This window comes from Sprattus sprattus (assembly GCF_963457725.1).
Source record: "Sprattus sprattus genome assembly, chromosome: 1".
NCBI lineage: Eukaryota > Metazoa > Chordata > Actinopteri > Clupeiformes > Clupeidae > Sprattus > Sprattus sprattus.
Window position 1 is genome coordinate 52,594,920 of NC_137920.1, and position 72,089 is coordinate 52,667,008.

General features: G+C 43.3%; 3 protein-coding genes across 3 annotated transcripts; 2 read left to right on the top strand and 1 right to left on the bottom strand.

Annotated features, from left to right (window-relative positions):
- Positions 1–15,788: 15,788 nt before the first annotated feature.
- On the bottom strand, positions 15,789–30,796 carry adamts15a (ADAM metallopeptidase with thrombospondin type 1 motif, 15a; the record flags this gene model as incomplete). The annotated part of the gene is made up of 8 exons (XM_080831940.1): positions 29,677–30,796; positions 23,643–23,775; positions 22,856–23,023; positions 19,778–20,064; positions 19,186–19,363; positions 18,458–18,633; positions 16,751–16,926; positions 15,789–16,608 (listed from the first exon to the last, which is right to left on the bottom strand). Exons 1-8 carry the CDS (start codon positions 30,610–30,612, stop codon positions 15,789–15,791), a joined length of 2,874 nt encoding a protein of 957 aa, XP_080688066.1. The 5' UTR covers positions 30,613–30,796.
- Positions 30,797–33,102: 2,306 nt separating this feature from the next.
- Positions 33,103–45,483, top strand: adamts8a (ADAM metallopeptidase with thrombospondin type 1 motif, 8a). Its single transcript, XM_080856382.1, has 9 exons — positions 33,103–34,129; positions 37,299–37,538; positions 38,323–38,452; positions 39,084–39,251; positions 40,644–40,927; positions 41,879–42,065; positions 42,338–42,510; positions 42,632–42,807; positions 42,951–45,483. Exons 1-9 carry the CDS (start codon positions 33,389–33,391, stop codon positions 43,681–43,683), a joined length of 2,832 nt encoding a protein of 943 aa, XP_080712508.1. The 5' UTR covers positions 33,103–33,388; the 3' UTR covers positions 43,684–45,483.
- A 4,463-nt stretch (positions 45,484–49,946) lies between these two features.
- zbtb44 (zinc finger and BTB domain containing 44) lies at positions 49,947–56,152 on the top strand. The gene is made up of 5 exons (XM_080839960.1): positions 49,947–51,042; positions 52,437–52,521; positions 53,091–53,242; positions 53,600–53,900; positions 55,408–56,152. Exons 1-5 carry the CDS (start codon positions 49,953–49,955, stop codon positions 55,769–55,771), a joined length of 1,992 nt encoding a protein of 663 aa, XP_080696086.1. The 5' UTR covers positions 49,947–49,952; the 3' UTR covers positions 55,772–56,152.
- Positions 56,153–72,089: the final 15,937 nt, after the last annotated feature.

Sequence of the window (72,089 nt, forward strand, 5' to 3'; positions counted from 1 at the left end):
TGTGTGTGCCTGTCAAGGTGGTGCCATGTGCCTTGAGCGTGAGGTTTTTGTCTGTGGCAGGCTCCTAGCTTGCTACTTTTCCCACGCTCTGTCCTGCACCAGCTTTCAGAATTCAAGGGCTGGAGGAATCAGCTAGGATTACAGAGGGGGGCTTTGGAGAGGGGAGCTCTCTGCTGTAATTGAGCACTTCATAATTCAGTTTTTTATGTATCCTTACCATTCTTGAACTCATGCCAGCAACATCTTGCGAAATTATTATTGTGATGGAGGACCACTGAACACCGAAGAGCATTTTGGCTTTATCGGAACTTGTATCATAAACACAGTAAGGCCGAATCTCGATTCTTCCCCTTGCCCCTTTTGCTTGGTCTTGTCTTTGTCTTAACCCTAGCACTTGCAAGTGTAAGGGCCAAGGGCTGAAAACTTTCCCCTATGAAATGAGACGCCACTCGGTTTCGGGTACGTCACTTGGCGTCGCTGGATAATACAGGATGGTACATGTAAAGCACAGGTCGATGGCTTCAAACAAGTGCTGTCATTCACAGATATCAAACGGAGTTCGCGGATGAGTTATCTGTAGACATGCGTGACTGTATGAGCTATGAAACTAGCGATTTAAAAAAAGTTTCAATTATGGTTGCAAATATACAGCCGCGGAAAAAATTAAGAGACCACTTCAAAATTATCAGTTTCTCTGGTTTTACTATTTATTGGTATGTGTTAAAGTAAAATGTACATTTTTGTTTTATTCTATAACCTACTGGCAACATTCCTACCAAATTTCAAATACAAATATTGTCATTTAGATCATTTATTTGCAGAAAAATTACAATTAGTCAAAATAGCAAAAAAGATGCAGTGTCTTCAGATCTCGAATAATGCAAAGAAAACAAGCTCATATTCATTTTTAAACTACACAATACTAATGCTTTAACTTAGGAAGAGTTCAGAAATCAATATTTGGTGGAATAACCTTGATTTAAAATCACAACTTTCATGTGTCTTAGCATGCTCACCACCAGTCTTTCACATTGCCGTTGGGTGACTTTGCGTTACTCCTGGCGCAAGAATTCAAGCAGCTCGGCTTCTTTTCATGGCTTGTGACCATCCATCTTCCTCTTGATCACATTTCAGAGGTTTTTTTTATGGGATTCAGGTCTCGAAATTGGGCTGGCCATGACAGGGTCCTGATCTGGTGATACTCCATCCACACCTTTACTGGCCTGGATGTGTGGCATGGAGCATTGCCCTGCTGGGAAAAACACTTCTCAGAGTTGGGGAACATTGTCAGAGCAAAAGGAAGCAAGTTTTTCTTCCGGGACAACGTTGTACTTTGCCTGGCTGAGGTTTGTAAAAGACCATAAGGATTGAACCAAAGCCGACTGGAGGGTCTCCTAGTTCATCTTCTCTGATGAGTCCAATTTCACAGTAGGTGCAAGACTCTGTGGCTTGTAGGCCTCTCCAGGTCTCCGTCTAACCATCAGACGACCATGTGTTGGGCAAAGCTGAAAATTGGACTCATCAGAGAAAACGAACTTAGAAGGACCTCCAGTCCGCTTTGGTTCAATCCTTATGGTCTTTTACAAACCTCAGCCAGGCAAAGTACAACGTTGTCCCGGAAGAAAATCTTGCTTCCTTTTGCTCTGACAATGTTCCCCAACTCTGAGAAGTGTTTTTTCCAGCAGGGCAATGCTCCATGCCACACAGCCAGGCCAGTAAAGGTGTGGATGGAGTATCACCAGATCAGGACCCTGTCATGGCCAGCCCAATTTCGAAACCTGAATCCCATAAAAAAAACTCTGAAATGTGATCAAGAGGAAGATGGATGGTCACAAGCTATAGTGACCATTTATCCTAAGTTTGTCCCTTTGTTTGTCACTTGTTTGGTGGCGTTGATCAGGGGGTATTGTTGACGCTTGAAAGAAAGGTAATCCAGCGAGGTCCGTTTAAAGCTGTTTGCTTTATTAACAAAATGATGGTACAACTTGTTTTGCAAATAAATAAATAAAGTTTAAACACAGAGCAACGAGGCCTATCCTCGCCATCACCGTTGCCAGATACCACAGCCCAAGGTCAAAAAGCTTTGTGCTCCCAATCAGCCGCATCTACCACCGGGTCACGCTCCTATTTATCCTCCTTTTCACCTGTAGAGGGCACAAATCCTCGCAAAAATAGAAACATTAAAATAACATAAAATGAATACCGAAATGGCTCCTACATAACCGGCCCCTAATTGTATTTGGTGAGCAAAACAATTACTAAATTAAATCAAAATAGGAGCCTTAAAATCATTATGTTTCTATGCATCAAATCAAGCACATTACAGACAAGATAGAGAGAGAGTACTTGACCATTTTCATCTTGACTCTTCAAGCTTTGTCTTCATCACCCTCAAACAGAGCTTTGTCATGGATCTTTTATGATGCTGCTTTGGGTCTTGATCACGGTGCACACAAGCCCTTTCTGGTCAGGGAAAACTTCAATTATTCTTCCTACAACGCAGGAGCCTCTTTGTGCAGTTGGGTCCACCACTAAAGCAACATCTCCACACTGGAAGTTCCTCCTTTTGGTATTCCACTTTTGGCACTCTGTAGACCCCTCTGGTCATGATGAGTAGACCCCTCTGGTCAGTAATGGTGAGCATACCCCTCTGGTCAGCAGTGATGTGTAGACCCCTCTGGTCAGTGATGATGTGTAGACCCCTCTGGTCGGTGATGTGTAGACCCCTTTGGTCGGTAGTGATGATAGACCCCTCTGGTCCGTGCGTAAACCCCTCTGGTCCGTGCGTAGACCCCTCTGGTCCGTGCGTAGACCCCTCTGGTCCGTGCGAGTAGACCCCTCTGGTCAGTGACGAGTAGACCCCTCTGGTCAGTGACGAGTAGACCCCTCTGGTCAGTGACGAGTAGACCCCTCTGGTCAGTAATGATGTGTAGACCCCTATGGTCTATGTCCGCCATTCGTCCTTTTCGTCTTATTGGCTCCTGACGCAAGCTGTTGAGCACATCTACAAGACTGTTGGTTAAGTCAGGCCCTTTGAGCACTTCTGCATTCAATGCTTTTCCACAAAATGATGCTCCACAATCAAACACAACCTTTAATTTTCGTTTCTTTGGGTGGTAAACTTCATGGTGGGACAGGTTCCACACCTTTCTATCCATTCTGGTCAGTTGCCCCTTTGGCACAATTTCTGATTGTCCTTTGCTGGTTGCGTCATTCAAAGCAGCATACACTCCATTCATGACTGACTGTTTCCTGAATTTGAATTTCCTTTTCCGGCTTTGGTGACGTTGTTCTGCAAGGCTACAGTTATTATGCGATGTAGCATGATCCTTCCTAAATGGTAACTTTAGACTGTAATGTCCATCCACAATTTTAGAAGATTCATCTGTGATTTTCAAAAATTGTTTGTCTTCAACGGACATTTCCTTCACCTCTTCGCACAAATTTGCTGAAATTCGGTTGACTGCATGAGATTGAATTTCATTGGTAGATCCTTTTCCTACTGGGCCATTCACTACCCATCCGAGCATTGTTTTCATTGCATATGGGCCGTCTCCTTCACTGTTTATGACTTGCCAGGGCTCTATTGCTTTTGGTGCGTTTGTGCCTATCAGCAATTCAATGCCTGCATCAATGGTGGAAAGTTTGACATCTTTAAGATAAGGCCACTTTGATAGAGACTTCTGGTTGGGTATGTTACTCTTTGATACAGGAATCTTTGTTTGTGTGAATGTCTCTGGCAGAGTTATGAACCCATTGTCATGAAGTCCACTTACTTCCAGTCCTGTGATGATGTTAGTAGACATCATTTTCTCCTGGCCCATTGTACGCAGCATGATGCTTGTTCTTTTTCCTTGTACCTTTAGTTGCCGCATTAATCTATCAGTACAAAAGGTGGCAGAGCTACCGGGGTCAAGAAATGCATAAGCTTGTACAACTGTGTTGCCCTTGTTTGATTTTACCTTTACGGGTACGATGGACATCAGACACCGCTCTTCACCGGCCCCAGTTTGACTGCATGTTTCGAGGGACACAAGGCCTGTGTTCACCCTGTTGGGTTCCTTGCCGGTTTCCTTATTTGTTTCCTGTTGTCCAGCTCCTTTGTCCTGCTCCACTTGTCCTATGTGCAGTACAGTTGGATGCGCCCTCTCGCAAATGGTGCATGACTGACGCTGGTCGCAGTCCTTGCTCATATGACCTGTTAAGAGACATGCAAAACAGAGACCTCTTTCTTTCAAGAATGTGATCTTGTCAGTGTGACATTTCTTTTTAAACCAAGAGCAGCTTGCCAGTAGATGTTCTCCTGAGCAAGACAGACAGTATGGCCTATGTTGCCCTGGTGATGGGCTATTCCACTGGTTGGGATGAGTGGGGATAACATCAATGGTTGCTGCATTGGTTGTGAAGCCCTTGTCACTGAATTTGGTTTTCACAGAACTTGAGTGTATGGGCCTTGGACCTTGTGCTTTTGGTGAGGGATCTTGTATATCACCAAAGACAGGATCTGTCAAGATTTTGACTTGTCTTTCGATAAACTCAACTAAGGTTTCGAATGTGGCTCTGCGGTTTGTAGTTTCTTGAAACTTGCATACTTCCACTCTCCATCCCCCTCTCAACTTGTAGGGCATTTGCTGACTAATAATTTCAAATTAGAAGCCAGATTTAGTTCATCCATGTAGGCAATTTCATTCATACCATTTAGGCAACCTCTGAGGTACAGCGCATATGATTTCAGTGTTTGAGAATCCTCAGATCGAATGGAGGGCCATGTCAATGCCTTTTTAATGTATGCATTGGAGACTATAAACTCATTTCCAAAGTGCTCTTGGAGCAATTCTTTGGCTCTTGCAAATCCTATATTTGCGTCTAAGAAGAGACATGTCTTAACTAGCTCTCTGGCCTGTCCAGATGTGTATTGCTCTAGATAATACAATTTGTCCTTTGCATTGTCAATTTTGCTCTCTATAATATGTTCAAATGAACTGATAAAATATCTGTAGTCAATTGGATCATTACTAAAAACCTTCATCTCCTTTCGTGGCAAGAATGTTGTCCTGTTGCCTAATCAAAGATGCTGTGATGTCATTTTGCCTCTGTAGAATTTCATAGATAGCAGTGTCTTGTTCTCCAGGAGAGATCCTAGGTGCATCACCTTGGGACTGTCGTCCGGAGTGGGGTGCTAAGTGGGGCTGTGATGGACCTTGGGGGTGCAGAGTGGTTTGATGAGAGGACCTATGGTGTGAAGGCTCATAAGTGTGGCTTAGGAGTTGTGGCTGAGTCGGTCGTTGACTTGGCTGGGCAGTGGATCTGTACAGAGATGTATCTGGCCAGACGGGGGGCCGCACAGATGGAAGGAAATACGGCTCTTTGCTGGCATGAAGTTGCATTGGTTGAGGAGGGAGGGCATGTGATTTAAGTCTAACACTCACATCTTGCTTTCCTTTGCTATGCCCCTGTAATTTGAGTGTTTTCTCCAAATGCTCATTCATTCCATCTCTCTGTGAAACACTGCTTTTTCGATCACTTAATACATCAAGTTTGGTATTAGCTTCATCCAATTCGCTTTGGACAGCTAACATTTCCTTTTGTTTTCTCAATTGTTCTTGTCTTTGCGCCAACTCCGCTTCCTCGCTCTCTATGGCGTGCTTTTCTTTAAGACCCGCCAATCTAACTACTAGCGCAGCCTTGTCCGCTGCTGCGCGACTCAAGGCTGTGGAGGTTGAAGAGACCTTTGATCCCGTATCGTCTACTTTCCTTGCATGAGTTGCAGAAACACTGTCCTCAGGTCTTATTTCCTCATCATCATCGTTGCACCGTTTGTGTTCAACTAGCCATGCATTCGCCTCCAACAGGAACGATTTCTTAATCTCTCCTTTAGGTTGATACCACACGTCATCCGATTCGCGTTCCTCTTCTGCCAATAAATGCTGATAATCGTTGTGACTAGCTTCAAATTCACCCAATAAATCATCATATTGTGCTACATTTTCCATCACTTGTTCTACATTTGACGGAACGGTCATCAATTTTTTAATAAAGTTCATCTTGCGTGTAAGCATTCCAAGTTTTATCTTTCTCGCTTTACGCAAATCTTTTGCGGCTTCATTTTCATCCAGCTCAGTTGGCACATTTGTGTCTTCTGGCTTACCGTGTTCACCAGCCATTGTGTAACAAAAAGGGAATAATCTTCCTAAAAATCAAAGTATCCTTTCCAACAATGTTTATGCTCCGTTGCAATTAATGAATCCAGCAAGGGGGCAAATGCGCGCATAAATTCACAAGCAGCGCTTAACTTTCCTCTAGTAACTTAAAGTCTTATCAAACTTGCTCCAAAGGCAATCCATAATTCAAACAAAAATATTATCTAACAAATAAATCCAATCTTCGGCTCCTAGAGCTCTTTGTCCATGAATACTTTAAACGTTTTAAAGTTCAGAGGCCTACCGCACTTTCGGTGTTTGTTTGCATTGGCTTTCCTTTGTTCCTTTGCGGCCTGTTCCTGGCGTGGCTTTAGAAATCCAATCCTCGTCGTAATCCACAGGGTTATCCAGATCCAAAAGCAAGCTTTTTGACTAATATAGTGACCATTTATCCTAAGTTTGTCCCTTTGTTTGTCCCTTGTTTGGTGGCGTTGATCAGGGGGTATTGTTGACGCTTGAAAGAAAGGTAATCCAGCGAGGTCCGTTTAAAGCTGTTTGCTTTATTAACAAAATGATGGTACAACTTGTTTTGCAAATAAATAAATAAAGTTTAAACACAGAGCAACGAGGCCTATCCTCGCCATCACCGTTGCCAGATACCACAGCCCAAGGTCAAAAAGCTTTGTGCTCCCAATCAGCCGCATCTACCACCGGGTCACGCTCCTATTTATCCTCCTTTTCACCTGTAGAGGGCACAAATCCTCGCAAAAATAGAAACATTAAAATAACATAAAATGAATACCGAAATGGCTCCTACACAAGCCATGAAAAGAAGCCGAGCTGTTTGAATTCTTGCGCCAGGAGTAGCATAAAGTCACCCAACGGCAATGTGAAAGACTGGTGGAGAGCATGCCAAGACACATGAAAGTTGTGATTTTAAATCAAGGTTATTCCACCAAATATTGATTTCTGAACTCTTCCTAAGTTAAAGCATTAGTATTGTGTAGTTTAAAAATGAATATGAGCTTGTTTTCTTTGCATTATTCGAGATCTATTTTGACCAATTGTCATTTTTCTGCAAATAAATGATCTAAATGACAATATTTTTATTTGGAATTTGGTAGGAATGTTGCCAGTAGGTTATAGAATAAAACAAAAATGTACATTTTACTTTAACACATACCAATAAATAGTAAAACCAGAGAAACTGATAATTTTGAAGTGGTCTCTTAATTTTTTCCGCGCCTGTACGACTGTATAGAGCACAAAACTAGACTGTCGTAATTGTTTTGTGGACGGTTCATGTAAAGCACGGATCGATGTCTCCAAAGCAAGTGCTGTCATTCACAGATATCAAACGTAATTCGTGGATAATAAAGTTATCTGTACACATGCATGGAGTCAGGCTAGTCCTAGCAAGCTACCATATAATCCAATGAAGTGGTGGCATACGCGCTAATTGTAACCTAAAACTACCGTTTGAAAGCTTCAGTTATGACCTACAATACTATGCATAGTTCGGGTAGCACATTTCAGATCAAACAGAGTCATTATAAACATATAAAAAGTTGTCTAGATAGCTTTATTCATGTAAAATATTCTTCGCTTCCAGCAGCAATTTTTTAAAAAAAATTCCCGAGCTGGTTTCGCTGTGTGCTCTGGGATAGCCCTTGGAGGAGCAAGGTAGCTCTCCGATCGGCTTAAAAACATGGTCTGGTATTGCTGCTGAATAATGCTTGAAACATAACTGCTTTGTGCAGAGGTTGTTTTGGCAATATCCTTCACCTACACTTATTACTCCTCTTCTTTTCACGTTCTTCATTTCAGTGTGACCATAAAAAGCCTGAAGGTGCAGGTATTCATTTGTTCGCCAGGCCCTCGGATGAAAGGTGTTGGCATGTGATGCACTACATGAAGGAAGAGGTGTTTTTGGAAGGTTTAATGACCCTTGTCAGCACTGGTTCCCAGCCATCACTGCAGCTATGCTCGGACTAGCAATCTGGCAAATGCCAGATGGACCAGCTCACCTTAAGCTGCAAGGCCACCAGCATTTGCAATTGGGGTAAAACAGCCCATCTGACTGTGGATGACATGGCTACCTATACTGTAAAGCTAGTGCAGTCAGGAAGTGCTAATGCTGTCACCTCCCAATCCCTTCAAGTGGATCCGTTCATCCATGTAATATCAGAAGTAAGTTAGGAATAATCAAATCAGAGAAACTATTTTGGAGATAGCAATCGGAAATACAAATGGCTAAAGGTCCCAGAAATGGAATGGTTCAGAGAGAAAAATAAAGAAAATTAGCCTGGTGCTGCAAAATGTTTTAAGTTCACAAATGTATTCAGAAAAAATGTTGATGATGCTTATAATAAATAAACATTAGCAGTCCACCAGTGCTAAAGGAAGAGGAGGAGGAAACAGGCTGATTCCAGTGGAGAGCAGGGGCAAGATGAGGAATGACAACCTCACTGGTGATACTGCATGTAGACCAGAGGGGATTCATCGTACGAAGCCTGCCGTGAATTATTTTGCACTTCCAAAACCAAGCAAGTTTGAATTGTTCTCTGAATACCATTGAAACCAGAGGCAAAAAGATACACTTGAAACGAAATTGGTCAATGGTTCTGAAGAAATCGTGGCTCTGCCCATTTATGGGTCCTAAGATTTTATTGCAGTCCTAGCAAAACTAGCCTGTTACCTAAGTTAACTACATTGGCATAAGTTTTTATGGTAACAAAAGATGCTCACAACTGCATTTTGGAACAGTTCTCGCCAGCGTTTTTCATGAGAAAAAGATGTTACATGTGAACACAGCCTTAATATCTATTGCTTAACTTGTGTGTTATAAATAGCCTGACACTGCGGTGGATATGTTGGGGAAAAATTCACCCGGCCCAGACGAAAATTGCCAGGGCCGAATTTTGTTCTCCATCTGACCTTGACTGCAGCCATCGGTGTGAAACAGGTTTCCATACCGCCTCCCAATCCTCAGCGTGTGCTGTGGGAGAGGCCAGGGAGGTATTTTCCCCTTCTTGGTGGGTCCGCAGAAAGTGTTCAAAGCAAGAGGTTAGTGACCCTCAACCACGGATGTTTCCTGCAGGTTGTCAAGTCTCTTTTTGGACCAGAGGAAATGAATGTTCCTCTTTCTGAAATACAGGAAGGAAAGCTGAGGGCTGGCCCTCTGAGTGAGGTAGATTTAGATAAATGTGATGTCTGTGGACCACATTATCTCCTCCTCTGGGGGCAGTGGTGCAAAAAGGGGGGGTGCAGCTTATGAAGCGTTCAGGTGCACCACACAAAGGCGGGTGCCAAAACAATGGTAGGTTAAAATATATAGACATAATAAAGGGAAACATCTTTTTCATTACTTTGTCTTTGACTTTTATTTCAAAAGTGTACTGTATCATAAACACAGCCTTACAAAGATAAGAATGTGTGGGCTAGCAGTGCTCGGAGTTTACAGTTGTTTAATGTCATTGTCAAAAGATGCTTATTTACTCGTCAAGAGAGTGTGAGTGAAGATGGAAAGAAATCTATCAGGGCTGCAAAATAAAAGGGAAGAGACGGCAGATGAAGGAATGAAATAAGTGTCTGTGAATGAATGATAACAGGTAGGTTTAAAGTAGGCTAATAACGTCACTTCACTGGAAATCCCAGGGTACATCCTATTTTCTTTGTTTCTCGTTTGCTTTTCCTGGTTATGAAACGTATTCTGCTAGCAAGCATTCCCAATGACAGAATTTCTGTTTCTCTGCTAATTCAGCCTTGACTTGGTAGAACTAGCTTGCCTTTTCATGAATCAGAAACATTGTATCTTTGTACAGTCCGCTTCTTTAACAACCGAAGAAGGAGGTGCTCATCCATAAGGCCGCAAGATAATTGGGTGGTTCTCTCCCCTACTACTCCTCTCCTTCTGCCTGTCTCTTCCAAACGGAGGACGTCAATGAATTACTGACGTGTAGGGAACTGTTGGGGAATGCAGAGGAGAATCCAATGGCCTAGTAGAGTCTGAAATATGAGGGGTGTCGGGCCCTCTTGGTGCGTTTAAATTCGTCAAAAAAAGTTGAAAGCTTAGTTAGAAAAAGATTGCATGCTGTTGTTTATCATTTGAACAAATCAGTGAAATTGAAAAAGTGAAAGTGAAAGTCCTCTCCATGGCAGAGGTGGTGTAGACACACACACTCTGAAATTAACCTCTGCATTTAACCCATCCAGGGAAGTGACACACACACACACACAGTGAAGTGAAGTAACACTAACCCGGAGCAGTGGGCTGCCATTGGCGGCGCCCGGGAAGCAGTGATAGGGGTTAGGTGCCTTGCTCAAGGGCACTTCAGCCGTGGATGTGGGCATGAGAGAGCAGTGGTCTACCACTTCCCCCGCCCACATTTTTCCTACTGGTCGGGGATCGAACCGGCCACCCTTCGGTTTCCGGCCTGAAACCCTACATACAGTGAATACAGTATATGATTCAGGCATGAGGATGGAGAAAGCAGGGAGGAGTAAAAACAGGTGAAGAGAGCAGGTAACTTAACAAGAAGGAATTATTGCATTAGGAAATATTAAAGTGAATTCAATTGTGAAGCTGTTAAATAATGATTGGTTAATGATTTCAGTCAGTGGTGGTCATTCTGCCGTTAGGCCATTGTTTGTCAAATCATGCTAGTATTGTAACCTTGAATTTGACCTTCATAGGCTAGAACCATCGAACAACAACATAAAATCTAGGAATACCGACACAAGGAATGACGATATACATAACATCCCATTAGTTTGGGCTTTTTTTTGTGGGGGGAGGGGCGACTATTATTCGTTATTCTTCAACTGGATTAAGTTCAGGGAGTGAAGCCTCAGGCTGGAGATTCTGCCATCTTTATTAGAACTGGAGGTAAACCAGGCCAGCTTTGTATGTCCGGCTGCCACAAATACCTCTCTCCTGCTGAACCAAACATATTTGTCAAGTCGTGAAATAAATGAAGCATGGTCTGCAGATGATGCACAATGGCTTTGTGGTTTAAAAAAAAAAAAATGTCTGTTTGATATTTTGGGGCGACCATGCATCGCAAATGACACTTGTTCTGGCTAGCCAAGCCAAAAGTCATGGCCTTTTTTAGACTTGCTATCGGCTGATGTAAATGGAAACATGTTTTTAGAGGAAAGACCAGCATTCCCAGCCAGCTCGATCACATCCCTCAGACATATCAATCATGCCAAAACATTAAGCCAGCACCGCTGAGTGTACCTAAGCAGGGCAGTATTTCAGGCTCACTGGGTATGCCATCGCGAGACCACTGGGCGATTTCCAAACAGCCTGCAGAGCCTGTTGTCATGTGGAGATGAACGAGCAAGCTCCAGCGCTTCAATAAAAGAAGGGCACGTTTAAGAGCTAGTCCTCAGCCCCGTACTCTGACCCGCAGCCATCCCAGGGCCTAGTGCAGCCCAGGGCCGCCCTGGTGTGTTTTATGTGACAGTGGCGTCTGGGGGGAAGAAGTTGAGCCGTTAAAGGAACTGAGGCGAGGAGTTGTCCTAGATGGAAATGTCACAGTGGGGTTTACATTTTTCTTTCTTTCACTCCAAACCCCGCCCACGGTATAACCCTTACTCGAGCAGCAGTGCAGTGGTCATGGCGCATCCTTCAGTATTAACCAGGAAGAGAGGTGTTTTTTTCGGTCATGGTCATCAGCAAATGTTTGGGTGTTTTGAGCAATACGGCACTGCTGGTTAGATCACGGACGGAAGTAACCCGGATAAACACTCCCACACGACGCCAACTCATATGCATGTGATGTCGCTGTCCAGACGAGATGCTCATTTATCCTACCATGACCAACTTAGGCCGAAGAAACTGCCACAGAGACACCACCGATGCCAACCTACTCAACAATGCCACTGAGACATACACGCCCAGGCTGCCCACACGAAACCACAATTAATTCCAGCACTTTTTAAGCCATTGAAGGTCGGCAAAATTAAACCCAATGTCCTTATTTTCCCCAAGCTGTGGCTGAGGCAGACAGAAAGGGGAGTCAAGGAGTTGGGGTAAAAGAGTCTGACTTTATGGGTCAGTCACATTGAACAGGAAATACAGGACGGCGCGCTAATGGTGAGATCGTATTTTCCCCTCTCCCTCCAGTGACTTCCTCGTCTTCCCATTCCATCCTGTCATCCTCTGGCAGCCATCCGCTGGCTCCAAACCCCATTGTCTGTGAGCGTGAAAAACCAATGAGGCTCTGAAGACATATGGAGCTATGATAAGAATGGAATAAAGTCAGTGAGAGGCTGAGGATGCAGCCTCTCTGCTCAAGTATGTTACGGACTTGGCCACCGAGCAGCTGCATCCAGCCTTGGCTGGATACCTCAGGCACGGTCACAAAGATGGACAAGCTGCCTCAGAGAAGTGCTTGCATCCCCCCCCCCCCCCCCCCCCCCCTGCCTACACTCCCTAAAGTGTTTTGACGCAAAGCCGGGCCGAGAAGTTGAATGCTGCAGGAAGTGCTGTTTAGTTTTGTCAAGGACGAATGCATCCAAGCCAGATGCCCAGACGGTGTGCCAAAACACGACTAAAACAAGAGGGGGGAATGGACGGGGGGAAGGGTGAGCTGAGAGCAAAACATCTCACGCAGATTGGGTCTCTCCCTCTCCTTTTACATGGTGCACTTCTGTTAAGTAGGTCAGCCCCAATCTAACGCTCTCTTTGCCACTGGCAAAACAATGCCTTCAGCCTGATGTAATAGCCCTGTCCGCTTCAATATTACAATGCTTAGTCGTGACACCACTCTCTCCAATGGCTATGTATACAGCTCACCTAATGAAGTCAAGCTTCCACATATGGGCAGGGAATGGGTTTCACCAGCTGTTGCGCAGGCTTGCTTCTGCAGTCTGTTTTCTTTTACACTTGCTTGCTCTCTCCTGTTTTTCTATTGGACTATTTGGCTCTCCTTGACAAACAGTTGATGACGAACTGTGTGTATGTCATGCAATAAAACAATACACACAATCGACATGTAATCACACCCAGGTTATCACAGATTTCAGTGACTTGACGTGTTGTTTATTTCTATATCTAATCATTTTCATGAAATCTCTGAAATGACAGGAGCATGGTCAAAATGGGGGAACTAAACCCTCTATATGTCTCCTGTTTCACATGTTGCACATATTGTTCACTCAGCACCTTTCTAGTAGTAGGAGTGACGAATACTCAACTGTCTGTTAACATGAAAGAAAGAAAAAACATGTAAGTGAACTTTGTAAATGTTTTTTTTTATTTGGAATAAATACCTTTACCATGACCATTCAAAATGCCAGCGTAAAGAAAACAAAAGGAGAATTATAACAATACACAAAAAGGTATTTACATGACTTATTTGTGCACAGCCAGATGGATGTATACATGGTATACAAGGCAGCCCATGCAGGACGTTGAAATCTTTTGCAGTACAAAGCGCAAAAGAAAACAAATTAAAAACATTCCAAGTAATACAGGAACCATCTTTTAGATGGACAATGTGGTCCCTCTTAAGAACCGCACAAAAACGAAAACTTATATGTACTGTATGATGGATTACAGGGATTTCAATAACTGCGAAACAAAAGAACATATTCACCACACAGGCTGTGGACACCAGACATACACACTGTACAGCCTCGTCGGCACTTCTCGCCTCAAAACGTTCTACTAGTAATAACTTAGTTACTATGGCAACTGTACCAGACAGGGCATGGTTATAGCAGCTGCACTGCTGGCTCAATGATAACATGAGGAGGAGCAGATGAGGATTCCGATAAAAAGCAAACCGCTAAGTACACTTTGAGAATGGGACAAGGAGGACCAGAGGCTTCAAACAGGATGATAAATGGATGTCACTGCTAGAACGTACAACTAGGTAGAGAGCCCCACTGGGTTTCAGTGATAGTGAAGGAGTATGAGGCACTGAGCGGGGAGGAGAGTCATCCTGGGGGGGCTAACTTGCTAGCGCAGCACAGTGTGTGACACTACACAGACCCCTGAGTGGGCAATGTTTATTTCCTGCTCTGCCTCCTCTTTGGGGATTTGGGCGGCTTGTCTTTTCTGTATTATTTTCCATGACCTCTACTCTTTCAAACTCTCTTTTTTTAGGTCTCATGAGACTACTAAACAAAAAGTCAGGTCTTGTAGTTTTATTTGCTGAGATGAAAAATAAGAACTTCTATTTGTCAATAACATGTTAAATAATGCTAGTGGGAAATGCTCGTGGCAGCCACTCAGTTGAGCTGTGTGTACATGCACACTGCCCTTGTGTCTGCACAGACTCCCCATGCCTTGAAAAAAGAGTGAACCCTCAGCATATTTCAGGACTTTCCCCTTCTGCCACACAACCCTCCCCCTTCCCACCTTCCTATCTCCACCCGGCCGAACCTCAAGCAGATGGGTCCCCCCTAATGTGCCGTGGTTCTGCTTAAGGTTTCTTCCTGCCTAACAGGGAGTTTTTTCTTGCCCCTGTTGCCATTGTGCATGCACTAAGGGGGTCTAGGCTCTGGGCTCTGTTAAGCGCCTAGCCTAGAAGCAATTGTATTGTTATGGCGCTATACAAATAAAATTGAATTGAATTGAATTGGATGCTCTTATAAGCCTAGCTGTAAGAAGTTCAGTTAACCCAAATGTGTGACTGACACCACAAAAACACGTACCTCCTGCTCCACTGTCCATCCTCTGTGATTATTAACCTGTGAAATGGAAAAACCTTCTTGGGCAGGGAGCATAACCCTGTTAATATCTTACCCTGTCCCAGTCACAGAAGGCTGCAGCTATCTCTCTCTATCCATCACAAGTCAGAGAGAATCGAACAAGTGCCTATTGCATCCAGACTTGCAATACAATGGCATTTGCTTAGCTGGACTCATATCTGTTTAAAGGAATGTTCCAAGTACACCAAATCCATCTTTTGTGTTGACAAAGATAACACTTTTGAAAGCTGCTGTTCCCCTTCCAAACTGATTACTTGCTGACATTGAAATGTCTCACAGGAATAGAAATGTTTCAAGGGATGTGGTCTCAGCAGCCAGTGATAGCACCATGGTTGCACCTGAAACTGACTTACTGGATGATAACTACAGCATCACAATGTATTTACTACAATTGCAACATTGTGGGGATGAATCTGAAACACTGGGTTATAATGGAATAAATTAAAGATGAGAAGTCAGTTTCTTGCTGGACTTGGGGCAATATTAGACTTGAGAACAGAACTGTTGGCTTCTACCGGTAGAAATAGGATATACCACGAGAGCATTGTTTTCTTCTGTTACAACCAGAGGTAGACTTTGGTGTGATGAAATTTGAAAAATCCATCAATGCCTCCTCGCTCTACTTCCCTCTGTGCTTTGTGACGTGCTCCTCCTGTCTGTTATTCACATGCCCCTCTCAACTGCTGTCTGTTTTTATCATCCTCCTGCCTAATCCCTGTTGCAGGCAGATGCGAAAATGTATGCACCAGAACGAACAAAGTTCTGGATCGTTTTTTGTTTTCTTTTTTTTTAAGTCTTTCTTTTCTTTTCCTTTTTTTTGTTGAATATATTATTTAACAAAAATGACATGTCCATATGTGGGAGTGGGTGGTGGTGGTTGGGGTTTGGGGGGGGGGGGGGGGGGGGGGGGCATGGAGGTCTCTAACAGGGCCTTAATGAACAGAAGTCCAGCTCCTGCGGCTTGCGTTGCCCCGCGCAGTGCTCCCGAGGCAGCAGAAGTCCTGTCTTGGTCGTGCAGCGCAGGGGCCGCCGCTTGAAGCCCTTGCCGCAGGTCTTGGAGCAGGGGGACCAGTCGCCCACCTCCCACTCGGGACAGGGGTCCCCGCAGGCACGCAGGGCGCTGGGCCGCTGGGACGACTCGCAGTCCGTCCGCGGCCCGCTGTCGCTGCCCAGGCACTGCACCATCCTCCGCTGGAAGCCGTTGCCACACGTCACCGAGCATTCGTCCCAGCTGGAGGCCTGCCATTTGCCCGGTGCCGCCTCCTGCTTGGTGTACAACGGCGGCAGCTTCTCCTTGAGCATGTCCCCGGCTTTGCCCCTGTCGTCACCGCCGCCTCCTCCGTCCTCGGCCAGCACGCTGTTCTGGGCTCGCGTGCGGCCCTCCTTTTTCAGCACCCTCTCCTCCTTGCTCTCGCGCGGCAGGTAGAAGGAGTAGCGGATGCGAGGCGGCGTCATCTGCCCCACCGACAGCACCTCCACCGTCAGCGCCTCCCCCAGGGGCTTCACGGCCTGCAGCGTCTCGGCGAGCCCCGCCGTGCCGCTGTAGCGTAGTAGACTGCCACGCACCAAGATGTCCCTCTCCACGGCCGACACCACATAGTTCCCGTTCAGCAGGTACACCCCTTTGCTGTTCTTCACTGCCAGGTAGTTGTCGTCGTTCACCATGCCCTTGTAGCCACGCTGCCGGATGTCAACGTTGCCGGCTCCCAGGGGTAGAATGACCACAAAGTTATAGCCGTGTCTGGGGAAGCAGAGCACACAGCAACAACATTACGTCAGGACATTTTATGGACTCAGCAGGGTATGAGTAATGCAAAATGACGGTTACAGTGGGAGGTTACGGCGGAGCAGGCCAAGGGTGTGTGCTCATTGAGTTCACTCACATGGGCTTTGTGAACAGGCCAGAGACTTTCTTGCAGTTTCGGTTGTCTCCCCCACAGATTCCACACTTGTCGAATTTCTTGCTGGAGCCCAATTTGCCGTCACACCCAGCCTTGATGCACTTTCCCTGGACACAAACCGAAGAGGAATCTGGAGAGCAGGGCGTACCATCCACCACCTGCGGAGGGAGAGAAGATAGGATATCTCACTTTATTACATTTTTCAGAGATGCCACAGAGGATTTGTTAAGCGCACATTCCAAATATTAACCCTTTCCAAATATTAGAGTCTGGCTAAATTTCGCATATCCAGCCAACATTTCAACCTTTTTTATGACATGATTTCCTTTTGTCTGTGCACAGATATGTGGCTAGCCTCCCAGTCTAGAGTTTACATTTTTCGCACAGCACAAACTGATCCCATCCCAGCCCTGAGAGGTTGGCCAGGTCAGCATGAGCGTGCCAAGGTCAGAGTGTAAGTAAAGTGTGAAGCACATGCATCACTGGGTCAGTGAACGCTGTTTCGGGCAACGCCTAATTGGACCCAATTTCTGCCAAGCTCCATATTCTACTGCCTGCTCTAGCTGTTACATGGCTTGCCTTATAAGTCTCTGTCCCTGTTTTTTATGTCTGTGTATGGCAGCCTGAGCAGAATTCATTCTCCTGCTCTAAAAGTGGTGGATCGCTCATTCTCTAGGGCACGACATGGCTCTCAACCAACTGATCTGAGGTCAGAGACCTCTGCTCTATATCACCATCTTCTGATTTAATTTCCCTCCTCCTCTACAGGTTAGGCTTAAGCCACATAACTCTGATGCTCCTGCAAAGTTTCACTCTTCACCCTTGTATCTATTTACCCCCCCACCCCCCCCATTCATCCCTCTCTCCCCTCTTGCTTCCAGCTCGTCCCATTGCTCAAGATGGGGCTTGCCTACTTATACAACCTGACACAGCCAACTCCAGCTGGCCCTGCACTTTCAGAGATATCCCTCTCTCTACCTCTTTCTCTTTCCATCTATGTTTGTCTCTAAATCAACTCTCAGGCCAGATTCTGTTTGAAGGAGATGTCTTCCTCATGCAAGAAGTGTCTTCTAAAGGTTTTGTCTTTTAAATGCACATACTTTATCCACCCACAACAGATGTGTCAAGTGTCAAATGTTTCCATAATTTCCCTTAAATGTTTTTGTTTCTGCCGAAGCGACTTTTGTTTGCTAGTTCTCCAGTTTACACCATTGCTGGATGTCCTGGATTCAGTAACCTGTGTGGCGAGTTTGTAAATATTTTTCCAGATGGGTTATGTCCGAGGGATTGTTTAACACAGAGGCCCACTAAAGGCAGTTCAGCAGTTTGTCTAGAAAAACAAAGTACACCCTAGGAGCCGTCCTAGACAGTCCACTCATTAATTATAATGCACTTTAAATCTAATTGCAAAGATTTATCAGTTGTTGTTCCAAGTTCCTCTGACGAAAAACAAGTCATAAACAATCTTTATTATGGTCAAGTAATAAATAATAAGGCTCAATTAATTCTAATTACACACTGGTTTTGGCTGAATGCTTGACCTCAGCTTGAACCAATGTTGACTATTATAGCCCTGATTACCACATGGCTGTGAACTAGCTTGACAACTGTAAGATTGATAACATGTAACAGGATAGCTAGAGAATTTAAACAGAATGGATACAAATAAAGTGGTGTTAATTTGCTCACCTTGGGGGCGAGAACATAGAAGTAGCCCGTGCCATTGGCTCTGCAGATGAGCTTGCACTTATCCTTGGGCGAGACGCCTGAGTACTTGGGCACCCACACCACGGAGGGAGTGAGCCGGTTGGTGTTGAGGCTGAAGCCATTGAAGGCCTCGCACTGCTCCTCACGGTAGCTCTTGCCTGCACAGAGGATTGCAGGTCAAGCATTTCAGAGGTCAAAAGGGCACGAGCGCCCGCAACACAACTCAAGGGGGAATTTGAGGTCCTGTTAAGGTCACTGCTGTGTTTCTGTCAGACTGAACCTATAAACTGCTCAAACTGCACCATTAGCACCTAACACAACCTCAGAGCATAACCAGACATATTTCTCTGCTGGGTGAGTGGCAGGCTAGTAGAAATAGGAGGAGTATAATATATGCCTTATCCTTAAACCTGAAATTGTTTTACTTACTTTACTTTACTTGTTTACTTACTTTTTTCAGTTGTAATACATACAGATAAACTGACGGCTTTCTTTAAAAAATAAATAAATACCAATATATAAAAATCATCTCTTTTTTAGACATGCAAACTAGCTTTCCAAAGTCTAATTTACAATAGGCTTTTCCACCTGCAGAAAATTGACTAATTTGGAAATGTTTTCAATCAGGTCATCCTAAGCAACTAAGGCAACTAACATCTTCACAACAACATTAACAACACAGCCCATGTTAGGGGTTCTCGGGGCCTCACCTGTGTCTGGGCACGGAGTCAGATTACAGGAGCGGTACTTCACCCGCACCCCCTGGCAGTATTTGCCCCCGTTTGCAGGCAGTGGGTTGTTGCACTCCCTTTTGGCCAGCTGAACCCCACCTCCGCATGTCCTGGAGCACGTTCCGAAAGCACCCCACTTCCCCCATCGGCCATCCACCTGAGGAGGAGACAGACGTGTTCAGACTGGTCAGCTCACAGCGCAGAGTTTTTCTCTCTTCTCCCTTACAGGAGGTTTGTGTTTTAGTGACATGCCAAAACATCTCTGTGGGCGCCACAGGTAACAAGTAGGCCTTGACACGCTGACTCTCTGGGATACACACTTGGCTAATGTCACACCACCACGAAAGTTCCAGGAAAAGAGTGAGTGTCAGAAGGCACCGCAGCCACAGACTTAGCTTTAAAGTGCCGAAGAGAATACATTTCCACTAGGTTCGAAGTCAGGTTCTATATGGTTCATGAATTTCCACTAAGGTCAGGTTCTAAAGTATCTGCCGGTGAGTGTATGTCTGTACATGCATGCATTTTGTCTCTGAAGTAGACCTGTGAGTGGGGGGGGGGGGACTCCACTCACCCTGATCTTGGCGACATCTCTCTTCTCTATGCAGACCCCGCGCAGGCAGAGCCTCTCGTCGCCACAGGTGGTGCCATCAGCCCAGGGGAAGTGGCGTGTCTGGCACACCAGCTGGCCGCGGGTCTTGCCCGTGCACCACAGCCTGCTGCAGGGCGTCTCAATGAAGGGGCAGGGCTTGGAGCCGGTACCGAAGGCCAGCTCACACTGGCGGTCCAGGCTGTAGGAGACACCAGGCAGAAGGTCGGGGAGGGCCAGAGGCTTCGGCGGCTGGTCCAGCAGGCACTCACCTATTAAGACATTCAGAGAGACAACATAGCATCTGGATTCATAGCTACACAGCTCTCAGTATTATTTTAATGAAGTACAGTATGAGTCTTAACTCACGACACATTCATAGCACCATCACCCATATTCAAATATTTCATTTCATATCTAAACAAACGATCATTTAAACGATCCGGAATTGATCATTTTCAAGAGAGTAGATAGTAAATATTCAGTAAAGTACAGCATTGATTAAATAATGTAATATCCGAAATGTAACATTTTGATTCTTGACTTGACTTGACTTTAAGAATACTCTCTGTCGCATCACAAAGTTTGCTTAATTACTATGTACTTAAAATTAACTTATATTCAGTATACTTTTATTAGTACATGTTGGTGCTAGATGTAAATGAGGTTATGGTTAGGTCAGGCTTACAGTTAGTGAAAGGCAATAGTATGAACTTTCAGGAGAGGTTTTGGTATTATATATATTATTGCATGGTATTATATATTGCTTGCTTAAGTAAATTGTAATATGGATACCATAATGTGGACCTTAATGTTTCTCCATCTTAGTTAGTTATATATTTTTCTAACGTTAAAGGATTGACCCCAAGAGCAAAAAAAGGCATGTCTAAATAATAAGCTTCTGGGATTGTATGGCCTTGGGTTATCCCTGTAAAATGTACAGAAATTTGAAGTTCCCCTTGAGTTTTTGTTCAAATAAACAGTTATGTCAGGCAAGTGTTTGACTTTTACCTCTTGCTTCAAACATCAGACGATCTCTGTGTGTGTGTGTGTGTGTGTGTGTGTGTGTGTGTGTGTGTGTGTGTGTGTGTGTGTGTGTGTGTGTGTGTGTGTGTGTTTGTTTGTGCAAAGGTTTCCATATGGTGGTAACATATGTGTACACTACGAAGTCCATGGCCTCTTAGTCAGTGTCTGCCCAGTGACCTTGAGACGTTTGCCTCTTTGAAGCCAAGGCTTGAGAACTGAAGCCTTTTAACGCTGAGCTGCTGAACACCACTCCCACCCATCACACTTTATTATATACAAACACACACCTTCCCTCTCGCCCTCTCTCCCCAACTCTCTTTCCCCACACAGACCTACTCGCTCTCTTTTTCATTCCCACAATTCACAAACACTCCGCACAATGTTGACACCATTTCATTAAAGCACTGATTCAAACAGCACTATTGTGACACTCGTCTTTCAGTTCATGGACAGCATGAACATAGACAACAACTCTTATGAAGCCCTTATAATGGCCAATATGGGGCTTATCCAATCTAACCTTAAACCAGCTAGACAGAGAGGGTGGAAAACCCTTTGTCAAACTCCAAGCATGGTACAGGGTGTCACTCACGAGAATGAGGAGCCAACATCAAAAGCAAGAACCTTTCAGGCAATGAGTGCTTTTGAATGTGCAAAGCTTATCAAGGTGAAATGTCCCTGAGGGATTTGTGATGAGAGATGTTTTAAGATACAATGTTGGTGCTGAATAACTAAGGGGAAATATACTCAATATTTAAAACTTCTGACATCAGTCTGTGCAGATACACAATGACAGACTTGTATCAAAGTGTCTGTCTATGTGTGTGTAGGGCTGTTGAGAGTGTGTGTGTGTGTGTGTGTCCGTACCTACAGACAATGACCGTGGGTTATTGAGTGTTTGTGTGTGGGTCTGTACCTATTGTGTTAATGGAGGCTGTTGAGTGTGTGTGTGTGTGTGTGTGTGTGTGTGTGTGTGTGTGTCTGTGTCTGTGTCTGTGTGTCAGTTTGCTGGTGTGTGTGTGTGTGTGTGTGTGTGTGTCAGTTTGCCAGTGTGTGTGTGTGTGTGTGTGTGTGTGTGTACATATTGACGATGACTGTGGGTTATTGAGTGTGTGTGTGTGGGTCTGTACCTATTGATAATAATGGGGGCTGTGGAGTGTGTGTGTGTGTGTGTGTGTGTGTGTGTTTGTGTTTGCCAGTGTATGTGTGTCTGTCTAGGTATTTCTCTCTGTCTTTACGACTCTCTAAAGTGGCATAAATGAGGTGCAACAGTCATGTCCTTGTGTTGCTATCAGAATAAACCAACACAACACAAAAAGTGACCCGGCCAAGATGCTATTTTAACCTGCGTGAGAAAGTTCGGAGGGACTACACCTAGATGCCAGAGAGACCCACAACCACAGCAGGTGGCCTGTCATAACCCCCATCTAATTTCAGACAGATGGTGGCCCTCGAAATAACAGCTTGTCCCTGCACTCCCAAATTGCCGAGATCTGGAGCCAGACATGGTGGTTTGCCCTGGTTGGCAGTGGCCGTGGAAGAGAAGCTCAGCACAGATCGCAGCAAGGCTGAGCAGCCCAACTGCAATCATCTTGAGGAGGCCAAACTTCCTGCTTTAGTTTGGCAGGAGCATCGCAATGCCAGTGGCGGGAGTGGGAGAATGCATGACTAGTTTTTAGGATGGAGCCACCCATGTCTGCAATGCGCCCTCACCTCAAACAACATTCATGCTGGATATAACACCTCTTAACTCGCGCCGGCTTCATTTCAGGAAAGCAAAACTCGGACAAACGACGGCTCAGAGTTTGAGATTTTTCCATAGCTACTTGTTTTGAGGAAGGATCTCTGAAGATACAGCTCCCAGAGGAGCGTGCTATTTTCAGCTGTTGGGTCTGGTTCTTGACCTGAGGCTGTGAGGAGCTAAAAATCTGAATTTGCCTGAGGGGTCACCGAGGGTCTCCATCCTCTACAAGTTGCACTACTCAACAATTCAAAAAAAACTCTTGAGTTGACAAATGCAAAGCTGCGCAGCCTCACCGTGTCCACTGTCCAGGAAGTCAGTGATGATGGCTGCGCTGCACGGTGACCAGGGGCTGGTGCGGTTGATCTGGATGAGTGTGGGCGACATCATGTGATTGTCCTTCAGCTTCCCGAATACCTCCTCGCAGGCTTTCACGTTGTCGTGGGGCATGTTGAAGACATGGCCTGTTGAGAGAGAGAGAGGGAAAAGAAAAAGGGAGGGCTAATGAGTCTCCACAATCAGTCAGTCAGTCAGTCAGCCAGACAGCCACATCCACCCCCCCCTTCCCCCCCCCCCCCCCCCCCCCCAGACGTCCCCTCCAAGGCAGAGCAGCAATCAGGGCCTACGGGCTTGTTTTGTGTGAATCAGGTCAGCCGTCTCCCCACAGTCATGAGTCAGCGTGGGGACCGGTGCCAATTTTCCGTTTTGTCTTGTCAGCAGGAATCACACAAGCATGAGAAGCAACTCCACGGTGCCCCCAGCAGCCCTTACTTCCCTCCTCCTCTCCACTGACTCTTCATCTGCCCCCACCGCCACCCCAAAAACCCCTCCCTGACTCTTCACTTTAACCAGACCCCGTGAGTCAGTCCTAAAGTCTCCCCCAAACATGCCAGTGTTTAGTCGCTCCATGGTCTAACCACAGCACCGGTGGGAGAGCTCCAGGGGGAGCCATGCGGAGGGTGTAATCAAAAACTCAAATAAACACAGCAAGTCCAGGTCGGGGCGGGCATTGAGCTCAGGCCACGCACGGAGGAGTCGTGGCACTGTGGAGCGAGTCTCGCCAGGGCAAGGAGGAGGGCTTACCCAGTTCATGCGCGGTGGTGAAGGCCGAGGGCAGGCCATCGTCCTCAATCACGGAGCAGCTCCTCTTGGGGTCACACATGGTGCCCACGTCTGCCATGCCCAGGGTGTCACAGGTGGACGCCCCACACAGGTCCTGGAACAGACATAGACACTGATTGAGCCTGATGGTGGACTGTGGAGGCTGGCCCGGAGTCAGACAGCAACAGCAACACATACCATCTGAATTCATTTAGCACTTGACCTCCTCGAAACTCATGAGACAAAGAGTAATCACAACAACAGAGTTTGAGGAATTACCTAAAATTGCAATTAACCTGTCACCGTTGACTGTTGTGGGAATATGTCATCCTAATTAGCATTGTGGCTAAGACAAAACCATATTGGAGTATGTGATTGTAGCACATTGCTAAATAAGCATTAAAGAGTTCCTACATTTTAATTGATTATCAATTGAATAAGCTGTAGTCCTTGCACACACATCACAAGCACAAATGAACACAGACATACACATAGGTTAGGTAATGAAAGAGACCTTGAAGAGTCACTTTGTAGTGTGTTCAAAGGATGGCCTAGCCTGGCCATTCTTTCATCAAAATCTGAAGGAATTTTGGGACGCAGCTATCATTTCCAAAGAAATTCTTGACATGTGACCAGAATCCCAACCAAAAACATCTTGAGAAGAAAGATTTGCCATCCAAAAAAGGGAATTTCGTTTCTGAGCATTTCTCTTCTGAGGAGAGGAATTCCAGATGGCCTGTTAAATTTATTTCTGATTTTGGTGTTACATGAGGTAATGCTTCTGCTTCAGAAAGTTGCACTGCTGCTAAGGGGCAAAGTTTCCAGTTGACCTATATTTTGTTACCACTCAGCTTCACACTAAACCTCTTGAAATATTTGTTTAGCTGTCTGATATAAATACACAGTTTCCTGACGATAGGGGGTGGACATGGTGGCACACCTTCTATGGCCAGTTTCCCAAAAACACTATCTTATTTTGACAGGCCCAATCATATTGACAAAAGCCATGTACTGCTTTAGAAATTACAACTTATCTGCCTGTGAAAACATGACTTATGAAATTGCTAAACCTCAAAAGCCTCTATGCTAGTGTCCACAGAAACTGTCAGTTATGAATCCAATTTTTCAAACGTGTATCAAAAGTGAAGATCCAAATCACTGTGACAAATTGTTTATGTGCCCCAGTTGTACACCAATGACAAATCCAATCCAGATGTCCATATGGGAGTGTGGGATAGTTATCAACAAAAAAAACATGCTCACACTCAGTGCTTTGTAACAAAGAGACATTGTTTCTCAGCAATCGACAATGTTTTAACATTGACCTACTTCTGAAGTCAGCAGTTTCTCAGTTAATTTGAGTGGACGGAGCTGAGAACCTCCAAGGGCACAACATGACCAAACCTTTTTCCTGACCTCCTTTTAGTGGGACAGGCCAAAAGCACCACAGCCAGCAGTTACTCTGTTCTCCAAAATCCACCGCACCAGTCGCAGTTGTAGAGTTCAAACACGTGAACAGTCACAACCACAGTCTTAGCTCCATATTGGACGTGTGGGTCAGGGCATAAAAACCAAGGACAGTGAAATTAACTTTTACTGCAGGATAATAATAAAACACGAATAAATGAATAAAACTTGTTCATGTCTCGATTTACAGTCCATGTGGTTATTCAGCTGATACGTCTACCTGAAGTACACAGTAGAACAGTGAGGGTATGCGTTCACAAAGACCAAAGGGCCTGAACTGACTAACTCCTCACCTAACTATCAATCCAACCATTCATTTATATCAACAGCTTCAGAGGAAAAGAGTCCAAATATGGTTCACTTCTGTCTATAAAACTAGACATTTGGAAAGAATGTCTCGGGTGCCTTTTAATGTCATACAAAGAAATGACTGTACAAAGATAGAAGTTTCTAGGCAGTAGTCTATTTGGCATCTACAAAGGAAGACTTGAGGCATTTCTATTGTTCTTCTATTCTCTCTCTTCTATTATCAAAAATATCCCGGGTTCACATGCGACAAAAAGAAACAACGGGATGGAGTCTCCCTGTGTCATTTGTATAGTTTTACCCTTTTATTTCATCACCTATTTACGCAACTTCAACATCCTACATCAGGGGTTTTCAACTGGTTTTGTCCTAGGGACCACCATTCTGACTAGAAAGTATTCGCGGCCCTATGATGTACCTGCGTGCGCGTGATTGTAACCACCCCCCGTCGCCACGCCCCTCCCCCCGCACAGTGATCTGCCTGTAGCACTTGTCATTTTAATTTCTTCGCTGAACATGGGTATACATTAGTTTATTTCAAGCCATGGGGCTATTCAGACTATTTCGATTGACATATTTTTCTTATTTTAGAAAGAAAATATCAATATAAAAAAATATTTAATGGTGAACTGATCAACATAGGCTCATGTCGCGGACCCCCTGCAATGCCGCCGCGGACCCCTGGTTGAAAACCCCTGTCCTACATCATTAAACATTACACTTCGTATTGTTGCCTACAAGATAAACAAGAATATTTACAGTAGGAATAACATCGTCTCTACTTTTAAACTTGGGGTCAGAACTATGTGTCAGTGTACAGTTACATGGATCCAAGAAAAAATGAAAACACCACACTGCAACCTCTACAAATCAACTAATACCTCTGAAATAGGTTTGACTGATGGAGCTCTAAGGTTCGTGAAGGCTGGTAAGTGACCTGTCCGTCACACGTTTAGGTTACTTTGGATCACTTTCAAAATGTGCCAGACTAATGACACCACCTCCGTGACATGAAAAATCTTGGCTTCCGTGTTCCTCTGAACGTCTGCCTGAAGTTAACGAGGCCTGACAAAGCCCATGGCCCAGCCAAATGAATCTCAAACCTTCAAAGTCACTCATCCTTGTGGGAAAACTTGTAATGAATTGTCTGATAACATAAAGAGTTTCCTGCATCCCCATCAACTAAAGGTGTGGCTAGGACAAGTCACAAACCAATGGGGGGAGAAAAAAATCCCCTTTAGCGGGTCTGACCCAGTTGGCACCCAGTGATGCAAACATATGATTTTCATTACGCCTTTACAAAATCCAAACTCTTCCATGTGTGCATTGACAAACTGCTGGTGCATTGACAAACTGCTGCTTCAAATGATTCTCTCTCTCTCTCTCTCTCTCTTTCTCTCTGGGCCTGTCTTTTTTCTTTCTTTCTTTTTTTTTGTTCTTCCTTTCTCTCTTTTTCTTTTCTTTCAGAGAAAGCTTGAACTCTCCTCACCCCTTAACGCACTCTCCAAACATCCAAAATCCGCCCACCTGACTATAGGGTATTTGACTGAAATGTGAGTCCAAAGCCTGTGACACATAGAATCAATCAACTACAGGACTGCAAGCATACAAAGTCTTAACTGACTCCACTGACAGCCTTTTAATGGTGCGCATGTAACAACCACAAGCTCTTCATGACCAAACTATTAGTCTTAGTCTCCATGCCTCCCTCACAGTTAATTGTTTAGCCACGGGCTGGCTGGTGCTGGTTTTTATTAAGCATTTACAGTTACAACTCTGGATGACGTGGATTCAGATGGATCACCCGGCGTCTTTTCCACACCACAGCATTCAATACAGGTACAAAGGAGAGAATGACTTATGCACGCGCCTGCCAAATGCGCAACTCTGCCAATGCACCCAAAGCCTTCTTTATTATGTGCTAATCTGGTGGTGCCCAAGAACTCAATAAAGGTGTGTGTGGGTTGAACAAGGGTGTAGACCTGAACCACAGATATTTCTTTTCGGTTACAGTGCATCAAAGAAGTGAGAAGACTGACCCACTGCCAAGGAGTAGGACTGGCCCGTCCAACCAATCCAGAAAACGCCCCCGCAGTCACACTTGACCGAGACCAATTCAAAGCATGAATTACTTTCTACATGTTCCCATATCTTCCGGATGACTTACAGAGCATTTGCATTTTGTGTGTGAACAGGGGCGTATTTCTCTCGTAACATGGAAACACCCTGGGACTATTGGGGACATTGAGCGCAAAGATGAGGTAATCTTAACCCACACAGATGCATAGGGGAAGGTAAGTAACATGGGGGGGGGGTGTTCCAGAGCCACAGAGGCGCAGAGATCCTCCCCGGGCCACAGCTGCGAGGGCGTTCTGCGGTCGGGCGAGGGCAGGTGGGCCAGGGACGTGAGGGATTTGGAGGTTTCTCGCTGGGATCCAGAGATTTCTCTCCAGCTCACTAACTCCTCCAGGAACATCAATAATGGGAAACAGGCCTCCTCTGAGGGGACAGCCAGTGGGATAGAGAGAGCGGGGGGAAAAGTTAGATCACTCACAGCTGGAGCTGCAGTGGGGAAGATCCTGCAGAAACAGGACACTTCCCCTTGTTGTTGCATCCCTTAGAGAATTACATCTCCACCAACCACTGGCAGATTAGGTTCTGTGCACAACATGGGTTCCTACAAATTACTGTGATTATCAGACTAAGTATATCAAATACATCCTTTCCAATAACATGCTGCATTACAGCCCTGAAGCGTCAGTCTTCAGAATTTTTAAGCAATCTCACTGGTACTGCTCCTTACCAATAAGTTGTATGTGAATGGTATGGATTATATTTTGTAATATGTCCAACAAAGCCTATCATGGTGTGACTAGTAGAAAATCAAAACTGTACAGGCACATACAGTATAGACCCACTATGCTGCACAGTGGCAAAACTAAGACTCAGAAGTCACCAAAATATCAGAGGGGTGTACAAGTATGTCTTTATCGCTTTGCAAGTCTGTGAGGATTCTCTTTATTCTTGCATAAGTCTCGCACTGGATACCATGACTATTCGGTCAATAAAGAAGAACACCAAAAAATGTAAAACACTGAGGTCCTGGAATGCCAGACCAGCACTATTTTATGGGAGTAATACTTGTAGGAATTTAGGGAGTGACTTTGGACCCTGGCACAAAACAACTAGCAGCCCCCAAGGAAGACAACAGGGGAAAAATGAACCCCCTGGTGGAATTACTCATTTTGAAAGCACTGGGTGGTCCTAGTGACTGAAAGTGGTCAGATGTTCATCATGGCCTGGTTTTATGGCAACCAGAGTTGATCAGAAACCATGGAAATCTTAATGCTTATGAATCCAACTGAACAGCTGTGATGATGCTCAGAATGTGTTGTTAGCTGATTCATTCAACTAATGATGGCAGGATTCTAGTCATGCTGTTCAAATAGCCATCAAGTATTGACATCAAGCCTGCTATCGTTGTGTTATCAATCACAGAAATAGTTAAGTCTTTGCTTGACTTGCCAGGTGAGAATAGAGCTGACATGAGCCAGGTTTTGGGACCCTGGAGACACCCTCTAGCAGTGTGAGAAGTAATGACCAAGTCACCAGACATTTGTTCCTCAGGGTAAGATGATGTTTTCATAATGTAAAACAATCTTTCAACCACTCTCAAGGCCCTGGCTCACTACCAGAGAGAGCAGGATCCAGGACAACAACAGAATTAGGGGAGTGGCCGATTTTATGGTGAGTGTCTGACAGATGCATTCTTCCAGACAGTGAATTTCTTGTGGACAGCAGCATCCCGAGGTCATGTTTGAACTTTGACCCTCTCCAGGGCACATAAAACAGAGCCCTGAACCTGATGCTCCTGTTGCAACCTGCCTTGCTCGATTTCTTGAGCATCCATCATGCTCACGTTAAACAAAGTGTTGAGAAAACTCTCAACACCTGTTCTGCTGGACATTTTAGACAATCTTGTTGAAATGCAGACTTTCATTTCAGATTGTAGATGGGGCAACAGAGGTTCACATACAAACACACTCATAACCATCATAACATAACATATGCTCATAACATGAACACAACATAACATGAACATCATAATATTAGGCTGATCTAAGCCTGGACTTTCAGTTCACAAACTAATTTACTTTTTTTTCAAGTATGTCCTTCACCAAAATCCCCATGTGAAGCCCCTCGATAAAAGAGCACCCCCTACTGAGCTGTGCGGATATCTTACCTGTTTGGTAAAAAGGATGGCAGTATCCCAATACTCTGGGTGCTTGTCGTTGTTTTTGTTCAGCTTCTTCTGCCAGGTGCAGAAGTTACGCAGAGTCATCGCTGCGTTCCCGGAAATCTTAGGTCCCTTGTCAGCCTCGTTAATCACAATAAACTTGACAACTACGATGCTGATGGAGTTGAGTATGCTCGGATGCTTGTAAAGCCTGGCTGCTACTGACATTAGGGTCAGGAGGTAATGTTTAAGGTCATCTCCATGGAATTTAGCCATGGACTCGTCAGCAACAACCAGTGTCTCGACATATCTCGGAATAGAGGCAAATCGTTTCGACCGGCTTTTCAACACAGTTTCTGTCATGTTGCGCGGGTTAAGATCCTTTACGTGCTTGTATTTCTCCAAAGATTGCGCGGCATCCTGGTTCAAAGCAGAATCCACAGCGCATCTGGATGTGGAGTTACCACCGAGATTCGCGTTGGTCCGACGTCGGATAACATGCGCTCTCTCAGGTCTCCAGTAGATTCCCGAGGACGTGTCATTGATTGCAGGTTTGATAAAATATTCCCAGCCATTGTACCCAAAAGCACCATGCAAGCCATTGCAAAGACTCAGTGCTGCGTAAGAATACCGTTCAGAGTTGACATCACCAGAATAGAAACAACGGCTGAGCTCTGCGCTCTCAACATCGCTTTGCGCGGTTACAGTCGGCGCAATGAAACTTGAATCTGGGTGCAAATCGAGAACAAAATCTTGCTCGAATGCACTCATTTTGAAAAGAATGTGTTGAGGGAATGCTTCCCTTTCGTTTTTGACAAAATTATCGTTTCCTAAATGAGGCTGATCGAGACGCGCAGGGAAGCAAAATTCACTCTGCATTGAAACAACAATGTCACAATGAGTAATTAGCAACTTCATGAGAATAACTGCCCTTATAAACATTGTGCTGATGAATGAAAACAATTATTAAATATCTGATAGCAGTTCGTTCAACAAATCGTAAAATAAAAAATAAAACCCGCGATGATAATCCAGATGCTGCAGTCTAAAAAGTTGCCTTTGCGCGTCCACTCATTGCAAAATCTCCAAGAAAAAAGTCCAATCCCTTGCTCTACCTGTATGCTGTGGCGACTCTGTCCCTCTGCCGACTTTATGCTAGCGCGTCATGTGTAAACATTAATGGATTGTAATGAGAGTTTTGGGGAGGTGCTCGGAGAGCTCATTGGGTATGCCTCTCAGGTTAAGCATAGCCCTGCAACCACTTGTAGCTGTGCAAGCTTTACCATCATCACTCTTGCTTGCTGCAATAAGTGTGCTTCCCACCCACTTTGCCTTTTCTAAGAGCGCCAAGCATCCACTGAGCAACAACCTACGCAGGACATTTCAATGACATATGCCTGCTACGAGTTGTCACTTAGTAAAACATATATTTGTAAGCATTGTTATGCATAGTTTTACTGTGATGTATGTGGGATCATTCCCTCTTTGAAAGTAAATGGCTACTTATTCAGTATCAAAACCACGAGCATTCGGTTTTGTTTTTAATTGCAATTTGCTCCACTGTAATGGCTTACTTCCGTCACCAGCAACACAGGACATATATAACAAGACTAAGATCCACATTAGTTCACTGGATACTGTAAATAAGACCAGGCTTTGGCAAAGACGCGTCTAGATCTATATTAAATGTTAGCCGAATGTTAGAGGTGTTTGTCTGAGAACATGACTGTTGTCACACGTCACCTAGATAGTGAGAATATTGCAACCTTTACCTTACACAGAAAAATATTTGATCTAAGTATCTCACATGATGCAATAGTTCTTCGCATTGTAGAGTAGCGCAACGGTCATGCAACGCAACGGTCATGTACACCAACATTTGTCAAGGGCACAATCAGGAACATTTACCTCCTGTAATAAATGTCTGGTTTCATATGTCTATGAAGGACCAGATGTGACATGGATTGGGTTCGTTAACAGAACCGTAGTTATCAATACTGTTCTGATTACAGAAAGTCATGAAACTCACTGTTGCATCTTAATCATTTTCGCCATTTCATTCCAGTTCATTTGTTCATTTTGGCGCAAGTTCTCTTTTGGGAAGTCCTGATGTTGTTTGTATTTAAATGAATGTTACATCATCCGTAAGCCTTTGCTTTCCCACATGATCAATTGTATCATATTTGGTTGTAGCCATTAGCACTATTTGACTGCAACTAGAGTAGTACAGTCTACAAAATTGAGCAAACCATGTAGGGAAATGTCTAACATACTAGTACGACATCTTGTGGTTGAATAAAGTAGGCTGAAACAAAAAAAACAGCTGTTGTGATTATATGTTTTGTTTCTCTTATACGATGACACTTTCAACATGGTAATATCCATCTGTGCGCTTGTCCCGTTCCTTGCAATAAAGTACAAACAGTGCACAATCTGCTCAGTAACTGACTAAAAGTAATGAGACAGTGCCACCTTGTGGCTGTCATTCCATCTCTGTGAACGAAAGATTTCAGAATTATGATCTCATAGATAACTGCAAAAGGCTATTCAAACTATTCAAGAAACTCCCTGTTTCTTGCTGTTTTTAATATTGGTAACTGTGTCCAATAATTCTAAAACCGATAATATCGTGGTATGGTTTTGTTTTCTCTAGAATGTGATGTCCTGCAAAAAACACATAGTGAAAATGCTGGATGCTACATGCCCGTCGTTTTTAAAGGTAAGTGCATATTCGAATGTTTCCTTTAGATGATGCGCAGACCTATTAGGCTACGTAACGCAACATGCCACGGGAATCTTTCCACTCTGACAAGAGTACGCACACGAGGGTGCTCTATGTAAACTAGTATTTGATACAAAATGGGTTTAATGCATTTCTGCGGTCGTGCTCATGTAGTCTAATCTTTTGTTTAGTGCTGAAATTGGATTAGGCTATTATGTAATCTATTGTAGTGTTTAGTATTCTAAAGACCGGCAGGTGACGATCTAATTCCAGTGGCGGGTTTGGTTTGGTTCTTGTAGGGTATGTGGACCTACTTGGCAGAGTTCTGTATGAGATGTATCTCCCAAGTTATGCCGCTACATTTTCCTCCAACGTTTACACGAAGCACTCAGAGCTGTCGAAATGCTTGAGCAGCCAAACATACTTTGGGTAACTTAGAGCATTCCGCAAACGAGCAGCGTGCTGACTTGGTTAATAATAGTCGTCCGTATGTCAAAGTAGAGCTATTGAAGGGGGGCGTGTCAGGACTTTCCCATTGGATCCAACGCTGATCCGAAGTTGTTGAAGTTTTTCATGAGGCATGAGGGGGAGGAGAGAGTAAAGTTCTGATGGATATCAAAAATAAACCGCGTATGTTTAAGAAGGGCAAGACTGTATAAATACCGCCGTCACCACCAGTTATCACTAATACCGTGGGCTGTACGGGTGTTCTTTAGGTTCTAACTTTTCCTCTTGAGTTAATGACCAACAGCCTGTTAAGAAACTTAGTTTCAGTTTTTCTCAAACGGATAGTCTTGGTATACTTTTTATTTGAGTAGCCTATAGAACTTACAAACTGAAATTGTTGATCCCCAAATACGCTACAGTCCTTGCGTATGTAGCCCTAGAGGCTACACATTGTTCACAGCGGATTTATTTACCGTATACTGTATTGCGCTTTGTCGCTTTTAGTGCCGTTTCAGCTGAATAATTTTTACCCTGCCAATCTAACATAACATGGGTAATTATTTGCATATTGTCTTCTTCACGTTATCGTTAACCAGTGTTGCGCTTGGTGAAGTAGTTGAGTCGGAGGAGATAATACCTGTCAGACTGAGTATCAGAAAAACTGACCGGCTTTGGACTTCCTTGGGACGGAGCGTAGAGCGGCGTAGTTTCCAATTAAACGCTTTTGGTAACAAATTCACCATTCATTTAACTCCGGATAGTAACTTTGTCGCCCCAACACTAAATATTATCCACGTTAACTCGAAACACCTCTCTGACCTGCGTAATGGCACCAGCCCTGAGGATATCTTCGACAGTGACCGCGAGTCATTGGAGACGGGACAGGACTTTACAGGTTGTTTTTACTCGGGAACCGTCAACAACAATCAAGAATCTGTGATTGCCGTCAGTTTGTGCCACGGCATCCAAGGATCATTTGTAACGAATGGCGATGAATTCTTCATTCAACCCAAAGAGCGTGGCAATGAGACCAGCGAAAGGTCCTTTTCGCAGGTGCATGTCATTAAAAGGAGAGTTTTCCCTGTCTCAAGAGACGATCTAAAGACTGTATTTGATCATATTGGAGCTGCAAAACCGCTTGTTTCACATAGTAGACCAACTTCGTCCCAGGGAAAGATGGAAGCCAAGGTCACACAACGACAGAAACGTTTTGTATCCTCTGCCAGGTACATCGAAACTCTGGTGGTAGCTGACTCCACAATGACAAGTTTCTACGGGGATGAAATCAAGGTAAATTGCAAGTCTCTCCTTTCTTCCAAATAAAACTAAGCTTCTGCACACTTCTGTTAACACAGCATGCAAATATTACCTAAACACCTTTTAAGGCGTTGACCATCTTATGTTGATGTGGTGTCTGTCTGAGTGCACACAATTCTAGTAGACCTTTTTAATTGGACTTCATACAGGTGTTCGTCGCTCACTCTAAATTACTGAAATTGTAGCATGTAAAGCCATTAACTATAGCCTAACCTACTTAAGTAACAGTCTGTGTAGTGCACCTTTGTTGTGGGCTGTAATAATTGTTAGGCAGCACATCATCTGAACTGTTCCCGAAACAGTAGCTACATTGTTTGCCCACCAGACTTTTGGTAAACTGTTATTTTTCACGGAGTTTGTATTGCGCCCAGTATGAATTCAGTGTCATTACTATAAAGTACAGTAGTTTCCACTACCACTACTTTCCGAGAAACAATTAATTTCGGAGGAAGTGTGGGAGGCGGGGCGGGAACAGAGCCGAGTAATTCAAACCTTCAAGCTGAGAAGCCTCATGCATTATCTCAGTTCTGACGTGCATTCTGAACTGTGCGCGAGGTGAAGCTACCTTGGCAAGTACCGTAAGGCGTGTTTCTGAGTCTAAAAGGTCTCACGAAGACAACGAAAGTACTTGCTTGCTTTTGGTATAAACATCTCACATAAACATTTAAACCTTGCTCTCCATTAATGCTCTTCAAAGCATAAACAGAACCATTTCATTGTTCGGGTCAGTGAAAGAGGAGGAGGCTAACACCAAACAAGCAAAGTTTTTTTGTTTTTGTTCCACTGGAACGGATTCCTTTACAGAGAAATATTGCCTGCATTGTTTGAAGGCGTGGTCATAAAACCTGTCTATGGATCCAAGTACAGGCTCACAATAAACAAGAACAGTTTCTAAAATATTCCATGGAACTTTTCCTGCTCCTATTTTTTTCATATATAGGCTAAGTGTTGTTCCAGCTGAATACGTTTGAAAACTGCCCAACGTCATTAAAACCTTAAATATACTTCTGGAGCTTAAGTGTTCTTAGACATTTCTTGGAGTGAAAATCAAGAAAGTGCATATGAACTGAGTGTCTTCTAATGGTTTTGTCATATAACCTGAATAAGGAGCCTGTATACACATTGTGTTTACCTTTTGTAGGGCCCCAATTGGTCCTTGCAAGACATGAAATAGACTTGCTGGCACAAAAACCTTGAGTTTGAGTTAACACCATTTGGAAGTTAAGGGTTGACGAGGAATTTGTTTTTAAGCGCCTTCTACCCATTTTATTGATGGAAAGAAAAACTAAAATGTTTAAATATTCTGTCCCTATAGGCTCATGGGTTTGGTTTGAGCTTTGCCTTTACAGTTTCAAGAGGAGACCCCCCTCTTTGACGTAGACAATAACTATCCTAGTTTTACCCCATGTATATAAACATGACCCACACACTTGCAACTACTAGATTGTAGATTTCTCTCTGTGATTGGTGAGAGAACACCTCAGCTAAATATGATGAATATGAACTAATGCATATACAGTGGGGAAAATAAGTATTTGAACCCCTGGCGATTTCACAAGTTTGGCCACTTGCAAAGAAATGTGTGATCTATAATTGCAATGGTAGGTGTATATTAACAGTGAGAAACAGAATATCAACAAAAAAATCCAGAAAAATGCATTTTATAACATTTACGACTTTATTTGCATTTGATGCAAAAAAATAAGTATTTGAACCCCTAGCAAAACTGACTGACAAAAATGACTTAGTACTTGGTGGAATAACCCTTGTTGGCAAGCACAGACGTCAGACGTTTCTTGTAGTTGGTCACCAGGTTTACACACATCTCAGGAGGGATTTTGGTCCACTCCTCTTTGCAGATCCTCTCCAAATCTTTAATGTTGCGTTTTCAATGGGAGGGAATGAGGGAATGAGGTTCAAGCCCAATATTCCACGTTACATGGCCCCATCCATAGTCCCCTTGATGCGGTGGAGTCGTCCTGTACCCTTGGCAGAGAAACAGCCCCAAAGCATAATGTTTCCACCTCCATACTTGATGGTGGGTATGATGTACTCTTGGGGTCATATTCAGCATCCCCCCCCCCCCCCTGTCAAACACGGCAAGTCAAGCTGATGCTAAAGAGCTTGATTTTGGTATCATCTGACCACATTCTGTCCCCCAATCCTCCTTAGAATCATTCAAGTGTGCAATGGCTAACTTCAGATGGCCCTGTACATGCGCTTCCTTGAGCAGGGGGACCTTGCGAGTGCTGCAGTACTTAAAAAAATTACGGCGTGGTGTGTTGCCAATGGTTTTCTTGGTCACTGGTCCCAGCTGCCTTGAGATCATTCACAAGCTCCCCCTGTGTAGTTCTGGGGTTATTCTGCACCTTTCGAATGATCACTGATACCGCACGAGGGGATATCTTGCATGGAGCCCCAGACCTAGAGCGATTAACATTTGTTTGGTGTTGCTTCCATTTACGAATAATCGCACCAATAGTTGTCTGCTTCTCACCTAGCTGCTTGCCAATGGTTTTGTAGCCCATTCCAGCCTTGTGCAGGTCTACAATCTTATCTCTGACGTCCTTGGACAACTCTTTGGTCTTGCCCATGGTGGTGAGGTTGAAGGTGTGAAGTATGATTCTTTGGACAGGTTTCTTTTATAAACGTCACCAGTTGAGATCAGGTGTACCTTGTTAGATCTAATGAGGACTAATCTCTGTGCTTCTTGGGCACATAACTGGTCATTGTGAGCCAGAATTCTTGCTGTTTGCTTGGGGGTTCAAATACTTATTTTTTGCATCAAATGCAAATAAAGTCATAAATGTTATAAAACGCAGTTTTCTGATTTTTTTTTTGTTGATATTCTGTTTCTCACTGTTAAAATATACCTACCATTACAATTCTAGATCACACATTTCTTTGCAAGTGGCCAAACTTGCGAAATCGGTAGGGGTTCAAATACTTATTTTCCCCACTGTGTACGTTATTAACAATAACTGCGAGGAGAATTTAATCAGATATATAAAATCAGACGAATGAAAAACAGATTTTTACACATAGAGATCGCTAACCCTAGATCTGTGTGTGGCCCACCTCATTATCTCCAAACAATCGTACAATGTTTTTCCCTGACCATCTGCTCCCATTCTCTTTACAGCACTACCTCCTGACCATGATGGCAATGGCTGCCCAGATCTACAGCCACCCCAGCCTGAAGAACGCTGTGAGCTTGGTGGTAGTGAGGATGCTTCTAGTGGAGGATGAAGAGGAAGGTCCTGAGGTGTCCAGAAATGGAGGTGTTGCCCTGCGCAACTTCTGCAACTGGCAACAGCTGTTCAATCCCACGAGTCAGAGGCACCCGCAACACTATGACACGGCCATCCTGTTCACCAGAATGGTAAATCAGTTACTTCCATGGGTTGAGATGGTAAAATATAAGGATCCCCGAAAAGTTAGACAGTACGCCACAATATGACAGTTTTCGTTTGGATAGGTATGTGTTTAGTGTAGAGAGATACATTTTGGGCTAGAAGTACAAAGAGGTCAGTGAAAAGCATGTCAGGCTTCCTAATGCACAGGTCAATTGCAAATCTTACAAGAAAATTCAAAACTCTTTCAGTATGCCCCTTTAGGGTGAAATACAGGGGAAACAATCATGAAAATGAACAAGAATGACAATAAAAAACACGAGTTATTCCAGGTATGGCTTGTTAAAACTCCATGTGGTGTCAATGTGTGTGTTTGTGCCTGTGTGTCAAGTATTGCTGGTGGTCCTTGTCTATTTCAATGGGACTTAAATTTCTTTACCATACGTTGACTATTTAACTTAGGCATGTAAAGGGCTGTGCAGTCTTGGACTGGATGGTGTGGATATCTGAGAGTTAAATTTCCTCCCTCTTTTAAGTCTACAGTCTGCCATGTATTTGCTTCATTTTATGATGGAAACACTGACAAATATGTTTTGCTGGCAAGAGCTTGAGCAAGAGAAAAAAAGTCGTCTGTCTGGAACAAATGGAGCGATGTCTGGATATCAGTGTCTCCCTCTCCTCTCCTCTCTAACCCTTTCCTCCTCTCTCTGTCTCTCTCTCCCTCCTTTTTTTTTCTCTCTCTCTCTCTCTCTCACTCTCTCTCACTGTCTCTCTCCACCTCACACATTCTCTCTCACTCGCTCTCACCTCCAGGATATTTGTGGAAACAAGTGTGATACCCTTGGGGTTGCAGATGTCGGCACCATGTGTGACCCTAAAAGAAGCTGCTCTGTTATCGAGGACAATGGCCTTCAGGCTGCCTTTACCGTGGCCCATGAGCTTGGTATGTGTACCCCGTGTGCCTGTGACCAGCCAGTCTATGTTTGACTACTAAAACTGTGTGTGTCTGCCAAAGATATCTAATTTAGGCTCTCGCTTACAAAATGTGCATCTAAATTCCCCCTTGGCTCTTTAAAAGGACTTATTCTGTCTTCAAACATTGTCACTTTGTCGCATTTAAAACCAACACGTCAGTGAGGTTTTTGTTGAGTGATCCAAACAATTTGAACAAACAGCCGTCCAAGGAATGATGCTATGTAAACAAGGAGTTACATCAGGATCAACATGGCAAGGCAGCCTGAGATAAAACAGGATATACCAGTATAAATAAATGTGGTATCCTGTGCCGTTAGACTAAGCAGTGAGCATCCATTCCTGGAAAGCTGCTCTTTATGACAGTTTGACAGTCTGTCTAAAAGACCTGTCATATCAGAAGTGCTCCCTTAGTTTAAATAAGGCTCTCCTCATCTGAATATAACACCCCCTGGTGAGCCATTCTGCAGGGTCTTTAGCAGGTAGCACTGTGAGATATATAGACTCTCTCATGGAGCACTATATGGAATGGAACAGGACTATGGGACGGTTGTTACACTTAGGAGGGTAGTAACTCTCTCCTCTGCTCTTTGCATTCTCAGGGCACGTGCTCAGCATGCCGCATGATGATTCCAGGAACTGTGAGAAGTGGTTTGGGCAACTTGATGGACACCACATGATGGCACCAAAGTTTGTCCACCTCAACAAAACCTTTCCATGGTCACCTTGCAGTGCTCAATATATAACTGAATTCTTCGACAATGGACATGGTAAGGACTGGGTTTCACTGTGTCGACACATTGTTACCTTGTATCTATATTTGCTGGAATGGCACATCCTATAGGTAAATGTGATTCTGAAAATAGGTTCGTCACATGGATTTTAGGAGGGTGTGTCTTTTATTGGCAGAGGGTTTCCCTTTGGTTAACATGGGGTTTTCAGTTTTCATTGGGTTTTGGCATCGGTGGCAGAATATTTCCGAAAGAACTAGAGGAAAAAAAGTCATAACTGTCAACATTTTTAAAGCTTGTGTCCTAGAATGTCAGTCTGTCATCGTGTAGTGAATGGAAAGCTGCCACGTAGAGTGTTCAGTGTCGTTTTGGACTCAGCGGTAAGAAGTGTCTGTATAATGTGGGACACCATTTTTATTTTCTTACCCTTGCATTTTTTTCTGCTCTCTTCTTTTTTTCCTTTTTTTTTTTTTTTTACAATGCCCTTTCTGCCTTTACTCGCTCCCTTACCACTAATAACTGGGTTCAAAGCCACACTGTGTAATTTTGCTGAGAGTGTCAAAACTAACAACCATTGCAAAGTAAGCTTCTCGGTCCCACCGCAGCAGTTTTCTCCCCCTCAGTCAGGTTAGTAGGAATTCAGCATGAGCTGTCAGGTGGAAGACACTCAGGAGAAGTGCCTCAGATTGTTTGAGGAAGGGATTTCGGGTGCTTTGCCACAGTAGTGCCTGAATTCAACCCTTAAAGGTGTACTGATGTTACATTCATGGCTACCCGAGCTGAAAAGGGGAGGCAAAGATATACTTTGTGCTGCAAAATAGCAGACGTTTTGGCTTCGCTTGTTGATTTATATCGTCGATATTTCAGTCTACACTCTGGCTTGCGCTCACTCTCTACTCCTCTGACTCATCTCCTGTGAGTCACGCATTCCAGGTTTAACAACTGTTTTCCCTCACAGAGAAATCAAGTGTAGCCAAGCACATGTTGTCTTAACCAGACTGAATTTTGCCACAGGTAGTGAACTAGTTGTACAACAGGTCTTTCTTATTTTTTTTTCCAATATTCTCAAGGACGAGTGCTTGTACTGGTGCATACATAACAGAGTTTGCAGAGGGCAATCCTACTTAACCACAACAACATCATGTATTTCCAGAGCCATAGGGGTTAGGTTATTTTACTTTTGTCCCATCTACAGCCACTTATTAGAGAGTTCTGACCAAGCCTGTTTTTATTAAGAATTTTATACACACAAAGTAAGATGTGGAATTCAAATTATTCTGAAAATGCTTTAGGCAGCAAATGCTTTTAATTTGTTTGTATCTTCAGTATAAGCCATATTTCAGCTCTCATGACAGATTATGCCTTGCCTCTGGCTGTTTCAACATGCATGTGTCTGTGTCTATGTTTGTGTCTGTGCACGTGCCACTCCAGGTGACTGTTTGCTGGATCCTCCTGAGCAGAAGCTCCCCCTGCCAGCAGAACCCCCAGGCCATATATACGGCCTGGACCGCCAGTGCCAGCAGGTCTTTGGCGAGGATTTTGGCCATTGCCCAGCTGCACAAGAGATCTGTTCCCAGCTGTGGTGCCGGGAGGAGGGTCAGCTTCAGTGTACCACTCGTAACGGAAGCCTCCCCTGGGCAGACGGTACTCTGTGTGGGCAAGACAGCCGTTGTCTCCGCGGTGTGTGCGTGAACAAGACGGAGGAGAGGCTCGAGGTATGTTTGTGTGCCTGCCTGAGTCACAGCGGTCTGATTTATCGCAACACTGACCTGTCTGAGAAGACACATCTCAGAAATGATTCCCGGGAAATACCTTTGTAGAGATTTATTGCCGCAAATCCTTTTTAACACCTTTCCATGCCATACAGTCACTTTCTCCTCCTCTGTCCCCTCTTTAAAAAAATCTTGTGCTTGTCCTGACAGATTTGTTTCACCACCTTATTTTAAAGGGTAGAGTCCTTCCCCTAGACAGTGTATTGACATTTTCATTTTCTGAAAACCCCTCCCTCCTCCTTCTAGGCTCCTTGCTGCCCCCCACAGAATATCTTGATGTCACTGATCTACTTTAAATTCTGGTCCCAGATGCCAGACTGCTGCAGATGCACGTACATTAGGAGGAGCTAAAAAAGAAGATTATTTTTGGAGAAGCCATTTAAAAAGAAGTCACATTGTATTCAGTAAAGCCCCTTTAAAAAGAGAGATTATATTTGGTTCAGCCTGTTAAAAACTAGCTTGTGATCCCAGACGGCTTGGCTGTCAGAAGACCTCTCTCAGCCAACTCGTAAAAAAGGCCCCTCAGAAAAGAAATGTGTTATTTCGGCACATGCCTTGAGCATCATGCCTAGGAAGGGGGTATGGCTAGGAGGCCATAATACATTTGTCATGTTTAAAGTGGAAATATGCCTGCACAATGACACTGGACTATAGCATAGCATAGCATAGTATTTAGCATACATATTTGATAACCATTACAGACACATAGATAGAGAGATAGACACATATACACATTTACACATATACATCTATTAATTGACTTTGGTTGGTGGGTCAACTGTTTGGTTGGTAAAGTTTGACGGTCCGTAGTACCCTCAAACAAGCCACACAAGCAGTCTAGGCCATTCCAGTTGAGCCTTCTCTTTGATACATGATTCATCCGTTTTGTTGCAGGTGCCAGTGACTGGAGGGTGGGGTGAGTGGGGCTCCTGGGGTTCCTGTTCTCGGAGCTGCGGCGGGGGTGTTGAGTTCTCCCGCCGCGAGTGCACTGATCCAGAGCCCCAGCATGGAGGGGCTTACTGCATGGGCCAGAGAGTCAAATACCAATCCTGCAACATTCATGCCTGCCAGGAGGACCACGGTAACTTTTTCCATTTCTTCCACTTGACGTTGGAATTTAATAAGACAAGTTTATTCATGAGAGAGGTCTGTAATTTAGCAAAGCGTTGAGACAAAATACTGTTACTCTTGGACTTGTGTTGTAAAGGGAGAGGGTTGCAGGCATTTTACTCATAATCTATCACCAGTGGTGCTGCATAATATCTATGACATTTACATAATATTTGAACTTTGAACTTTGCAGCTTTGCTTTTTCATTGGAAAGAATTGAAATGTAATTGATTCACCCCACAGGAAAATGCTTCAGAGAGGAACAGTGTGAGAGGTATAACACCAACCGGTATTTGGATATGCATGGGAACATCAAGCAGTGGATTCCAAAATATGCTGGTGTCTCCCCACGCGACAGATGTAAGCTCTTCTGCAGAGCCAAAGGGAGCAGCGAATTCAAAGTCTTTGAACCAAAGGTACGCCCTACATATAAGTTCTCAAATTGGCATCAGTCACCAACTTTTCTGCTGTCACTATTTTAACCTTGTCCATAGGTCAAGTTGTGAAATCCAGTATCTTTTATTACCTGTTGTTTAGGTCATAGATGGCACCACCTGTGGACCAGACACCACATCCATCTGTGTCCAGGGCCAGTGCATTAAGGCTGGCTGTGACCAGGTCATTGGCTCCAATCTAAGATTTGACAAGTGTGGGATCTGTGGTGGTGATGGCTCATCCTGCCGGAAAATCACAGGATCAATGAATAAAGCCACGTAAGTGTGGATCAAATGTTAACAAATGTGGATGCTTTGTTTATATAGAGCTGAAAATGGTACACATTCTTTATGGGCATAATTACAGGCAAATAAAAAGCAATAACTAAAGGTGACGTTCTTCTTGTACTTTATTACCACAGATATGGCTACAATGATATTGTCACCATTCCCTCTGGGGCCACCAACATCGACATCAAACAACGTAGTCACCGTGGGATCAAACACGACGGCAACTATCTGGCCATAAAGAAAGAGGGTGGCCAGTACATCCTGAACGGTAATTTCTCCGTCTCAACATCCGAGCAGTATATCCCAGTACCCGGAGCAGCACTCCGCTATAGTGGGTCCTCGACCACACTGGAGAGAATCCTGAGTTTCCAGAAGCTTCGGCAGGCCATCACAGCACAAGTCCTGTCCACAGCGGGAGACGAATCTCCTCCAAGAATCAAGTACACCTTCTTTCTCCCCAGAGAGGTTCCCTTCACTAAGCCAAGCACAGACCGGGTGTCCCCGCACGCCCTCTTGCCTTTTGGAGGCGACGAGTGGGTTTTTGGCGAGTGGTCCGAGTGCTCCAAGACCTGTGGCTCAGGTTGGTCCCGGAGGACTGTGGAGTGTAAGGACGGGGCAGGATCCCTGTCCTACTTCTGTGACATGGACCTGCGGCCAGCGGACATCCGGCCATGTGCGGACCTCCCGTGCCCCGTGTGGCAGATGGGCCCGTGGTCAGCATGCTCGCGGACGTGTGGGCCAGGAGAGAGCCACCGAAGCGTCCTCTGCTTAGACTATACTGGGAAGGCGGTGGAGCCAGGGCGCTGCAATCCCGACAAGAGGCCTGAGGCTGTGTCAGGAGAGTGCTTTTACCAGGACTGCTGAAGCTGTGTGCAGCACTTTGTGAGAGAGGAATGGAGCTGATAGGTGTACAATCCATAGCAAATGTAGTGGGGGAACTATTTCCCTCTCCTAACCACCTGATCGTGTTGCACAGATCAGCAGGAAAACTAGCATAGAAAAGGAGTGGAGTGGAGAGTGGAGAATGGAGAGGTCACTCATCAAAAGTAGGATTCCATTCTGGTCTTAGAAATCTTGCCTATATCACCGATTAACTTAACTTCATTTGTTGTTCATTTTCTTTGATGTCGCCTTGTTATTATAACCACTATTGAAGTTTCTCCCTCCCCTAGAGATCTACCTCAAATGATATAACAGTTTAATACTCTTTTTAATGCTTGTTGGTAGAAGATACTGTCTATATTTATCATTTCAACAATGGAGCATAAAACTTTGCAAAATGAACATGCATACATACATACAAACAAACAAACAAACAGAAATCCTGCTGAGACTCCGCTGGGCTTGTTGAGTACATCTAATCCACAATGCATTCTCTTCTGGGTTAGAATAATCACTTCATCCTGAACAGGATCAAGGTTAGGTGGTTACCTAAAAGCTGACAAAATACTATTTATTTTCACTGATCTTTGCAGAAAAAGATCTAAATGCTTTTACTTATTCTGAAGAGTCCAAACTACAACTTTTGTAAACAAGGGAAAACGATTCCTCCGATATGTAATCATGCCAGTGAATATTGACATACTCTGATCAGATAAAGCCAGAAACTGTACAGTGACAGGAGGTGATGTAGAGAAAACTGATGAATCAAACTTGCAGAATCTTGAAGGTTTAGCTAATTCAGGAACACTGGATCATCTTTTGGAATACAACAATACTCCTCCGTTGAACAGAGATATTGTTACACTACACTATCTTACACAAAGCTATTAAATGGGTTTAAGCTGATATTTTTTATGTTAAACATTAATTTGCAAGTTTCCTTATCATGGTACCACCATCATATACAATCTGGGGATAAAATCACCAGATCACAAAACATGACTGTTATGGAGAAAAGAAAGGCCTTGTTTGAATATCTTTTTGTATTGTAAGGAAAGTGTCAAAAGAAATGTCCATGTTAACACTGACAATGTGTGTATTTCTATTTTTAGGGTTTATTCTTATAGGTCTGTAATTCAAACATAATAGCCTACATCAAGCAATTCAAATACAGCAAGTACTTGTTGGTTTAACTTGTCCTATAGACATAGGTTTCATTTAGACACTCTTCTATTTGTTAAAAAGGCCTAACTTTCACAGTTTTGTGCAACTGGGAGGGTACAACCAGAAACCTTTGACTTGTAGAGGACAAATATTGAATGAGAGAAAAAGACTCAGTTCTACCATTGTGTTGAATGATGATGTAGAAGTCATGATTAACTATGAAAAGTAGGTTAAGCATTGAGACAGCATCATCATAGCATTATGTTAGGGATGAATCACTGATCTATACAGCGTTTATGTGAGTGTTATAACATTCCAGGTGTGCACATGGGAAGATTTATGTTATATATGTAGATCTGAAACGAAAGCATTCTATCCCTTCAATGAAGGTATGTACAATGCTATTGTTATAGCTTCCTTTTAAGCTATTTATTTTTTTCTACCTTCAGACATCTATTTGTTACATTTTTCTTGATGCTGCTGTCTATCCAGAATTGTTCAAAATGGAATCATTAATTAAGTATGTCTCGACTGAAGTTATTTTTTTCAGCTTCCTTTATCGAAATTGTCACAGAACATTTGGAATTATTCACTGTCAATAAAAAAAATAATAAATTCCATACATCTCGTCGTGGCCTCTGTGTCAAATGAGCTTCTAGCAAATCTCAATAATGTGAACTTGTGTCAAAAATCACGATATGATGTTAAGTTTTTAATGTTTTTTTCCTTATAAACAAATACAAAAGGTAGGTTTCCTTCTATTATGTAAGTCAGTAAAGCACTGCATCAAAGGTAGGCCTATGATAACAGGCATGAGTGAAGGAAAGATTGTTGTCAGTAGTGGGCGCATAGCATTCTGGGATAGAAAAACAAAGCGCTGAATTTGCAGCCACCAACAGGCTTCCCGCTGAAGGGATGAATAGCTGCAATATAAACAGATAAAGAAATTCGTTTTAGTTTTTTGTAGTCTTTTACATGGCGTGATCTCTCTAGCCCACTAAAGGCGAACGTGTGTATGATATGCTTGGATGAATAAAACAGAATGTTATTCTAAGCACACGATGAGACTTCAAGTTAGCTAGCTAGCGTTAGCTACTCAGTTGTCCATTAGTTTTTTTAACGGAGCTGTTAGCACATATGCCCGCTACGAACTGGATTGTTATTCGTCTCAACTCCAGACATTCTTTCCTTCGTTCCGCTTTGTTTGGTAAGATCACATTTTCATGTTTCTATTGTGATTATAATGGTTGTTGTCCAGCCTGTCACCAAAATTACCTAGGTGTATCATTGGTAATGAGCTAACTAGCGGCTAGCTAGTCACACCACACTTAGTTAGCCATCCGGCTAAGTTGGCTTTGACGTTACTGAGCTCTGCTGACAGTGAACCTGATCGAATGGTATTGTCCATTGTCCTTGTTGTTACGCAGTCACTAACCGCAAGCGTTTTACTGAAATCATCTTGGTCAGTGCAAAACAAATATTTGCGATTGCGATTCGGTAAAGTTAGCTGCTTAAGATAGCTTCTGGCTTGCTCGCCTATTTTAACTCCAATTTGAAACTCGTGTTTGCATCTGAAAGAAGATCCCAAACGACATTAAATGGGTCCAGATTCGGAGTTTTGAGGATAGATAGCAAGTTTGATCATATACACTCATTACATTAACACATAATCATACAACTACGTCATCGCTTAGCTCAATATAGATGCTTCGTATTGACAACTTCAACCAACTCAGATGTCAGATTTGAGCTAGCATAGCCAGCGTTCATGAAGCAAACAAAACATAGCCTACTCATGTGGACAGTCACGCCCCCTTAGCAATCTTCCGTTGAAAACAATCTAGGAAATCTGTTGGAATATGCCGTTGTTTCAGCAAATACCATTTGTTGAATTTGATCTGCTATATTGAAAGCACTATGAAGAATACTTTTGAATCGTCAAAATATGAGAAGACTACTGCCCCACCTCTAGACTGATTGGTTGAAGGGTTAATATCTGCAAAAACATTCTGTAAGCCGATTCCTTTGTCAGAGTTATTTTACTCCCCGTATTAGAATAGTACAACTTCCATGATGTTGAGAGACGTTCGCCTATAAAAATGGGATGTCAAATTGGCCTTAACTTTCATTGTAGTTTATTCTAATGCCAAGCCACGGACCCTGATGGGTCTCAGGCCCTTAGGGTGCACTATCAGTGGAGCTACTTGCGTCTTCTTGACCACTTTTCTTTCTTGCATTACAACACAAGACATAGCATACTCATGCTGTAATGGGCCCCAATTAATTATCCACAGGGAATAGATGCATTACTGAGATTTAGTTTCCCTTAATTTTATGTTTAGCTTTCATTTTTAAATCTCATTTAGTTTATACAAGGCACAATGCAGTACAGCAAAAATCTGATATCTGTAACAGATACTCTTACCCATACTTACCATCACTTACTTAACTACAAAGAATTGTGTTGAGCAATGATCTAGTTATTCAGCACCCTATCATGTGTGCTGCTATGCAACCATAAGGTGAAAACTGAAGTCTATTTTAAGCAGTGACATAGGTAGTAGTACAGTAGCAAGATTATTAAGGGCTAGAAAAACGTTTTTGTTTTTACTTTGCACATGGTCTCATTTTAAAGTAACATCAATCTGATTTCAAGTTAGACAAATTGTTGCTAATTTAGTGATGACTTAATACTAGTTGTCCTTTTGTGCCGTAGGCCCTGGGAGAACCCCAACCACTGACCAGGGTTATGTAGCCTGTCAGACTCAGTGTCTCACAGAGGGGGTTTTTAGTGGCCAAAAAAAGCACATTTAGTTTCTCCTCTCATAAATTACACCAACTACAAAACAAACTGAGTCCCAGTGCCAACAGCAAGAATTAGCTCTTTCTGTCTCCTTCAGAGATGAACCGGTAATTAACCTGATCTTCTGTATGTTCAGCTATGAGTTAAGGCAGAATAGATAAAGCTCCCTGCAAAGTCTCATCGAGATGCCAGTTTGACTTCCTTTTTCTATCAGGTTTTGTCAGAACCAATACAACCGATGCTCAATAGGTGATGTTGAGTAGCTATCAGTCATGTTACAGAACTGAAAAAGAGCAATCATTAACCAGATTTGCAAAACTGTCCTGAACTGTTGAATTGTTGTTGAAACTCTTTAGCAATCCTCCACCTAGAAGATTTAAGTAGGCCATGCAATTTTTGGTTTCCCACCAGTATTTATAAGTCTGACTGTATAAATTACCTAGTACGCTACTATTAGGGAGTTGTTCCACATAAGATAGTGGATATCAGAGCAAAAATTCAAATCATACATTTTTTAAGTCCGCTTAAGTGCTGCTCTTATGTAATTTTCGAACTCACATATATGGTCATACTGGCCATGATAGCTGATATAAATCAGAGCCTTGCACAGACACATGACACAGCTATTTTAGGTGTTAGTCATCCTTATAGCAACTGGATTCCAGTGTACTTTAAGATAACACTTGTTATGACACCTGGCTATTTTCCAATCAAGTAAACAGTTGCAGATTTGCAATTTGGATTTTGAAAACACACACAAAAAGATTCTATTGATTTGGAATGATAATATTTCTTGAAAGGATTATACATTTAGTAATTCAATACAGTCATGGTATGACAATACAGATTTTCAGAACACATTGTGAAGGCCTTCTGCTGAATAGCTAGCATGTCTACGCTATTCTATTACAACACAGTTTTAATACAAAAAGTAGCCTAACATTAGAAAGACAAAGACCCTCACTGCTGAACTGAGCACTCCTCCATCTGTCTCTGAAGACCTGTAAAGTTTTTGCCATTAAGGAATGGACTATGCCCTTCTGCACCTCTCAGAAATATTATTTTCCAAAGTATTTGGCAAATCACTCTGGATTGGAGTAAGTTCATTCCTGAAATGTGCGAGGTCTTGTAATGGTGAACTTTAAAGTGCATGGGTCAGGTAGCATTATCCTTTTTGTAAAAAAACAAAAAAATAAATTATATATATATACTGTATATGAGAGAGAAAGAGAAATATATCTATCTAGATAGATAGATAGATAGATGATATGCCCCTTAGTACACCACTTTGCCTGAATTTAGAAAAGTGGGCTGCTGATTTCTCGTGTCCTGTCATGTGAATCCAGGCAATGCAATGTAAATTCCCAGCAGATGTTGTGTGAGAGATTTTGTTTGGACTCGAGAGAATGACAGTCAAATGCTGCGAGTGTTTCAGGAGTTAGTCATACTTCAGCGTAACTGTCGTACGAAATCCAGCCGGGGGTTGAGTTACAGTAACCATCGATACGGACAATCCTCTTGCAACTTTGATGATTAATCCTATGCATTTGGTGTTTCGCTCACGTTCCCAAGGACAAATGTACAACGGTTTTCTGTTCCATTTACCCATTACAGCTGCTTTTGTAACCAGTCATAAAACACACAACCTACACATTTATATGATTGTTTGAGCACACGTTAATCATGAACGGTGAAGGTGAAGTCTGCTACTCTTTTTCGTCATATCATATACTGTCCTCATACCAAGTCTTCTACTACGCATTTCTGTTTTGTTGGATTAGTTGCCTAAATGACTTCATCTGTTTTTCACCGTACCTTTTTTTTGCCCAATTACACCCTTCTTCCGCCCTCGTCCTCCAGCAACACTCTGGGCCAGCTGTTTATGAGACAACAAGCATTTTCATCAAACTTCAGTTTTAGTTTTTTCAACTGTTGACGCGTTTGTAAGAGTATTGACTGACGTATCCTCATCATTAAGGGCTGAAACAGGCAAACATTGCATCCAGAATGTCAGGGAAACTTGGAAAATGTTTTAAACTGACTCACTTCTGGTAATATTTGTGAACAAAAAAACACTTTTAAGCTCCCAATGACATTATAGAGTCATAAAGTTCTAAAGACAGGTCTCTAAACATATGTCTAGTGTGCACTGTACACTTACATGATTAGATTGTTATTCCACTGTGAACTCATCTCATTTCTGTAATGATGCACTATCTCCAACTTGTTACTGATGAGACTTATGGTTTTGTAGGATCACTACCCGTTTTCACCGGCCTGAAATATGGGAATTAAGACCTTTACCCACAATTCCCCTAACCACAGTCAGGAGTTGCTGGACAAGTTGAACATCCTACGAAGTGAGGGTCACTTCTGCGATGTCACCATCCGTGTGCAGGGCCAGCTCTTTCTGGCTCACAAAGTGGTCCTGGCCTGCTGTAGCGACTTCCTGCGGGCCAAGCTCATGGGGAAGGCCGGCGAGGACGGCCGGAGGGAAGAGGACCGGCCCGTTCTCGACCTGCACCACGTGACCGTAGCGGGCTTCGCGCCCCTCCTGGAGTACGCCTACACCTCCACGCTGTCCATCAGCACGGAGAACATCATCGACGTGCTCGCCGCCGCCAGCTACATGCAGATGTTCGCCGTGGCCAACACCTGCTCGGAGTTCATGAAGTCCAGCATCTTGTGGAACCCCTCCATCGCAGGGGGCAGCGGCAGTGGTGGCATTTCGGGGCCGGGCCAGAATCGGCCCGGGCCCCAGGATGCCACCGAGGGCCAGGCGGGGTGCACGCTGGCCCCGCTGGACGCCCTATCGCCCTCCCCGGTGTCCTCAGAATGTAGCATGGTGGAGAGAAACATTCCTGTGTGTCGAGAGTCGCGCCGCAAGCGCAAAGGCTTCTCCAGTCCCCAGTTAGCGTCTTCCTCCTCGCCACAGGTCCCCAACCCATCACCGTCCTCCTCCTCCTTTCCCGAGAGTTCGGCCCCAACCGTTGATCCGACCCTGGCCTTTAGCTGGACGTACCCGTTTGGCATGGACAGGCGCTTCACCACAGAGAAAGCCAAGCTGCCCGAGGGGCTCCTGGAGACGTCGTCGGAACCCGGGACCGACCCAAACGCGAGGGCGCTGGTGGAGTACCTGGCCTGCGAGGGAGCGCGCGCCATGAGCATGGCAGGTGCGGGGAGCGCCGGCACCGAGGAGGAGGAGGAGGACAGTGTGCGGGTGAAGGTGGAGCGCCTGAGCGACGAGGAGGTGCACGAGGAGGTCACGCATACGGTCAGCGCCTCCCACAGCTCCCTCAGTGACCAGCAGACTGTCCCAGGCAGCGAACACAATCAAGAGGACCTCCTCATCAGCCCACAGTCATCGTCAATAGGTATGGACACTCACTCTCTCAACAGCACACACTCATAATCAATAGGTATGGACACAAACACACTCTCAACAGTCCACAATAGGTACGGAGACATATACACACACACACACACACACACACACACACATCCCACACACATCCCACAGTCATCGTCAGTAGGTACGGAGAAACACACACACACACACACACACACACACACACACACACACACACACACACACACACACACACACACACACACACACACACACACACACACACACACACTCACGCACACACTCACACACAAACTCGCACACACACACTCAACAGCCCACAGTCATTGTCAGTAGGTACAGGCACACACACACACACACACTCTCACTCTCACTCTCCACAGCCCTCATTATATCATCACACCTGAAGTCAGTATATACAGTAGATAGTGAATCTCCTAATGAAATATAACCATGGCCACGGTTCATACACTGGTCAAAACAATGTGTCATGCCCAAACACGTGGAGAGCATGCCTATGTAAACATAGTACGATGCATGCATTCCACGGTACTCATAGTATTAAACAAATAACATTGGATTTGCATTTTTGGGGCACATGCCGAGGTTCCGAAATTTGGGCACCTAGGATTTTTTTTTTTCCCAGTTGCCTCAACTCATCATAATTGAAGTTGCCTGTTGGACAACTAGGAAAACGAGACATGTTCATTTTCCCCATTCCTCTGATCCTTTCACCCAGTCTTCTCTTTTAGTCCTCTATTTAGCGGGCTGAAAAGAAATATTTGCGCTAATAATTCCTGGTAAAATGACTGTTAGCCAATGACAAATGTTTTGTTGTTGATGCTCCTTTGAAAGTGTAGTTGATTGAGTGGAAAGAGCAGTTTAATTGAGAATGTGAAACTTTATTCCATTGGAATGATCTGAAATTGTGGTGTATTTAGTGTAGCTCATGTTCTTTGAGGTAGTTATGAAGCTATGAAGTCGGAGGTCAATCTGGTGTTTTGACATGATGGCATCATCACTAAAAACAAAAAGGTACATAATATTTTGCAGCATTAAAAGTACCTTTAAGAATTTATTTGGCAAATACTGCACCGGGATTGCACATCAGGCAAAATCATAAACTGTCAGGTTATTCAAACATAACAGGTACTCAAATTAATATTAGAAGGAGAACCTCGTAAAAACTACATATGAAATAAAACATCTACACTCTAAGTCTGAGCAGCAAATTTGGGATGTAAGTTGTCCAGCGGACAACCATATGAATTCAGTGTTTGTTCGCCCCTGGAATGTAAACTTGGCCGATGTATTTTAAACTTACTGGAACAGTGTTACTCGATGCATACCCGCTCAACGGTGACTCGCAGATGCTCAGGGAAGGCTCTTTCTTCACAGGCTCCATCGACGAGGGAGTCACAGAAGGACTGCAGTCCATTCAGGGGACGCCCAATACCACTGGTCACATGGAGGACGACGAGAGGCAAGACTTTTTACTTAACTTTGTTTTTACAGAGTGTCCTTTTACAACGTCTCGCTTTTATAGTTTCACGAAAAAGACCCCTCCGAGGAGGGGGATAATCTTTTTCATTGTTCCTGTTTCCATCCTTTCCTCACTTATACAATGTCCATAAAGAGTGGAAGCTAATGTGATATTGTCGTGGCTTTTTAGAGGGGTAGACTGGCTGCCAACAGGCCAGAAGCTTTTTGGCCCACTCGCTGGAAAGTACTTGGATCTCGGGTTTTGTGTTGGAAAAAAAACGAATTGTCATGATGCAAAACAAAAGGGGAAGAAAAGCCCCAGTCACCTAAGCCAGTAAACCAGTTGTTTCTTTTCTGACCTTTTTTTAATACATTGCTGATCTTTGCAGGATTAAGTAAGGACACCGTAGAATTATTAAGCGATACACTGTTTTAAATCAGACATGGCAAACACAGTAAAATACCAATTTAGGTAAACAAGTTTCATAGTTTTGCCGTCTTTCGGAGAAGCACATCTGTTTGGCGTCATTTCCCTCATAACATGGCGGTGGCTCTTCTTTGAATCCCCAGGCTGGAGAACGTCCAGTACCCCTACCACCTCTACATCAGCCCGTCTAACCGGCCTGGCATCAAGGGACCGGCACGGCCTTTCCAGTGCCCCACATGCGGGGTCCGATTCACCCGTATCCAGAACCTCAAACAGCACATGCTCATCCACTCTGGTGAGGAGCTTAATGCCGATAGGCTGCAACTACAGCATCCCAGTTTCACCGTCAGCTCATCAGTTCTGTCTTCATCTCCCTGTCTAGCTCTACATCTTTGTGTGATATGTATGTGTCTATCTGCATATATGTCTGTCAGATTCACTGAGGCCACTCTGATCTAGCCATTACCGTGCTCCATATACTCAAGCATGTCATTTTGCCATGGTCCCCATTTTGAGTTTGCCTGCTCAGCCTTTTCTGTTGTAGCCCCCTCCCCTTCCTCTTCGGAGGTCAGTCCATGATGGCACTCTGACTCGTCATGACCCTGGTCTTCTCTCTGCCCCCCCCCCCCCTCCCCCCTGTTTCCTTTGGCAGGCATTAAGCCCTTCCAGTGCGACCGCTGCGGGAAAAAGTTCACGAGGGCCTACTCCCTAAAGATGCATCGGCTGAAGCACGAAGGTAAACGCTGTTTCCGGTGCCAGATCTGTAGCGCCACTTTCACTTCCTTCGGTGAATATAAGCACCACATGAGGGTCTCCCGCCACATCATCCGCAAGCCTCGGATTTACGAGTGCAAAACATGCGGCGCCATGTTTACCAACTCCGGCAATTTAATCGTACACCTGAGGAGTCTCAACCATGAGGCGTCAGAACTAGCAAACTACTTCCAGACCAGGTGAGGTTTTTGGCCAGCAAGAGCACAAAAAAATAAAGAAACCTTCTTTATGAAAAGATTCTTTATCACACAGGGTTCACACATCACACAACAGCACCACCACTCCCCCATTCAGAACAGCAATGCATGTTCAGTAACCAGGTACTGAAAAGTTACATAGTAAGTTAAAAAGAAAATTTATATATTAAAAGTCTAAGTTGTTTCTATAACACATGTGCCAGAAACTCAGTTGTAAACATGGTAAAAAGGAAATATGTTGTTCCCTAAATGCAATTAAATTACAAAAGACAGGCGTTCATGGCGGTGCAACATCTGGATGGCTCTTATCTGGATTTGTTTTTCTTGCCAAAGGCGCACTTTTATCTGCATACGTTACAGCTGCACATAAGTCAGCTAAGTAATGCTGTCAGGCCTTTCTTTTATGAAATGTATTTTTAGCAGTGCCTTCATTTTATACCAGGAAAACATTCTGCTTCAGTTTATACTACGCAAACCATGTCCTAGGTACTTCTTTACTGTTGTTTAACTAAGCAAGCTGTGAGCCAAGCTGTGTTGTCCATTGTATGGGCAGCTCATTGTGTTTTTAAATAACGTAATGATAACATAATAATTGGCTTCACTGTATAGGTCTTATGTAGTAGCTAAGTTAGTGGGTAAATGTCAAACAGAGATACCATACATTATTTGAGACTGATTGCACATTGATTCAACTGTAAGGTTGTTACTGGAGCTCTTCTTATCTGCACTGAGCCTTCCTTGTTGTAGTGCAAAAGTGGGCACCCTGAAATAGAGCCTTGTGATGTTAGCTTAGCCGCAGGCACGCGTAGCTCGCCGAGCCCCACTCTTTAGCCACGCTCCGGAGCTCCCCCCCTCCCCTCGCCTGGCCTCTGCCGCCTGGCCGCGTCCAGCAAAAACAAACTCCGGCGGCACTGGCCCCGGCTCCCAAGTGCAGGGGGAATGAGGCAATGCGTTGGCCTCTGCTCCAAAAACCTTAAACCTGCTCCATCCACATCACACGTCGGCGCTCGCAGGCGATCAGTTCGCTGCATTATGTGTCCTGATACGTGTGTCTCACTGCTCTGATAACGAGGAACAGCCGCCGGACCCCCCCTGGTGCCTAAGCCAGGTGGGCTCTGCCGTCTGGCTCCAGCCGCCCCGGCGTTCCTATATAGCTCCGTCCATCAATTTGTTCCGCAAGCAAAAAGAAAGAAAAAATACCTCGAGGGGGAAACCTCAGCATATGCAGATGTGTGTGTGTGTGTGTGTGTGTGTGTTTTTGTTCTACACAAGTGGGTTGTTTTCCATACCATTAGCACAGGCCAAGCTTGCTTTTATAGACGTTTCTCGTCTTTCAGGGTTTAGTCGAGCAAGACGCCATAGAGAGAGTGTTTTTCCTGACAGGTGTGACGTGGCGCAGTGAAATGACGCTTGGTGTGCTCTGTCTCCCTCCCTCCCTCTCTCCCTCCCTCTCTCCCTCTCTCCCTCCCTCCCCCTCACACTGCCGTAGTGAGTTCCTCCTCCCCGAGTACCTGAGTCAAATGCAGGAGGAGTCGCTGGGCCACTTTGAGATGACGGACCAGGCCTTCGAAGGTGGCAGCTCCTCTTCTTCCTCTGTCCAGATGCCCGTCATATCTCAGGTGTCCTCCACCCAGAACTGTGACCTCCTCCCCTCCATGGCCCCGCCCGAGGCCCCAGTGTGCCGGGGGGGCCAGGGACGGGGGGTGGCCGGGGAGGTGGTGGTGGTGTCGGATGAGCCAAAGACCAGTGTCGCCATCAACTCTCCGGAGGTCCTGGAGGAAGATGAAGAGGAGGATGGAGAGCAGGAGGAACGCACAAAGAAAAAAGCACTTGTCTCCATTACCATAGAATAAGATGTGACGCTCCTGTATTCACATAAATAACACATACGAGCCCCTCTGAGTCCCAACACAAGAGTGCACACTGGATAGAGATTGTGTTGGTGGCTGGCAGTCATACTCCTTTTTCCCTTTGTATGTTTTTTGTTTGTTTGTTTGTTTGTTTTTTTATTGTTTTTAATTTTTTTTAAGATTATTCAACATGGCTTGGTGTAAATGTAATTTGTATTGTGATTGCATAGGAAATGACAGATGACTAACATACTTTCCGTAAGAGCCATTTGGAATTACAGTACATACTCCAAGTGCACACTGGACTGTGATGCTGTCTGGAGCTGGCAACCTCAAGCATATTCCCGTGCATTAAAAGCGCTTGTCTTTGTTGCTTTGTGACAGAAAGGATGGTGAACATACCCTGAGATACAGAGAAACTTGCCCTCGCAATCACTGTCAACATTTGACATTTTGCAGACTGTGTTGTGAATTTGTTTTTTGGTGGAGGTTCTGATAATTGTGAGGATCTCACAATGCTAATCGTTAGAACATTTTATACATTTTGTGTTTGTTTGTCAGATGTTTTAAGTTCTTTTCAATCTGGACGTGCTAAGCGCCTTACCCAGTCCTGTATAGGTAAACTGTACTGAATCCCTTGTGTGATAGATACCGATAGGCTTATGTTCCTCGGTTACTCTGAAGGCATTGGCCTTTGTAGATCATGTGACATGGCCAGAATAAGGGACGGTACCACTGAGCAAGACCATGCCGTTTTCTCATCCTACTCCAACCCTCTACCATTAGTAATCAGGTCCATTTTTCAACATGTCTTCAAGAGGTCATCGACAGACAATCTCCATGTGCTTGATTGATCAAAACAATCGTAGCCTAACAGTCGTGGCAACTTTATGCAGTTCAAAAATTAAGTTTGCATGTGTCAGAGCGTCTTTATAGTTTGTGTGAAAACTTTTCCACGGTTTTGAGTTAAAAAATACATGAGTTAATGTGTAATGTAGGGGGTGGGAGTGCAGGGCTTCAGGTCCTAGTTAGCTGTCACTAGTGTCTTATTTTTTTATGGGGGAAAAATGATAATCTCATACTGCAGTCCAGCCGAGTAGCATCACATGACTAACTTTGTGTCACCTGCTTCTCTTGATGTGCACGCTGACGCAGTTGGAAATGTTGAATCATGCCCAACTGTACGCTCTTCCAACATGAAGGTGCAGTTCTAAACACATGGATTGTTTTGATGTATGGACATGGTCAGTCTTGAATGTTACATGTTAAAGATACAGCAGAAGTGAAGTACATAACCTATTTCCAATTTGCAAGTTCCTTAAAAGACTATCTGAAAATGTGCCAATCTTTTATTTGTGCCTATTACTAGCTCCCATTAAGTCCTGTTTACTCAATTAGGAATGCAAGGATGTAATGTTTTTGGTGACGTGAGAGAGCTTTTTTATATATGTAAATCCTTTAGCATTTACTTGACTTTAGATATTTAATATACATATCTTTGTGTCTACCATTTGCACAGGGCAATCATTGTTAAATGCTGCTTAGTTATAATGTGATAATTTTAATGTGATGTTTTCCAATATTTCAAGAAAAAAAGATATTTCTCCCTTATTGTGCAATACAGTTGTAATACAGTGTACATGTTTTGGAACACCATGTAAAAAAAAGAATGTATTGTAGGTTGTTCGAAATAATGAGCAATATGAAAGCGAAAGTTGTTAATATCAGAGGTGTTTGGCACTTCCTATGTTAAAAGAGTTATTTGTGGTTTGATGAGGCTTGTTAACGGACTAAAATGTGACATTTCGGTTTGTTTTCGTTTTGCGCTTTTGTCTGCACTTTCAACAGACGCTACAGGTGCAGAGGGTTTCCTGGTGCGGCAGGGGGATGGGGGACAACCATTGCAGTCACCCTCCCTCTGATGTCAAACTGTTTAATATCAGTCACTGTACTGTACCGTACTGCATACTGTATGGTACACTAAGCTCTATGCCTGAGAACTTTTCCTGTGAGATAGTATGAACGCCCTAATTTAGTAATGTGAAATCCGTGGTCGGTGCAGTTACGTTTATCTTTTCTAGCTTCTGGTGACTCACTGTCTATAAGGTTTCAAATATTGAAAATACCGCTGTCCCAGACCTCACTGTGGTGCTGGCATGCTTTCCCCACACAAACATATGAAAAAATAACAAAGAAAGAATTAAGAAAAAAACAATATAGCATGGTTTACTTTGTTGGCTGTTTTGTCAGATGTGTGCAACTACGTTTTTGTATACAGTAGTACATCTCTGTAAAATGCTTAAAAGCAAGAGGAAATGGTATTCAGATGTCATGACACATTTTAGTCTGTTTTTTTGTATTCGTCATCTTTCAAGTATAGAACTTTGTATATTTCTATTATCAATGTGAGTTTCAATAGTCGATGGATTTGAGCCTTACATCATACTATTCGCTTTGTGACAATGTCTTTAAAGTGTTTCTGTATAGTTTTATTTTCTAAAACCTGTTTTTAATTTGTAACTTGTGCCTTTGGATATTGAATCAGTAGTGCATTTTAAGTCTTGAACATCCATTGCTATGATTCTAGGGATGCACCGAATCCAGTATTCGGATTCGGATTCGGCCGAATATTGGTCTTTTTTGAGGGGTTCGGGTTCTGCCGAACCTTGGCATTTTTTTCAACCGAACCCGAATGTATTAGAGGCTGGCGCTTGGTTTACTCATAGCAATTTATGCTCCCTGAAGGTTGCGTGTGTTGCCAAGCAATTCACCGCCAGAACAATAGGTGGAGCAAAGTTTAATTCACGTATATGAGCCTGTCATTTGCCCAGCAGATAGAAAACTGTTTCCCTAACAGAAAGTCTGAAACTTGAAGTTCTTTTCAAACCTTTGCTTGGGTAGCACTGTTAAACTGAGCAGACATGCAGAATACATTTTAGTAATCTCATCACCTAACATTCGTTTCTAAAATCGATCACATAGTATTGCATGTTTTACTGTGATAGAAAATACGTTAGCTTAATGCTAACGTATATGGGAAATCCCATAGACACCGCTCTAGGTATTAGCATCAATTAATTCACGTTAACGTTTTTGTATGAGCCTGACATTTGCTCGGCAGATAGATAACAGGTTCCCTAACAGAAATTCTATTATCCATGTATTGATTAATGTTCAATAACATTCATTTCAGTTAAGTCTACAAACATATTATTTTTTTTTTTTTAAGAAAAACACTTTACTTTGCAGAAAGTTGCCTATTTTTTCCCAGTGAAAATTAAATAAAACGAAAAATACACTGATGTTGACGTTGTTTACTTCATTAATGTAGGATTCGGTATTCGGATTCGGATTCGGCAGAATCTTAACCAGTGGATTCGGTATTCGGCAGAACCCTAAAAATCTGGATTCGGTGCATCCCTATATGATTCACATCACAACTACAGATGATGGTAGTGCTCTAATGTAGCTTGTAACCTAAAGTATTTTTGAAGTGCTAAACTATATTTTGTTTGTGTGCGTTTTTATTTTAATATCTACAAATGTGGTGACTGTTTTTTGTAACTTTCCAATGGTTTTCATCTTGAGTTACTGTGCCAGTGTGGTATACTGAACAATGTTTTGTATAGACAATGTTTTGATTGAAAATAAAGTCATGAATCTTACCATTGGCCTCAGAATGGCAGTCCTTTACATGCTCACCTCCATTGAAAAGTAGGGATGCACCGAATCCAGTATTCGGATTCGGATTCGGCCGAATATTGGTCTTTTTTGAGGGGTTCGGGTTCTGCCGAACCTTGGCATTTTTTTCAACCGAACCCGAATGTATTAGAGGCTGGCGCTTGGTTTACTCATAGCAATTTATGCTCCCTGAAGGTTGCGTGTGTTGCCAAGCAATTCACCGCCAGAACAATAGGTGGAGCAAAGTTTAATTCACGTATATGAGCCTGTCATTTGCCCAGCAGATAGAAAACTGTTTCCCTAACAGAAAGTCTGAAACTTGAAGTTCTTTTCAAACCTTTGCTTGGGTAGCACTGTTAAACTGAGCAGACATGCAGAATACATTTTAGTAATCTCATCACCTAACATTCGTTTCTAAAATCGATCACATAGTATTGCATGTTTTACTGTGATAGAAAATACGTTAGCTTAATGCTAACGTATATGGGAAATCCCATAGACACCGCTCTAGGTATTAGCATCAATTAATTCACGTTAACGTTTTTGTATGAGCCTGACATTTGCTCGGCAGATAGATAACAGGTTCCCTAACAGAAATTCTATTATCCATGTATTGATTAATGTTCAATAACATTCATTTCAGTTAAGTCTACAAACATATTATTTTTTTTTTTTTAAGAAAAACACTTTACTTTGCAGAAAGTTGCCTATTTTTTCCCAGTGAAAATTAAATAAAACGAAAAATACACTGATGTTGACGTTGTTTACTTCATTAATGTAGGATTCGGTATTCGGATTCGGATTCGGCAGAATCTTAACCAGTGGATTCGGTATTCGGCAGAACCCTAAAAATCTGGATTCGGTGCATCCCTATTGAAAAGTAATTGACCCAATGGGTGAGGGCTTAAGGTGAGGGTGTAGGACAGTAAACCGTCCATATGCACTGGAAGAAGAGTCTTTGTGATGGGCCGACACTGCAAGGAGTACTGTGAGGGGGCCTAGAACGAAAACATGAAGTGATTCACCAGCTTCACAAACAGATGATCACTCCAATGGGGTCCGTGTTTTTGGGGGGGGGGGGGGGGGGGTAATTCTTTATGTTCACCTTGGCATACCACGTAAGGTAGTGCGAAATAAGGCTACATTTTTTGGCAAACTCCAAACACCTGTTTATGATTTGGTGCGTTCTTGCCTCATGACCCACACTTCAGCCTTGTTGCACGTCCTGCAGGTTAGGAGAAGGGATGGTGGAAATGAGGTCAGAGCTACAAAATAGGTCACACTCCATCAGCTAGTTAATGGACACAGAGTTTAATGTTGTCTTCACTGAAAATGACACATGCATAAAATATACTACTATAAATCCTCAAGTAGGAACTATTCATCATTAAAGCAGCTTTAGATGTGCCAATCTCTGAATAAGGTTTTACTCAAAGGAAACTGACACAACTAATTGCACAAAACTCAGGAGAATGTACAAGACCATACCCTACTCAAAAGCATGTGCTTCCAACCCCTGCAGAACCCACTAAAGCAATGTTACATAACGGGAAAGGACCAACATCTCTTCAAATAAGAAAACTGCCACAGTGCCAAGACTTTGTCGGAGAGATTACTTTTGTTGTGATGAATTGTGTGTCGAGTCAAAGTTTTCCATCATGTGACTACTGCTTAGTAGGCCCTAATACCTTATGCGGAGAAGGGATGGTGCTGCAGTAATAGTAGTAATGGGTGCTTCCTTTAAACTTCACAGGATGTACATCAGTATTCCTGTGTTCTTTAAGAATGCATACTGTCCAGTGTACTAGATAGTCTGTTTATTATCTTACGGTGTAGAATGCACTATACGGGAAGCCTAATTGACCACTCCGCAGGTATGAGGTTCCAGCTGCTGGCTCAGTGCTGCTGATTTATAGGCCAGTTCACCCTACTGTGTTGTAAGGGGTTTCCATCATCCCTGCATGGGTTCAAATGCATTCCTCTTTCCCTAACAGAGCCACCAGGCTTTCTGCACAGACCCTGCATCCTAGCACATTTTGTACTACATACTGATGGACACTGACCAAATTTAGGATGCCAACAAGTACCTGTGTTATGTAATGGCACCAGAGACACCTACGCTGCAAGACTGAATGGTAAGTGCTTCCACAGACTGTCACCAGAGACACGTCCAGTTTCAGCAGGGTTTCTTAGGCATCCAGTTTCATCTGCCAAGACTGTTGTTGTCAGGATCAGTCTGGTAGAACCATCCATTAAACATTTTAAAGTGAGGGCCAATAAGCCGTGTACACAGCCAAACTTAGGGTTGTTAAATGAATGGATGTTATGTCACATGTAGTACATGACCATTTCATCCAATATATCAAGTCTGGCTTGGGAGTCTGGGAGCTAAATGACAAATTATATATTTCTAATTACATTCAATTAAAGTTATATACAAAAACGCACACTGTAAGGCCTCTGATGAGTTCCTTTTCAAACCTTTTCAAAATAAATAGTCTGTATTGATGTCAGTAGGAAAATATAGGGTCTCATTGCCTGTGTATGGATTCATGCATTTCATGTCAATTAGGTCGTATTTCCATTTGTGACTGGAAAAAAAGAACAATCTATGAGTCAAGGTAAAGGTGCATCTGCTGGTGCAAATTTCCAGGTCCCTCTGATGCTGTCCAGCTGTCGATGTTTAGTTTCTGATCATATCTTACTCCAGAGGCAAACGTGCCCATGTCCACCTGCACTGGATTATGGAGAGGCGTTACAGAATTTCAGCTCTTATGTAATGTCAAAGATACCGTGACTCAAATCAGGCCGAAGTTAATGGAAAAAGGTACCGCCAGCCACTGCTAAAAAAGACAAGTCTCTATGCATACTGAAATGTAAGGATGGAATTTATTTTTCCCATTTAGAGTTTGAAACCATTCAGAGTTTTTGCTTCTTTGCCTCTTAGCTCTCTTAGTTTTCAAACAGAAAAGAAGGGATGTATATCAGTTCATAGTCAGGCTACTTATTATATTCAGAATATATTAAAGCTGAATTTACTCAAGTTAATTTAGTAAATGATTACAAATGAGTTTTGTCTCATTTCAGTGGACACCAGGTGCCTCTCCCGTCCAGTGCAATGAAGTGCAGTCACAATGAGGCACGTGTTTATTTCCATACTCCGACAGGTTCCAGTGGAAGAGAACACCAAGCACAGACGAAGTGACTACACGCAGACATAAATCAGACGACCAACGATGGGTTGTATCACAGAGCAGGGAGGGGGAAATAGTCAAACCCTCTCTGACAGGCACGTACACAGATAGACCCCAACTGGTGCTCAAGCACCAGCCCTTGTGCCCTGGTTGGAAAAAAAGTGCCCTTTCTGCTGAAGCCCAATTTTTTTTTCATTCATCAATATTTTTAGAATACAAATTAGTGTCTCTGTCATCAATTTCCCCAAATGTGTTTTGATACCTGAGGGGGCATTTATTTGAGTTCTTGTGATAATTTCGCCCCGACATGCACCGCGGCATAGACATAGAATACGTATTCTATGTCTATGCTCTGCGGTGCTCACAAGCCCCCGCCGCGCCCCTCCCTCCTCATCCCCCACATCAGTGCGGAGCACCAGGCCAAACCAGTGCAGCTTATACTTCTTCACTGACCTGCAGCATCAGACAAACAGGTAATGACGGTGTTTGTGCAATCCCCCAACGTTGTTTGTTATAAATTAACAACAACATTAGTGCCGCTGAAAAAATAACTGGTCCGATGTTTCCTATTTTTTTTTTAGAAACAACTAACTTGATTTCAAAGCATTGTCCAGCTGTTTACTGACTTTTGTCATGTTTAATGACATTATTTGTCTGAGCGTGCATATTTTGTGTTGTATAAATGCCGTTTAGACAATTTCGAAAGTATGTTGAATTTATGTTTATAAATGTCACGAGAATTCACAGCTAGAAAATAGCAAGTAAACTAGCTCTCGGTGTCTTGCTATCCTTCTCCCACATTGTTTAACAAGATATTTATGTATCTCTTCGTTTTGCCTGTTTTACAACGATCAAACTTCTATGCGTAATTGCAGAGGGTGAAAAAGAGTAAAATAAAGGAAATGTAAGCTAGCTGTCTAATCCTGCCAAGAGGAAACACATGTTGAGAACGGCATAAGTGCTGCTTATGCTTTAACCTTCAGAAAACAGACAAATTATTATCCACAACACAACATTAATATATCTCATTTACAACATTTGTAGCATAATGCCAAGAAAAGAGAGACTCTAAAAGCAGAAGGACACGGAACTGCAGCAAGCAGCTCAGGGTAACAGCTCCCTTTTATCTTGGATCAGGCCATGTAAACTAGTAAAACAAAGGAGGGAGAAAATATCCTACTGTGTTTTTTATATGTATTTTTAAATTATAATTATTTCTAATTTTATAAATAATTTTGCCGATGGGTGCCCTTTTTTTTTTTTTTGAGCACCTGCCCCCCAAAATGTCTGTGCACGTGCCTGCTCTCTGAACATACAGCACCTGATATATTACCTTTGACTCTGTGGAAGAGGTATCAGTTCCCCCAAGCAAGCAAAAAGCAAAGCTCCGGAATTGGTATTGTGTATTTAGCCAACAGATCATATAATGTGGAACAGTCGGAGACGTCATAGTAATGTCTGTTTTGCTTTGTTGCGTCTGCACAGACATCTGGCCTGTCAAAGACTTTGATTACTTTTCCCTGAGGATAAATGTGTCTCTACCTGCCTTGTGTAAACAAAAAGTATAGTAACCTTCAATAAACTAAAATATTAAATGTGACATCAAACATGCCTGCAGTTTTATGTATTCTTCCCTATCTGAAGTCACAGCTTCTTGAAATCTGGCTGGTGATAACGTATACTATGAGTCATTTTCCTGTCTCCATCCAGTGATGTTCTAATTCTTACCACAACAGTGGAATCAGTTTTCTGGCAGCAGGTTTGACTGTAACATGTACTCACTCAGTCATTGTCATTTCATGTTTGCTGCGGTCGTCCAGGAAACAGTCCACATAGCTCCAGCGAAGATATTGCAAGCCAGGAGGCTGTCCTGTCTCCCCACAGAGGTGAAAACGGTGAAGAAGATACCTGTCTCTCAATTTCTTCCCTGTAGCACCAATGACAGGCCAGTTGTTACAAATCCACACCATAGAAGGGCATTTAAGAGAGAGCCAGATATCTTGGGGAAAATAGTTACACAATTGTGTTCAAATTTCTGAATGAAAGAGGAGAAAGGACACAAAAAAAGACCACTTGACTTTTTTGGGGCACTCACATGCCTTAAATATAAAGAGTTTCCCCAAGTCGGTTCATTAAATGAGATTTCTTTTTTGCTAATTAATGCAAGTGGTGATATTCAAGTGTCTGTAAAGATTTATTGCAAATCAGAGTTCCAGTTGAAGAACCGTTTTCACCATTTCTCCAGAGAGAGCCCCATTTGCACTCGACTTAATTGCTTCTTTCTATGCTCTCATTAAATATTAAGAATCTCATAACAACTGGGCTTCCTAGCGCTCCACAGTCAATGCCAGGTGCAGTGAAAATAGGCGATAGGCTTCAATGTTCCATTCTTTCACTACCAAGAGTAGCTTTTTGTTCCATTGCTTTTTTTCCATTGCATGTCGGGAGAGTGGCTGGAAAACTATGTGACGTAAATGACAGAAAGTTTCAAACATAAGAGCATGATAAGAGCGCGTCGTTCCAGCCAAATGGAATGTAAGCTGATTTGAGAGCGCCGTGGCATCAAGTGAAGCCCACGTCAGCATACCCCCCCACATACTTCTTTAAACAGAACACTTGTACATAGACATTTTGATGTCATTCAAAATTGTATCCACACATCCATTACAAAAGGGCAATTTATATAGCTTCATTCTCTTTTAGCCAGACCCAGTTAAATACAAAAAATCTTTTACATTTTGAGGGGTAATTACCAGTAAAAATTATGTTACCAATGCCCATCCCTCTGTATCAGGATGTTTAATCTGCCATTCCATTTCTCTGTGCTTCACTGCCCTGGCCAATTTTCACCCTGGAACAAACACTCTCGTGTCCCATCACATAAATACAGTTCTGGCGGCTTCTGAGTCTGTGACCTTGGTTAACACATGGACACGTAGAGCAGTCTCTACGGCAGCACTACAGAACTTTAAGTGTTTATAGCTCCAAACTCTCCTTTCTCAGACGGTTTTGAAATGCTGTAATTCTGGTATGGATTGTGGATTGTGTTTTACAGTTTTCATTTGTATAAGAGATGTATGGTATGGATGGATGTTTTAATCTACAGTTCTCCTGATGATGTGTGTCATCTTGAGTGAGTGGGTTCTCAGAATCATGCTCCCCCTCCTCTTCATGTATTACTGAAATTGTGAGCAAAGTTAAGGAAATAATCTTGGGGAGGTGGATCTGGTTGGTATTGCAAGGAATACTGTGGACGAGAAAGGGAGGCGAGACTTTCAGTGACTAGACATGACCTAAGAAACCCACTTGGTGAGTCAAACTTCACGCAATAAAAAGGATGATGTCTTGGAGTTACCATGATGACACCATACTTGACCTGTTGCTTTTTTGGCATCTTTAAGGTGAGAAACCAAGAAGAAACTGTCAAAAAAGAAACAGATTTGAAAAACTGACATGATCCAGGAAGTCCATTAGAATCGCCCCCTCAGAGTGGGAGACTCCACTCCAGGAGCTGCTGGGTACCCTTGATTGAAAAAAGGGATGTCATAGCGCATCGGGTTCCAACTGCTTTGACGTAAAACACCACAGCATTCCTGCGTCCTTCCAAGGATATGTTTGTTGCCATGGAAACCAAACGCTAACCCTAGAATCCCAGAGTCCCTCGCAGCTGGATGGACGGAAGTGCATTCCTGACCGTCCCTCTTAAAAATGTCTCTGGAAATAAGAGAAGCCCAAAGTGCTTCATCATCCCAGTGCCTTATAAAAACATAAAAACAGCCTAATCACAGCGCTTGATAAAACCTCTCTGCTACTTATCGAGCATTAACTTTCAAAATCAAACTTTGTTGTCATATATTTGTGTTGTTTATTTATCACTCTCTCTACTTTTGAACCAAGAACTGTTAATTTGAGGACATTCTTGTGGTTGCACTGTTGGACAGGCTTAATGCTCTTTCCTGTTACCGAGCTGTGATTATAATCGCTGGAGTGGTTTCTTGAGCACAGTCCAAACAGCATCGCTGCTTTAAGCGACTCAGGGGCCGGACACTGCCTTCTGCACTCAACCAAGAGGTAAGGAGAGGAGAAGAGAAGAGAGGAGAAGAGAGGACAGGACAGGACGGTGGAGGGGAGGCTAGCCAAAGTGTGTTGCCAAGACTGGTCCTCCCCATCATAAATAAGAAAAAAATATCATTTGAAAAAAAAAGAACTTACCAAGGAAACCTGATGACACTACCATGTGTGTACCTCCTCTTTTGTCTCCTAAAGTTACTGAGATAGCTTTCACAGATGCCCACTCTCGCTCTCAGTCGACCCACCAGTTGTACCTGAGTTTCAAAGAAAAAGTTACACGCTTGCAATATCATTCTGTATTTCAAACATTTTCAGTGATATTAACCATGCTCAGCACATTCAGGCTTTCATTCTGATTACTGATTACTTCTATCCTAATTTTTATCAGCAGTTTTCATCTTCCATTCTAATGTTTATGTTATGGCCCTCTTCTTTCTTTTTCTCCTTCTACTTTAAAAGACAGAAATTGAAAGGTTTATAAAAAGAGAGCTTGTAAATGAGATGTACAGCTGAGTGGAGTATCCCCTGAAAACACATCACTGGATTCAAGTTCCTCAGCTAATGCAGTTTGACTTTAGCCACTTCACTTAGGCGTATTGAGACCACAGTGAAATACTGTGAGATACGTGCAGTGTGCCAAACTCCACTTTCCATTTGCGTGCTTAAATCCGCATCTCCTTTTTTGCAAACCACGATTCGCCAAGAGTGGGGGGGGGAGACCTTAGAGATGAAATGGTGAGTTTCCCTTGTTGGCTGCTCAGAGGAACTGTCTCTACCTGACCGTCCCCTTATAGGTAAATGTTTTGTCTACATAATACGCTGCTCAGAAAGGGCATTGATGAGACACTCACCCAAACCAAAACCAACACACACACACACACACACACACACACACACATGCGCACACAGACGGAGAGAGGGGGAGAGAAGCACTATGAAGCAACTAAGGAGGTAGAGAGCAGTCTGGGTAACTCACTGCTTGACTGCACCACATCTGGACACCAATCTGCACCCTGCATTGCCAGGGACTGCTGGTGGAGTGAGGAGGCGCATGGAGAGAGAACACTGAGTTCAGATACAAACGCACACGTGAGAGACAGAGAGAAAGGGAGAGAGATTAAAGGAGGTCATTTACAATACTGAGATTTGTTTTATAACAAGAGACAGGATGGGATGGGCAACAGAGGAAATCACACAGAAAAGGACTTCAAAAGATATAGTAATGGAGAGGAATAAGAATATCTATGAGATGAAAGACAACATGGTTAACATGAATGGGACCTGTAGCTTGTTGAATGAGGGTCTAATTCTTTCATGAGAGATGGGATAGCCAATGACTAAGGTCTTTAAGACTGCAGATTCCCCAATTGAAGATAAAGAGGGAGTAAGGGGATTCCTATGAACTCTCAAAGTAAGACTCACAGGTCATTTCACTTCAGTCATACTGTGTGTATGACACTCTGGCATACTGGAGATTATCCAGACAGCGCTACATTGCTGGTTAAGAAAGCCTGCATGGGCTCCATCATAATTTCGAGGTTATAAAGCTGGTGTAAGTATCAGCCCTCAATGTGTTGTTTTGGTGTTTTGTTCATTTCAAGTATATGGCCACACAAAGCAGTGCATCAGAACATTTTTTAACAATTACGTCAAGAAACAAATTGTTTTTGCACTGGTCCAGGGTGCCATAATTCAATGTTCTTTTTACATAACTTCAACTGTTGTTCCCACTTGAATTGGGTATGTAGACTAAATATCCATGACTTAGGCTTGGACTATGTTGTCAACATAATAGTTAGAAGCAGATTCATGGATCACAGACTTGGCGTGGGAGTCCAAGTTGGAGTCTTAAAAATGTGAAGAAATACTGACCCCTGGTGAAAAAGCGAGAACACTTCCCAATCCAACAAAGAGGTGTGCTCAAATGGAATGATGAAATAAACTGTCACTTTTATTGTTGTCTCTTATAGGTGGTAAGCCTCGCATTCCCGACTGACCTACTGTAATTTGTAATAGTTTACAATAACACTCTGACCCTAATTCAATACAGCATTATGCTCTGATAAACATTACTCATTGCTGAATAAAACTTAACATCACCCAAAATGTCCTTGAGGCCCAGAATGACTTAGCAACGTATGATCAAAACATACATAAACAAATGCTCATTGTGTGGAATTGCACTTGCTGGGTGAGGCAATGAGTAACCTGTTGCCACAAGCAATTGTTGCACCTGACATCACCCTTTCCTTTCCTTGATACCCTCACGTAATGCCCAGGTACCACTGTAGACAAGCACTTGTTTAGCCTCAGATGGCAATAGATAAACATGTAGCTTGTGAGGTAATATTATTTAATAGAGGATGTCTCACATAGCCATCATCGAGCCACTGAGGGTCTATCACAATGATCTGACTGAAGGCTTTGGCAGCCTCTCAGATGCTTTGTAGATAAAAAAAAAAAACATGCATCATCTGTGGATCTTTCATCTCACACTGTAGATCAAAACTGGCATAGACTGAAGTGCTGCCATTCATGTACGCTTGTCACATACTGCGCTGTGTTTTCCAATTGACAGAACGCTAATGAAATCGCAGTTACATTTGGGCATACAGACAGAAGTTAGAGAAGCCAAATATAGTGACATAAATTGGCTACACAATCTATTTCCTAATTTAATTTCAACGTCATTTTGGCATTTTGTGTTTGCCCTCGTAACAACAACCAGAGAACTGTCAGAAGAACTGATTGATAAATGATTTGGCTGGTTAGCTGCCTACTTGATGAAAGGTCAAACCTTGTTTGAGGAAGTGATAATGGTCTCTGAAGGAAATGCCTTTGGACATTGGAGCTTTGCCAGAAAGGGTAATCAGAAGGATGCTTTGAAGTGGCTTACCAGCCTGAGACACCATGGCCTCTAGGTGTCAGTCTTAATGTCTGGAAGCCGTTCAGTCGGGTGAAGGAAATGTGATGGCTCTGACATCAAGAGTGTGCTTGTTTGACATAATTTGTATAATCTTTTATTGATGAGGCAGTCATATATATGTACACAGGCTCTTTGTAAGGTTAATGAATTTTACTTGGTTTGCTCATTAAAAAGGTATCAGGATGTTAAGTATCAAATATCATTTCCCCTACATTTGTAATTATATGGACGTCCATAATCCCAGAAGGACAATAGGTGCCTTTGTTTCCATGAGTACTGTATATGCTATTGATGAGACAACCATATATAAAATAGTTCAATATTAATATATAACCAAGACATAACTAAATAAATGATTTCATTCAGATTCATCTTTCACTGAATTTTGTTTATGTTTAATACACTTTGATCTCCTCTGCCACCTCAAAGCCTCTGACATTTAATTCACAGATTTTTTGTTTGAGGAGAAATGTTTGAAGCTCGAATTGACAGACAAGACAAAGATGTCATGGAAGAAACCTGTCTCAAGGTCTGTTTCCTCCCACTTCAGACACATATTTCCATGAGAAATCATCACCCGCCAAAGAGAGATTAACAAGATCAAGGAGCAATGCCTCTCCCTTTCAAGCAGCTCTGTCTAAAACAGGCATCTCTGTCCACATGTCACAATCCGAATCACTCCACCAATCTTTAGTAATATGTACAGTATAGTCAGTGTGCACCACCACATCTTTCACTCTTTCTTGTTAACTTCATCATTTATGTCTCCTTCATGCAAAAGATTTGAGTAGATGCTTCAGTACACAAGGCTGGAAGGAATAAGATGCTCTGAGTGTTCTCCTGCCAGTGTCTGTCAGACCTCAAAGGCTATCACTGGTGCTACTTGTTTCCTGTGTGCTCTGATAATGATCGTTAGAGGCCACTAAGCTAGCCTGCTTCCTGTCTTTAATTTGGAGCGCTGACAGGCTTTCATCACCAGGGGCTGTGCCACAGAGCCACGGTCATGAAAGGCCACCTTGTGTCCGACAAAGTCGACTGACAAGGGAGCATAATCTGCGAACCCTCCGCGGAAACTACTCACACCTGGGCCACCTGAGATCAAACGTAAAGGTGAACCCAATGAAAAGACACCGACGTGAAGAAGATCGCGTTTGCTCTGGATTCAACCAACCGAGGGTGTATTTTGAAAATACTATCAGTGTTTATTCTAATACATTTTCTTTTTTTGACAATTTTGGTATTTCCTCCTCAGTAGATATGAAACTTGAACATGCAACAGTAGTCAACATACATGTTTCAGACACAAATGTTCACACTATAATCATTACAGTTCAAAATACTGACATATTGAGACAGCATTCCTTTGGGTTGTGATCCCTTGTATTTTCCTCCTGGCAAGGGAAATGCACATCAGATTTCCATGCCCCTTCTCTCAAAAATGAACAGGGAAATGGCACCTCCATGTGGTTCTGGTTTGTTTCCCCTGGGCAACAAAAGGACAAGTCTGCTAAAAAGCACAGGGACCACAACAACCCTAAACACAACCATAGGATAACTATGCTTTACCATACCTCACAGAGGAATGCAACCTGTGACATTTAATAAACTGAATTAAAACTCAAGAGATATTGCTGCTACGATGCAGAACATTGCGTATATTAAGCCTTATTGTGAGCGCTAATTTTAAGGTTTAACTATTTTACAGAGTACGTACATCATGACACTTGGCACTTTCAAGAGCTTGTCCTATTATATAATATATATTTGATATTGAAGAATACTGGGCTCTGTTCCGTTATCCATACCCTCCGTACCTACCATCCTTAGTTTGAGTATGTAGGGTGTTCCGTTTTCGATCGCGGCGAAAAGAAGTATACCCAAAGGACCCGTATGTGTACTCATAACGGACAAAACTTTGAGTGTGAACCCAGGGTACACTTTGCATTCTCAATGGCCGCCATCTTGTCTACGTAGCGGAAGAGACGGAGCCAGGCAGAGCTTTGCGTTTTATTTCGAAATCAATGGCGGACATAATGGCTATGGTGGCTACGATAGCAGAGTCAGTAGACCACAAGGCTACAGACCGTAAATGTCAATATCAGCAGTAATTAAACAACTGTACTGATATTAAATGTACTACTAACATGCCATTCTCAAATTAAAGCCAGTGACATGAGTGTTTTGGTGGTTTTTAACGATGTATACCGACGGTTAGCATACCTAGCTAGCCTAGCTTGGTAGCATTACCATTGGTTCTGAATGGCAGTTATGCTAAGCAGCTGGCTATCCCCCCACCCGGGACTGTAGTTAATTTACGGTAAGTGCACCACGGAGTATTAGATTTGGAACAACACTCACCTGCTGAGAATATGCGTACCTAGAAAGTGTGTACTGTGTATTGCGTATAAGTATACTCATGGACGTATGGAAACGGTAGTTTTCATTTAAC

Bases quoted from the DNA above. Each gene is read 5' to 3' on its own strand.
- adamts8a (XM_080856382.1), top strand. From the start codon at position 33,389: ATGGGTAATTATTTGCATATTGTCTTCTTCACGTTATCGTTAACCAGT. The intron at 37,539-38,322 runs GTAAATCAGTTA...TCTCACCTCCAG, and splicing joins CCATCCTGTTCACCAGAATG to GATATTTGTGGAAACAAGTG. The intron at 39,252-40,643 runs GTAAGGACTGGG...GTGCCACTCCAG, and splicing joins ATTCTTCGACAATGGACATG to GTGACTGTTTGCTGGATCCT.
- zbtb44 (XM_080839960.1), top strand. From the start codon at position 49,953: ATGGGAATTAAGACCTTTACCCACAATTCCCCTAACCACAGTCAGGAG. The intron at 53,243-53,599 runs GTGAGGAGCTTA...TTCCTTTGGCAG, and splicing joins GCACATGCTCATCCACTCTG to GCATTAAGCCCTTCCAGTGC. The intron at 53,901-55,407 runs GTGAGGTTTTTG...ACACTGCCGTAG, and splicing joins GCAAACTACTTCCAGACCAG to TGAGTTCCTCCTCCCCGAGT.